Source organism: Leptonotus elevatus, chromosome 17 (genome assembly GCF_054856555.1).
Source record: "Leptonotus elevatus isolate MCC_2025b chromosome 17, RoL_Lele_1.0, whole genome shotgun sequence".
Classification (NCBI taxonomy): Eukaryota; Metazoa; Chordata; class Actinopteri; order Syngnathiformes; family Syngnathidae; genus Leptonotus; species Leptonotus elevatus.
Window position 1 is genome coordinate 10689804 of NC_141255.1, and position 72089 is coordinate 10761892.

Below are 72089 nucleotides of genomic sequence, written 5' to 3' on the forward strand. Positions count from 1 at the left end.
GGGCGGGATTGCCACGGCGCACCTGGGGAAACGGCAGAAGCCGCCGGCAAAATTGAGATGCAAGCGCAGCGAAGATTCAGAAGAAGTCTGTGACGCCGCAAACACATTTATTTGGCGCGGGCGCAGCGCGCACCGGCTTTCACCCGTCGGAACTCACAAAATCAATAATTGAACAGAGCAAGGATAATAGCTACTACACGCGCTGTGCACTCTTTGAACATGATGATGGAAACATATATTTGCTAGCAAAATAAATTGCGGCGGGTGGTCACTTGTCTACACAATGAAGGATAAATGAAGAGTCGTATTGCCCACGCATTACCAAGCATGTTGGGAGTCTGTCTGTTGAGGTCTGCCAACATACAGTGCAAGGAGTGTCAGGAAATTTCCAAAATGGCTGCCACAGAGAGTTGTAATCCAAACTACAAGTTTCCCCATTTGTACACACTTTTCCACTTTTTTTTTTTGCAGGAGGGAAACATGGAAAACAGGCTGCATAGGGGCTCTTGAGGACTGAACTTGAGCACCCCTGCCAAAAAGAATTCCGCATCTGAAAACATCTTCCAAATTGTTTGATGACCCTCTTAACCGGTATGACGAGCACAATGACAACAAGGAAACACGACAATGAAAACCAAACCATAACCAAACAAAACACAGATCATGACAAAAGACAAACCATAACAGTTAGTCCCTGTCAGGAAGTGTCAGATGCTCAGGCATACATCCATAGGATCTTTTTGTAGCCAAGTAGTTGAAAACTTATAGTTTGGGTTAGAAATATTATTCATAACACCAGTCTTGGAACTTTTCTGACACACCTCGTGAAAAGGTCTGTTGCAACTTCTTCCTCTCAATAACTCTTAATATGAATGCATTAGTAACGATCACTTTTTGCGGTAAAGTGATTTATACACTAATACATTATCCACTATACATTTTAACCTTGTGGTGATCTTTTCTCTAGACATTCACTTTTTGCACTCAACAAAACACCATCTGGTGCTCCAGTAGTTTTCCGTTCATGGTAGGTTGGCAGCCTTGATGGTTACTGGCTTGTTTCTGAACATCCCAACCAATTTCCATTCATTGGAGGCTGACAGTTTGAGGTCTTTCTCCAGTCCTGGGAAAAGTGTTGACGCATCCAAATAACTTACATGCGTTTGAAATGATGATGTGGTCAACTTTCTCTTTCTTAAATCTTCACTGAGTTCCTTGGACTTTCCAATTGCGCAGAGTATTGAGTCGATCAAATGAATCAGTTATACGTTTGCAAAGATCAGCCAATCAGGATCACGAACGAGAAGTTAATAGAGCCTTGCCTTGCCTCATTCAGCACTACTATCTACTCATTACCAGCGGTAGTCAAGTCATGCCGGTTTCTCCTCTTTCAACTGCCTAGGCTGGGTCTTTCAAAGGGTGCAGATCATATTGTCACTTTTATGAATAATATCTGCTTGACCTGATCTCAGGTAAGTGTTCAAACTACAGGGTGGAAGCCAGCGGGGCTAGATAACGGTTCTTGATTATTAATGACGGGTTCGGTATAAGAACAGTTAGCCTTTCCTCCTGCCAAAGTTAACTCTGTAATGATTTTCTATGTAATTATCAAGTTATACATTCAGATCTGCTGTTTATTTTGACTTGGAGTCTGCGGTGAATACAGAGGCGGTACTAGAGGGGGGGGGGGATATTTGAGACTGACAAGAAAGCAGGAACCACAAGGCAATGAGGCCACCTATGGTATGATGGACTTTCCTTTAGCGAGTTTGGGTGCACCTGCATGAAATGCTGATGTGGGTACCTCCGCCTTCCCCCGGGTCGTTCTTCTCCATCTCTTCCCTGTGGCAATGGATCCAATTTCCTCAGCAGAAATCATTACTTGGCATCATTACCATTCCTAACACTTTTATCTACAGCCCCTTGTTTCCTCTCTCCATTGCCTGATTAAGTTTGAGGAAGGGGGAATTAATACCCTTTTACGCCAACCCTAATAAGCCTTGGTGTAGTTTCTTTCATTGGGATTTATCATATATTAGGGGTTCCACTGTAGCAGCTGTCTAAACGGATACATCATTTTAGTAACATAAAACCATTCAATGTTGTTTCCAACAAGAGACAGCTTTTATTATTGGTGGAAAAAATAGCATTAAAAGCATGCACGCAGGAACATACATACAACGGTGGATCAGAGAGACCATATTTTATCAAGCCTACCGCCAATTCTTATTTAGCGTGAGCAAACGAGCATCTCGGTGAGCGACGGCAACTTGGCGGCTGCTGTGAAGCCCGGCAAGTCACACCGAAAGATCGAGCGAACCGGAATTTGCCGGAGCAGCTAACAAGAGCAGCTAGCGGGAGCTAGCCAGAGCCCCGGACTGGAGTGGCTAACAAGAGTGGATTGCTGAAGGAGCTAGTAAAAAAAACGTTTAAATACTGTTTTTATATTTCATCTTAAGTCAAGTGTGCTTCTCCCCCGCAGGATTGCAACGAAATGAAATTAATTAATAAGCTACCATTCAACAGGTTGAATATTATTGTGATTGCAAAGGACTACATTTAAGCAGCAACGTTCTCCCACGCCGCCTTCCTCTATGAGCCGCCTTTCCTCTCTCAGTGTATGTCAACTTGCAGTTTGTTGAACATGCTTTCTGAAATGGACCCCAGTAGTATTGAACACCACTACTACTATTTGCCAAACAACCCTTACCTTTTTACCGACTGTTTACCAGAGTAGTGGCAATTTTTTCACAAACACTTGGAAACACCAGGAGGTGTCTTTTTAGTTTATTCCTTACAAGAAAGTTAGTTTTGTCTTTCAGTTGCCAATGAAAATTACGCTGAATAGTCTGGTCACCTTTAATGCATCACAGTTGATGAAAATGTCTGTATATGTGTTTACAAGGTTTTGTATATTCCTGAGAATTCATCGCATTGCAAGTGTAGTTGTACACAGGAAGGTTTGAGCCTGCCATATTCCATTAGTCTGCTTTTGGACCCTTACTGTTTGCATATAACACATAGCAACATCTTGCGGTCAGTAATGCGGACTCTTATCCGCTGTTCTGTGTAACATATTAATTAAAGTTGAATCTCACTCCCTGTAGCATTGGGTTATTGTTAAGCAGTATCTCCCAGTGCAAAATTTATTATTCATGCTCGCTGTTTTGGTTTCTTTGTTGTCCCTGCAGGCAGGTCCCAGGTAAGTCCCGATACCTCAGTAGTGCTTGCGGCTGGGAGGCCCTGGGGTAGAGCCTCTGGCGATGGCTTTAGCCTAGCTGCTCCCCGGAGACGCTCCCCGCTCAACCGCTCCGTTCCGTCTTCAAAGACAAATACAAACACCGCAGCCTCGCCATCTCCAGCTCCTGCTTCTCTCTTGTGCTTCTGAGAGCACATACAGTATATTGTTCCCCTCCCGCTCTGCCCACATATTCAATCCAGAGTGAGTTACACCACGGAACATTTCGTACGTGGGCGCGTTCTTTCAAATTGTGCAAGTGCGGTCAAGGGTTCAGTGGCGGAGGCGGCCAAAAGAAAGTCTTTTGTGACTTTACAGATGCAGAATTACAGTATCTCAACAAAACAAATACACAGAGTGGTGGGGACATGAAGTTTGTTGATAAAAAAAATAACAATTCCACTCCCAAACCCTCCAAAAACAAAGACAGAATAAAAACAACACGGGCCTTGCCTTGATCTCATTTTGTCTTTCCCATGCAGATTTAAAACTACATATCTATTTTCTTTATTTTCCTCAAGCTGCCAGTCTAGTCAGAAACTTGACACGATTGTAGCTTGAAACTATAAAACGCGATCTTAGAAGAGGTTTCTGGTGTTTCCTTCTCTAATAAGCCCCACATTGTGACGTGTTTTGTTATATTCATGACTTTCCGAAGATACTCCGTGGTCCACCTTGGCCTTTAAGTCTATACTTTGGCGGAGAATTAGCAGTGTCAGGTTCCGTAACGGGATGGTGAGCAGTAATTACAGCGAGGCCGCGGCCCCATCAAGATCCCCGCGCGTTGTCAGTTGGTCAGCACTGGATTGGCAGCAGGCGCTCCTGCCTGAGAGTCTCCAGAGTACCCATTAGGATGGAGGCCCGGCGTCCTTATCAAGCCAAACCCTGTGCACTTCCAGTGCGCAATTACAGCATGGTCTGCACATTTGTGGAGCTCACTGTTGTTGTTAGCGTCACCTTAGTCTACAGCCTCCTTAATAACCGTAAGTCAGTAGTGAGGGCTTGCAGGGCCGCAGTTGGCAGGGTGAGACGTGCGCGGCGAGTTAATGACGAGAGTTATGGCTGTTGTGTGATGCTACATGGGAGCTGATTGGGAGAGAGACCGTGACCTTGTGTTCTGCAAGCTTTATAATTGTTTTAGGTTCACGCGGATCACAGAGGAGAGTATTACATTCAGAATGTGTTTTGGGTTAGGACTTTTCCCCGATTTGGATCACAGCATTCATACGCGGATACCCTTAAATACAATCAATATGTCAGTTTAATACATAAAAATAAAGATGAGAGAAACTTGATATAAATTCAAACCAATTTCTTTTTTTCTGATCGACAATCACATTGGGGAGATAAAATGTCACTTTCCTATTTATTTACATTGCGAGTCATCTCAATTTCTGACCTCAGGTTGTTGTTTTTTTGCATAATCGCCACTTTAATTTCACAGTTGGAGATATGAATTTCAATCACATTATCACTTAGTTTGATGTATATAAATACATTCCCGATGGTGATTCATTCCTTTCACTGTAACCTGCTCTGACAGGGTTGTTGCAAACCCTAATTCCAATTAAGTTCAGACGTTGTGTAAAACGTACTTAAAAGCAGAATATAATGATTTGCAAACCCTTTTCAACTTATATATTTATTACAGCTGAATACTCTACAGTATAACAGGGTTCGGGCCTCGAGGACCGGAATTGGTGAACCCTGCTCTACAAAAACAAGATAATATATCAAATTATGTTTTTATACCAGTTGTGCGACATCCCCTTTTCTTTTTGAACAACCATCAAAAAGCATTTGGTAACTGAGCTCAGAAAGTTGTCTGAGTTGGGACTCTCCCCCACTCTTCTACTAGATTAAGGACTTTTCTTTTCAGCCAACTTCAGTCCGTCAAACTCAGTCCCCGCCACGCCGCGTCTCGGACACTGAGCACTGACTCCCCACAAAGCACTCCACACCACCAACTCTAACACCATCAGGAAATGTATCTGACTGGTGCTCAGCTAACATCCCTACCTCAGAACACCACAAAGTCAAAAAAGATCACCTTGGACTCCACCTTCCTGGGAACCATGATCTTTGGTAACCTCTCCTGGTCTGCACCTCCTGAGGACGTCCAAGAAAAACAACATCTGCCAGAAGCTGTTTGTGACCTTCCACCGTCTGACCATTCTGACAAACTGAATCACAGTGTGGTTCTCCAACTGCTCTGAGGCAAAAAGGAAAAGGCTCCACAGGGTGGTCAAGAGAGTGTTGAGGATCATCGGCCGAGGCCATCGCAGGTGACAACACCCGCCCTGCTTACCAACTCTTTGACCTGCTGCCCTCTGGCAGACGCAACCAGTCGGCCAAGGCGAGGATGAATAAGACACAGAGATAGCTTCTTCCCACAAGCCATCACTGCACTTGAACTCACAATAAAACACTTTCCGACCCTGTTGTGAAGATGTCAATAACACATTTTCAAACCGTTATTTTGCATTCATTTCAAATGAATAATCATTTTTATGATACTTAACGGTGTGCTTTCATTGGTTCCAAAATAACATTGGTCATTTCTCAATACGATCACAGCGTATGGTCTCATGAACTCCTAAGAACGTACATGAGAAGGTACTTCCTAAGAGCGAGAGTCTCTTTGTAAAAAGGGGAAGTAATGATTGTGCACACATACTTTAAGACATTAGTGAAGAAAGGTATAGTATGTCAAGCGGAAAACAGTGGTGACAAAATGTCATTTAGCATAAATGTTTTTGGGCTGACTGACAATTGATAGACTGCGCCCAAATAGTGGCGGTTATTTACCAATAATTAAGGCAATGGTTCGTCTTGAAATATTGCCGAATCGACATTGACGCTCCCACCTCTGTGTATTTCCGTGATTGCAAGCATGAAATGCTTTTGGGATATTTTCGTAGCGAAGCCTTTACAAGTATCCAAACGATGCATCCTTGATGTAGGCCCGATGACATGAACAACATCCGGCTATTCGGTGCGTTCTTGGTTTGTTTGTACTTTCAATTGGAACAGTACTTGGGCCCGCGACTGATGACGTTTCACAACATCACAAGAACGTAGGAACGGACAAGAATGCAAAATGAAGAATGGCTCGAGGCTACCATGGAGACATAACTCATAAAATTTCACACAAATTTTGCATGATAAGATATCGCTTTCTATATTTTTTCGCACTTCTTAATGCCGATACTCAAAAGTTCTTCAGATCCTCCATCTGCCCTGTTTGATTACACTCATCCTCTGCAGAGAGGTAGAGAGAGAGAGAGAGAGAGTCGCCTTTTGAGTCTCTTCCACCATTTCCCCACAACAAAATAAGACGTTTCATTGCATCTAACCAAACGAGCTAGGTGGGAAAATTGCCTTTTCAATAATCTGAAGCGCCCCCCGCCCCCCCACTGCCTTTTTCATCCTGAAAGGTTTTCTGAAGGTTATTGTTGGAAATAAGGCGGCTCCTATACCCCCCGCAGATGACAATCATCTTTCCAATTTGTTTGAGATTAGGTCATACGGAAACAGTGCTTCATAAACACACAGGGTCGGCATCAACAGCCATGAGGGATGGGAGGGTGGGATTGCCGTAGCGCTCGTGAACCAGGAGGAAAACAAACAAAATTACACAGATCTCCATTACGAACTGAGAAAAAAAGAAAGACTCCCACCCCTGCTTCATTTCCAAAACAGCATGACCTGGCTAGAAGTTTGATTTGGATCACTAAACCCATTTTTCAGCATAATTAATATCTGAGTGAACAAGTGAGTGTTTGAAAAATGGCTGCATCGACTTTGGCGTTGCTGTTTGTGGCGGCCCAAGCATGCAATGCGACAGCCTTTGTGAAATGACTTAGTTTTTTTTCCAAGTGATTCTATTCAGGCGCTTTTTTGAGGGCTTTCCGATCTTCTAATATGATTTTAAAAGCCAGTCAGGCTGAATTTGAGCATTTCACAGACCCGCATAAGTCAACAAATGCACAATTCTCTGGTGTGGGCTATGTTTAGAAGACAGACTGACAATAATAGATGTTAACCTTGTTCAAGCAATCTCAAGTGTGCAACGGCTTATGGTGAACGTTCAATGTGTGCTCCAACTCATTAATTCATTCACCATAAGGAAAATTAAGAGAAACATTAAGAGTTACGGTAGCATCGGTAACAGTTAGCTTAGCTTCTTCTGCTATCACCACTGCTTTGTATTTTCCAACAGTCATGATCCCTTTATAGACATCCCTCTAAACCAGGGTTCACCAATTCCAGTCCTCGAGGTCCGGAGTCCTGCAGGTTTTAGTTGTTTCCGCCCACTACCACACCTGATTCATATAATCTGCTCATCAGCATGCCTGATAATTATCCTGATCTTTAGTATCAGCTGTGTTGGAGAAAGGAAACATCAAAAACCTGCAGGACCTTGAGGACCGGAATTGGTGAAACCTGCGTAAACCGTAGGTGTCAAACTCTGGTTAATCCGGGACATCTGGCTACCCTCGTTTCTCATTAAATGTTAGCATTAAGCTAGGCGATAAAAAAAAAAAGAAAAAAAAAGTTGAATACACGTGTTATTTAATTTAATTAATTTTGACAGTAAACTTCCATTGGGAGTGGCATTAAACAGCTTGACATGATGTTTGTGATGAAGACACGAGCCCTTAAAGGAGACATTATGGAAAATGGACTTTTTAATTGTTTGTATTTGAATAGCTGAGTCTCTGGAGTGCCTGCCCACCTGCACTCGCAGTTGAATCATTATGGTCTCACGTTTTATTTGGAGTGGGGGGGGGGGGGGGTATATGGCTAAATTTGCTCCATTCATTTGCAGTCTGGATCAGTCAGCGTCTCCAACAGGCTCCAATAATGCCACATAACTGCTCAATATGTGTCCATGAAGAGATTCATAGGTGCCCTCTGCTGGCATAAATCTGTAGATGATGATTCTACAAACCTCCAAACTATTGCATGCCTGGAAAGCTTTGGGGGAGTGCGGGCCTGTTTAATTAACTGTATTTGTGACCACTAAACCACGTAAGCACTGCAATCTTTTTAATACTTTAAATCACTTTTGCTGGTCAGGTGAGTGTTTGCGTGGGATGGCGGATTGCTGTGATTTACCTTGCATGGCTGACCTCCTAGACGACGGGGTCCTAAACAGGCATCTGGTAGGAGTTATCCCACCACTTCAAAAGAACCCAGTTCACAAACCCAAACGCTGCGATGAATCCCAATGGGCATGCGGCAGATCAGTTGACGGGGTCAGATTTGTGATGGGACATTAATGCAATCAATGAGGTGCTAATTGCGTGTCTCGCTGACGTTCTTTCCATCCCGATTGTCAATACTCTACCGGGTAAGGTTGTGACTCCATATTAAAGGTTTTAATTGCCCTAACCTTCACTAATCCCCAATGTTATTACATGGGTATTTGCATGATTATGAAAGGTTTAAACAATAGAACAAATGCAAATATCACAGAGGATTAACTTAAAATGAAAGCACGGTCTGCAGTGGGTTTAACAATGGAACCAGCCCATTGACTTACTGTACTATAAATGTGCATTGAGATTTTGTGATTCAAAATATACATAGACTGATCTATATTATTTTTCTTCTGCAAAGAATGACTGATGTTACTGCATGCTTAGTGGAGAGTGACCGTCTCCATGTATCTGTCTATTATATTGCCAGCGGGTGGCTAAAACGCGCACTTCTTAAGGAGCAGCACAATGCCCACAGAAGTGGGGAGAAAAACGGAATTTAATTATTTACATTATTTTAATGATGTCAGTACATTATTGCATGAATGGCGCTTGTGCAAAGACATCACTGACCATGAACTACCTATATACTGTATTAGCATACATTTAAAAAAAATAATCCCCTGTAGTGTTTTGAATCACACTTTGGAAATAAAGGCTTTTTTTTCTCTTTTTTCTTTTTCTTATCTTCCAGAGAAATTATTAGTCATTGCATGAAATCAAAACAGCCTCAACAAGCTTGCGGTCGAGACAATTCTATTTTTATTTCAACTCAGAACAAATCATCATTGTTCTGTGTACTCTTCCTGGGAGCTGACTAATTGTTCAAAGAGTCAAATTTGCTCGGGTCTTACACTCAAATCAGACCCAAAAATACAAAATCCATTATCAGCGCAATAAAGAGCTAATGACCCAACAACTGGAATTTATTTGCCAGGGCGCCCATATCCTTGAAAGGGCCAAAGGATAAGGAGTCATTAAAGCAGCGTTATCTGGTCCAGATAGCATTGGCATGTCTGTAAAGATCATTATTTTTGCCCCTGGAGCCGTTTGGCAAAGGAGAGCAGCACTAACTTCAGGGTCAGCATTAACACAGGGATGAAGACGCTAACGATACACAGCCTGGCAGCTAATACTTTTTCTAAACGCTCTTAATGACTGTAGATTCGGATGTGGGAGAGTTCGTGTTTTTCTTTGTGCTCAAGCAGCTCACTTTGGCTGTGAGCGACGTGGCACAGTTCTTTAAACGTTTTTTACTTTTCTCAAGGTTCCATCTCATTCCCCCCCCCCCCTTTTTTTTTTTTGCTGTGGCAAGGGGGGCTGGGTGCATGTTTTCAGAAGGACCCCGTGAGCTGAGTGTTTGATAATTCATAACTTGTTACGCAAATCACTCCTTTCAGAAATTGAGTAATGAGCAACAGTTTTCCAAGTCGACATAAAAAACATGATTACCTGATCACATTGTAACTTTCCATACCACAATTAAACCCTATAGAGTAGTAATTTGGTCATATAAAACTTTGTGTTAAAGAAACTTACTCATGCTGGCAACCTTTAGACAGTAATTATTCATCAATCCGTATTCCAGAAAGTTAATGCAATCCATCCCAAAAGACATTGAGACTTGGTGAAGCAGCATGTGGCTCATTTCTCTCTCTCTCTTTTTTTTGTTGTTGCGGGAAACAGGGTAGCCCTGGTGGCCTACAATATATGCCATGGCAGCTCCGACTCAATCCACTGCGGACCGTGCTCGTAAACTAAGCTTGAAAGTAAGTGAGAGGGCGTAAAACAATTTGGAGTTGGTCCTTAGTAAGCGTTTTTATTTTTTGACAGTGTGTATGTGAATAACGGGCTCTTTTGCATGTTTTGCTTCAAGAGACTGATCAGTGAATTACTTGTTGACTAAAAACGAATAGCGTGTGTAAATTCAGCCAGCTACATAAAATCCCAAGTATGAGGATAAGACTTTTGTGAGGCCTTTATCTGTTTATGCTTAGAACACATGTGTGAAAAACACATTAGCTAATTCAATATTAAAAGTTCCCTTTCTGGGTAATTCCTTTTGGAATGGATGCCGTACACACTAGTCACAAATATTTGACACGGAACGAATGAGAAACGAATGAGAATCTGGCAAATTTTCAAATACGTTTTTATTTATTTATTTATTTTGGCTAAGATAAAAAAGTTTTGGAAGAACATGCTTTTGCCTTTATATACTGTCAATTGTGCCCACAGGTGAGGTATATTGTCCAGGGTGACACAAACAAATCTGGATTTTTTTTTAACAATCCAATAAAACCAAGAGTGAAGGGAACCAAAATATTGTATTCATAAAACATGCCATGTAAGAAAAAAATGTTGGAATCTTTTTTTTTTATTACGTCATGTAGATAGATGACATCTTCCTTTACAAATCCACTGAAATCTGTTGACCGCAGCAAGATCTCAGCTGGGATAGCTGGGATCATTGTTTGATTGCAAATGGCATGTTCTAAGGTTTCAATTACTATGCATAAAATATTGTACTTCCACCACTTTTGGTTTTATTGGATTGTTAAAAAGTTCCCGTTTTTTTTTGTGTCACCCTGTATTTGGAAAGCTAAAAAAAAAAAACATTATTTCATTGTTTTTTTTTTGTGGTTACAATTTAATTTAATTTTGCAGTGTTTTTCGAGTGCATATTGCATTAGCCCAGCCACTGTAAGCATTCGCTGCATGCTTCCCCACATGTAAAAAGGTAAGGACATAAATCAATTGGTGTGACAAAAACCACACGGTTACGCTATTCTATTTATCTGCCGGGCAAAAACATACATGACAAAGCGAGTGTGTGTTGTTTCCACACAAACTCCTCCTTTATTCAAGCGCACGTCTTGTAATGGCACAAATGGCCATCACGTTGCAATGTATCATCCCTGTCACAAAAGACAACACGGCGCTAATGATGCCAGGCTATCAGCGGTAGGATTCGGTGAGATGGGGGCGGGGGGGTGGGGGAGGGCTAACATCTGACTCCCGGAACAGCCGAGGCAAAATAACACATGACACATGTCTGCCATTAGTGCGAATCCTCCCCGCGGTTGCTACACTTTCTTTTAATTTCGCTTGGCTGTAATCTCCCATCGACTCGAGTGTTTTCATCTACTAAAGGACTTTCAACAGCTTGAGCCTAATCAAAGACGTTCCCTCTTTTTTTCCCCGTGTCTCTGGATAAGGAAATTCAATTAGCTTAATTGGGCTGGATATTATCCTCTGTAATGTGATGGAAGCATCGCTTTCACCAAAACTACACAGGGCACTTTGGAAGCACCTTGCTAATTAGTGCAATAACTTTAATCCAAATGTTTTACCTCAACATTCCAGATGATTCCAAATTGAAATCCAGGTAATTAGTCGAAATAAACCCCACGCACGAGGAGATCACTCGACTCCATCTTCAAGGCTGCTGACGGCAAAGTATAAATGAAGCGTTCCGTTTCCTCATGTTCCACGCTTGACACGTAATGGGACCGAAATAGAAAATATATTTGTTTGCTTTGTGTTTTGCAACTGCAAAAACAGATGGATTTCTTCAGAAATGCGGTGGCAAAAAAACTTTGTACAACCCTATTTAATTAAATGCAGTTGTTTTGTTTTGGGATATAAATGATTAAAAAGCAAGATCAATGAATGCGACCTATAAATAAATAAATGAATATAAATATTTTTGAGGAAATATTTTTGAAGGATGAAGCGCCCTCTTATAACTGTGCTCAGAATTAACCAATCACATTCAAACTCATGTAGAATGGGAGTCAGCACACACATGCCATCAAGTGCCTTGTGTTACCTTCCGCCCCCCAAAACCTTCAGGCTTCTGCTAGAAAGCAAAGACATGTCAAGAGAAGCCTACTCGAACAGCTTTGTGGTTAATCATGAGTTTGAATGTGACTGTTTTTAGAGGGTGTGCACACTTATGCAATGATCTCATTTCTCCCAAATATTTTCTTCCCTCACTTGAGTTGTATTATAGATTACATTAATGGTGGAAAAAAAGTTTTCATATGATTGATCTTAGTGTGATCTTGGATCACAAAAAACGGCATTTTTAACAGGGGTGTGCAGACTTTTTACACCGTGCATCTAAATGGGGGGATTTGGACTTCTGCAACCAAGCATCTTTACTCTGAGATTTCATTGGGTTCCTTCCATCTAAGCAAGGCTGAAATGGGTCCCCCCACCCAACCCCCCCCCCCCCCCACCCACCCCCAAGCAGCAGAGACAACAAACCGAGGAAATTATTGCACTTCAAATCAGTCATATATCATAAGCTGCAACATGCTCCGTTGGTTAGGGTAATAGACAGAGAAAGCAGCTTTTTTTCTGATGGCTGGTTTGCATCTAATGCTGTGCCCTTGAGCTAGATACTTAACCTTAGCAGCTCCAGCAAACACAGGGCCTTCCAAAACGGCTTTGAAAGTGTAAACCTATCTTCAGAAACGAATATCTCCTGTCAACTGGTTGAGCTCACGCTCGTTTTGCCGCCTAAACGAAATGACAGAAAGAAGACACCAAACTCAGCGTAACACAATAAAACTGTATTACATTTGTGCTTAAAATTATTACAATTACAGTATTTACAAGCGTTGTCCTAAAAATAAACATCTCATGCTGGATGACACATAAAAAGGAAAGAATTGCACAATAGGCAAGCAAAAGGAAATACTCTTTTTTTTTTTTTTTATGTACACCTACATTTTACAGATGACATTTTGAAGTCAAGGATGAACGCTGAGTGCAGCTGGACAGTTTACGCAGGACGAGGAGTGTCAAGATGATGAGGCCGCGAGTGGCGAGCGGAGTCGCGAATCCGCCATCGATTGCATTCAAAGTATCAGCGTGTTGAAACGAGCCAAATTCAGGACGAGAACTGCTTCAATAAATAATCGACTGAAAGTTGACCAAACCCTTCAAGGTCATTTCATACACCTGTACAACCAGCCTCCATGAGCGTATCTTCAGCTTCTCAATGCAAAGTTTAATAAATATAATTTCCATAAAAAAAAAAAAAGACTTCAAAACCGGATGGTCAAATGCTGCTTGAAGTAAAAGAGGATTTAAGGAATTGAATCAAGACTCGATCTCGTCCAGTTATTTTCTGTGTGAGGCATAGCAGTTTGAGAAAAAAATAAAGAACAAACAAACAAAAATCTCAATTCAGTCCACAGTTTGTTCTCTAGTGGGCAGCTTGATTTCCTACACTTTTGAAAATCAACACGTTGCTCTTGTCCATAAGGCTGTGTCCCATTATCATTACTATTTGCTGTTAAATTCAAACAACTGTGCAAAAGGCGATTTGTCGTGGTCGGCACAAAATGGAGGATTTCAATTTTTGCTGTTGTTGTTTCACGCCATTCTGCTTCCGGGCAGGCGACTGTTCCATTGAAGATGTAGTTATAGATCACAGGTGTCAAAATCCGGTCCTCGAGGGCCACTATCTTGACACCTCAGTTCTAGATCATCAACATTTAATAACTTCTTCTTTAACCCCTGACATCACATCTGGATTTTGGCCTGTATTACTGACCCCCCCCACCTACCCTGCCAGGTGACGACGATTAAAGTGAGGAGGGTTGGGGTTCACCATCTTCTGTCCTCGAGGGCACTTGCTTATCCTACATGTTTTAGATGTTTCCCATCTCCAACGCACCTGATTCAAATGATCAGCTCATCATGAAAACTCTGCAGGAGCCTGATAACAATCCTGATCATTTCAATCTGGTGTGTTGGCGGGAAACATCTGAAACGTGCAGGACAGGGACTCTCGAGTACCGGAGTGAGTGACCCCTGATATGGACAAAATTAACATGGCCTATCGCGTTCCACTCGTAAAAAAAATGTTTGTGGGATTGCAGAACTGTTAATCAATCGTATTATCGGTAAAAGGGAAAACATTGAAAAATATGACATAGCAATCAACCTGATGTTGAGGTTGACTCTTTGTGAGAGACTGACAGATCAAACCAAGACTGCATGAGAAAAACTCCTCAAAAAACGAAGAGCGATTTACACGCACTCTCACACACACGCACACACGCACACCCACACGTATTAAATTATTTTTTTTCCAATCTCATCTGTTTACACTTTACAACATCCAGTAAAAAGGTGTTTATCCCAAAGATACACTGATTGACAATACCTCTGCGTGTTTTAGATTCAAGTAGTTGGACCGCGCAGTCCTTGTCATAAAAGGTGACACATGTAAATATCTGTCCAACAACTTGCTTTGGGTTGTTCTGAGGCCAGTGTTTTTGTTTGCCAAGAGTAAAGAGAGGCAGCACTTGTCAGTCACAAACAAACAAAACGTTATTTTACTTAAGAGTCCGCTTCCGGCGCCGCTGCCTGCTATGTCGCAGTCTCTATGGCTATTCTGTACAGTCGAGTACCTCCCCTTCCAGATGAGGCTTCATTATGTACACGTGGGGGGTGGAGGGGTGGGGGTGGGGGGCAGGAGCTGGACAGCAAGCGGTAGTGCTTTTTGTTGTGTGATTGCAAGCTTTCCATCAGTCTTCTCCTACTCCTCTGTCTTCCTCCTGCTTTTGGCCCCCCTGCCCCCCTCTTACGAGGGTCAGCGGACCTGGGGAGCGTAGCCTTCCTTCATCAGGCCCTCTTCGTAGTCCGTCTGGCACAGGATCATGTTGTTCTTCAGGAAGAACTTGTCTCCCACGCAAAACCTGCGCGACATGAGAGGAGAAGAGCGGTGAAAAGGCAGAAGTTGCGTCATTAACACCAAACTGTAGGCTAGCAAAGGCTACGGCGCTAGCTCGTCTTTGGGAGCTAGCATTGTGCCAAACCCCTTCAGCTGCAAATCGTGAAGGAAATTTAACAACTTGGGGAGCGCATTTGTTCAGTTCCCTTCCACCTGAAGATGTTACCAAACTTTGAACATCCCCGGTAGCCACATCCTCACAAGTGGGGGTATACGGTTATTTTTGACCTTTCAGCACAGCGCCAAACGGAGATTATGTCGAACGAGAGGCAACTCTTGCTGAATTGTCCTGAGGGTCGCTTATCTCCCAACAGGTTGGACAAGGTCGGCGAACGCCGGTGCTAGTGTTTAACCAGAGGCTACGGGGTGAGTTTGGGGAGGGGTGGGGGGGCAGTTTCTCCTCTTGTTTGACTTTCAACGGATACTAAGAATACAGAATTCATAGCTGGAAGCTGCGTGGTAGCTCGTGTACCTGACATGCTCGTTGTGTTTATTCTGCGCTGGAGGGCAGATTGAGAGCATGATTTGTTACATCCGTTTGGGACCAATTAACAGATAGAACGTAAAAGGTGAGACCGGGGCCTTTTGGGAAAGTAGGAAAAAGGCATGCTCCGAGGAAGGGATTATAATTACTTAGGAAAACATTCTAGGAAGCTCTGTGATCAGAACTGATCTTATTTGAAATTACACCTTATTGACCACTACAGGCATGAAAGTTGATGAAATTGGATTGCATTGATGACAACTTAATTTCCCTTGTTATTAACTAGAGCACCAGCCCAGTGCAGTTCTAGTGTTAAGCGGGGAACACACATACCGACAGGTGGACCACATTTGAGCCATCAAAGTCTGTGTGAGTGTGAATTTTTCCTGACTTTGGTACCTCGAAGGAGACTTATGGATAGATGACCCGAGGCACCGGGCACGAGTTTAGGGATGGAGCAGCTCAGAGATTAAAAAAAAAGAATTGAGAGATTTGAAAACAAATATCAGAATCTGCAAATGAACTCTCAAGTGCACAAGCAGCCAGTGGCGGAATCAAAATGGCCGTTACCATCTGCTCCCTCTTACGCGTTCCAGTTCAGAGGTGAGTAGCAGCATTTTGAACCAAGTGGAGACATTTGAGAGAGGACTGGTTGGCTCCAAAGTAAAGTGCTTCGAAAAGTAATCCGGACTGACTTCCTGTGGTGTGGGATGTGTTTAGAGTAACGTTTCCTCCACGATCTACTTGAAAACGGTCGGGGCTGACAACGGTAAATGTTGAACCTGTTGAATATTTCCGAGTGCAAATCCTGACGTAGACAGTGTATGGCAGCGCAATTGACTGTGTGACTTGAAACAAATTGTCGGTGGAGATATTGTTACATGTGTCTTGAGTACACCACACACGATAAGCGCAGAAAGAACGCACCGATTTATTTACCGCCTTAGGTCCAATTTCTACATATTGCTATTTGAAAATAAACGCCTCTAAACTCTATTATTTTTCTGCTTGCTCTGTGTCCACTCCAATAATGACCTCATGTCAACGTGTTTTTTTTTTTTTTTGCACTCCTTCTCTCCTCCAGTCAAATTGTTTCTCCCCCTTTTCACCTCCCCGTGCTCGTTTCCGCTCCCCTATTTCACACAGACAAATTGTTTCTGCTCGGTGAAATGTCAACAGCATATGTGACATCTGTGCGCCAATTTTGATGAGGATATTACACTTGGGCCCATCACAGGCGTGTCTAATAAAGGACGTTTTGCCGCCCCCGACTATTTCCAGTTGCTGGAACAAACAATAGCCAAGTGTATTTTCTATATGTGGTTCTCTTAGGTCAGGCTTGGAAAGTGGTTTGCTGTTACTGCAACTTCAAATATGAATAATAGCCAATTATTGTATTGTACCAACTACGCATTAGCCTTTGAGGAGTATTGGAATACAACAAGCTACACTTTATAGAGAAGAGGTACAAGATTTATCACTAGGATGCAATGAAACTTCAAAACCCAGTAAAATAAATAAATAATCTAAACTACTTAAAGCGTAATTTGCTCATCATACAGTATTATCAGCCTTTACTAATGAGGCTCATTAAAAGAGTCCTTTGACATCATTAATACAATTCTACACCTAGTTGTATTCATATTATGGTCTGTAGTCTTACAGATGCTTACTGTGCATGCAGTCATCGTCCTCTGACGCTTTCTTCATTTCTCCTTTTCACTTTCTTCCCTTTCTTTACCGAGAGGTGAGTGTGACTAATGAGTCTTTAGAGACCTCTTGTTGTAGGGGGGGAAGAGGGGGGAAAAATGGCTTCCACAGGCGCACACTTAAAAGATGCATTGCGATGCCAGCTATATGCCCCGGAGGCGCGCGTTAACTAGAGTAGTCTCTTTTTCCACTCAAATGAGGAAACCGGGAGGAAAAAGTGAGCTGCGCCACATGTAGTTAGTGTTCACAAATACTCGGGCTTATGAATGGGACCGCATGTCTCCGTTGTCACCAGACAGCACAAGGACAATCATAGAATTTGCCTTGTTTTCGCAGTATGTTCCGGGCCATTAGTCATCGACTGTGAAGTGTGGTTCTATCACTTTTGGAACATTGGAGTGAATGTGAGCAGAGTACGTCCTTGGAAATCATTTGGACCCCAACATGAGCTCTTCCCTTCCTTCTCGACATGTTTCTCTTGCCATCCAGCATTCCCTGCACCAGGATGTTGCCAGTGGTTTTCACCTTTGTTTTAAGGTGCCTCTTAATTGCAGTGTATGACATTAGGCTTTTCAGTTTGTTGCATTCACATTCACGTCCATTTTCCAAATCCTTTTGAGCACCTGAAAGTGAACACATTCTCTATAAAAAGAAAAGTTACTCCTAAATCATACCGTTTTGTCATTATTCAGAAGAAAATTCTTATTTGTGTGTTTACAAGTATGTGCCAGGTACACCCTTTGGTGATCAGGTAGGGTGTTAGCATTTCCCCAAAGGCTCAACTGTTGAATGTCTCTAAATCCTTTCATGTATGATTGACGAGTTGTGCTGAGCTACAGATTCCGTGAATTTGATGTGAAACTGAAAAATAGCCACTTAGGAAGCTATCTGAAGCTGAACGCTGGTTATGTTGAGCATTTCGATGACGTGATTGCCAAGTCAGCAATGTTACCCGCTAAGCTAAGAACTAGCCTAGCTTCTGGAAAGTGACGAATATGCCAAATTATGTAAACCGTGTCTCCACGGTACTTCATAATTTTCCAGATACGAAGTATCTCGACTGCCTTTCTAACCTAAGGGTTCAGCGTTCCTCCGTTATCCCTTATACATTATTATATATAATAATAATAAAAAAAAAGCCTGCTAGCTTAAACCAAGGATGCATATATCAGATTCTGGAGGAAGTACACAAAGTACAAAAATACTCCCAAGTACGTTCTTAGGAAGACCGTACCTGGCGAGTTCAAGAGATCATACTCTTAGAATTTCTTCCATTTCTTCTTCTACTAATACTCCCTTTATTGTATCATATCATCTAATCATTGTGCTTATTGTTTGTGGGTGGGATTGGCTGTAAATGAGTGTGGAAAATCCTTACTTGTATATTTCAACGTGTCGTGATCATTTCTCCCCTCTCGTAGATCAGTATGAGGAAGCACGGTTGTGTTCTCCAGCAGTTCTCCCCGTACAGGCTCCCAGTTCTCGACACCAATCATACACAAAGTGACAACTATGTCCCTTATTGCCTATTAGGCCCCTGTCTAACAAGCCTGACTCATGACATACAAGGCACCCGTGGCTGAGCTTTGCTGCGCGGAACCCAATTGGCGTCAGTCTCTCCTTGCAAGGCTCAAGTATGGAGATCCCCCCCCCCCACCACCCCCCACCCCACACCCCACACCCTTATCAGCACTGACCTTCGCCTGCACTGTCACCCATCCGGCTCCTCTCTGCTCTAACCTTCCTCCAGCCTCCCCAGACTGTGGCCTCCAGCTCATCAGGGGGAAATTGGGCCAGCTCTGGCTAGATGATGAGGCCGGACGACAGCCTCATCGATTAACTGTCCCCCACGGCTGATCTGTGGCTAACTGCTTGCTGGATGGAGGCTCATATCTCCTTCCTTATTCCCAACACCTCTTTTCGGAAGCAGTCGCCTGTTCCTTTCGGCTCCGGCTTCCTCGCTGCCGCTCAGGTAGGGAGAATAACAGGCCCGGCAATTGGGAAGGTCACAGTGGTAGATTTATGTTTGGTTTAACGGAGTGAGGCCGCATTGGGTGCAGACATGAGGAATCAGGGTTGATGTAGGATCCTATATTTTCACTGATGGACCACGGACAGGGTGGTAGTCACTCCCTTTGCTTGATAACATTTTAAAGTCATGCTCAAAGTGGAAAAAAGTGTGTGTGTGTGTGTGGGGGGGGGGGGGGTCTGGCTGATGCACAAGTAAGATAACCGGTGCGGCTTTTCTATTTATCGCACTCTTCATTGCTTTGCCTTCATGGCAATACATAAATTGCTGTCAATTTGACAGTGATGGTGAGGAAGAACAAAGGTCACGGTCACTCGCTCCCTTGAACTAATTGGCCTATCACTTAACCAAGGCCTTTAATAGCTGAGCACAGCAATGACTATTAGAGTCCTACAGTGATGGAATCAGAATAATCACTGGCGTCCGAGTTCTCTCGGCTGGTTTGAACGCACCCACAAAGGAACGGAAGACACGGGTTGATAAATGGGAGGCTATGGGGGGAGTCGGCTGGGTGTTCATACGTGATTGTAGCAATTCAACCTTCAAACGCCAATTTGCGCGGCGGCTGACCTGGAGGAGCGACGGATAATTACACCGCCTGACCCCTGCCGACCCGCCGATCGCCTGCTCTGTTTATCAGATTTCACATTTTCTGACGACGTTCCACAGAGAAATCTCTGGGCCATTTGCGAGATGGATTAGATTGCTTTATTGAAGGGCCTGTCGGGGGAGCGGGTCAATGGGAGGGGAGGCGAGGGGGGCCGGTCTTTCGTGTTTGTTTGAGGCCGGGAAATGAGAGGGGACAGAGCTGGTGCCAATGAACAAGGGGAGCAGCAGGATCGGTATGCCAGACAAAGCGCGGGAGCCCATTTTCAGGCCATCCGAAACAAGGCAGATAAACTATTCAGGAAAAGTGAGATCTCCAGAGAGCTAAGAGCAATTTGCTGAAGGTCAATCTATTAATCACACTATAAACGTTGCGCATTTTACCTAAGCTAAACGTGTTTCTCTCTACAAGGCAACACAAACATCAAAGACAAGTTTGAACATTTGAAGAAGAAAGTAGTAAATTTGTGAGAATAAAGTTGTACAATTAGAAAAATGAATGCATACGTTCTCAGACTGGTATGTGTAGAAATGTGCAGGGATTTCATTTTCATGTGTATGTACTGTGATTATTAATAGCCGCCAAAAATGTTGCCTGTATATTTTTTTTACAACATGGCTTTTAATGTTATGCCAAAGAAGTTAGTTTATGTAACTTTATTTGTACCTGAGGGTAGACAGTGAGTCGGATGCTCACACATACACAAACATCTTTTAAACCGCCAATACATGACAGCAACGAGACAGAAGTGCTTCAGGCATATCAAACATGGTTAAAAGCAAACGTTGAAATCTAAATCAAAAGATGTGGAACAGAATAAAATGATTGATGCTTCTTGTGGTGGCACAATTGTTTTTAAAACACTAAACAACATTTAAAGCATTTATTTATATATGATAAATGCGCATCCTCTGTTATAGGCCTAACATTTAACCTAAGGCTGTGCAATTAATTGGAATTCAATTACAATTTCAGTTATTACACTCCACAATTACATCGGCATAGTCGTAAACAAAAATTAAAGATTATTAATACTAATTTTGAGTTGTTTAAATTTATATATTTGCACTTTTTTCTATTTTAAAATGACTAATTTAATCAATCTTGTTTAAAGTGTTTATTTAATTGTAATTTGTTTGTCTTATTTTTTTTTTTACATGTTTAAATATTTTTTTGTTTTGTACCAAAAAACAAATGATTGTGATTTCAAAAAATACCAAACATCCAAAACAAATCAAACAAAAATTCAACACAAAAAATTGTGTTAAAAGCCATTATCTGTAAGTGTCCAAATATTTTGTCCATTCTAGTATATATAGGCTGCAAAAAGCTAGTAACAAACTGGAAAACAAAAAGTCAAAGCTGACGAACAGCTTCAATTAAATCCGGTGCCACACCATAAACCGCGGCCAGACTCCGGCAAAAATTGTGATGGGCATCTAAATGGTGCCTGCAAGGCCGCGGTGGACCGTGCGAAACACACAAACGTCAATTTTATTCAACAGTTCATCAGCCACCTTAATGTAAAAAGAAAGATTTGCCCGCGCTTAAGTGGGTTTTAATGCGGGGGAGCAGAGTTGGCCTGCCTGGGTCTAGCTGATGAAGATTAGCTGACTTCTTCCATTAGGAAAGGCTGTCTGGTGCAGCCGGCTGAAGTGGCAAGACAATAACCAAGTGCTAATTGTGCGTAACCAGGTCTCCTGCCTTTTAGTATGCACGGCGTGTCTGGCGTGTGCGCATGCCGGCAACGTAGAGAGTCATGCTCTTTGTGTCTGATTGTGCTTCTTGTAACCTTCGCAAATGCAAACTCAATTGCGGTCACCTACCGCAGCAGAGATAGCTTACGTTTTGTTGCATTGAATTACAATATATGGACACGGTGGGCGGAATGAAATGGAATATATACCCCAAGACCACGGCATTATGACCACTTGCGCAATCAATTGAGAACGAATAAAGGGGTCTTCAAAATAATAGCTATAAGTTTTGATTGACACTGTTGAGGGGATATTGATACTGTATAACAATATACATATATTTTTAAAAAAATCTAAGTTTTTACCTCATCAGCTCCCTCTCAAACATCTTTGCAAAACATTCGGTAACTCAACAAGCACTTTTTAGATATCATTTTCACATTCCTCGTTGTGGGTTAAGGTTTAAGTGTCAGATCCATTTTTGCTAAATTCCTCTATTTCTGCGAATCATCATCTCTTCATTCATTTCACCTGTTGTCTGCTCCGCCCGACCCATATGTCTCCACTCATTCTCGCTCATTCTATTCTGCCCAGGTGTGTCTCGTTCATCACGAAGATTGTTATTGTTGGTATCTAAGGCCCTGTTCACTTGGAAGCAAAATGCAAAAAGCACTTCCTTCCTCAAAAAAAAAATCTCGTACAGACAAAAACGTCTCAAGACGTCAAAACGTGCGAGTGTCCAGAAGAAGACGCTGAGGACGTTTAACGGCTGTAATGTATATGCCAAGTCTGGAGTGGCGCTGTAGCGCAGCCACAGGCAGTTAACGGAAAGCGTATGTATAAATTATATGCTTAGTGATATTTACAGGAGGAAACTTAAATATTTTTTTAATGAATAATTTTAACTGTAATTCAATAAAAGATGACTCTGCCAAATCTAATATTAGGGTCTAAGGAACTGAGCGCTAAAATAAAAAGGGGGTCTTCAAAGTAGTTTATACAGTAGTCTGCGCGCGAGATGGGAGGAGAAAGATGGCCGCCCTGTCGCTTCAAAGGCTTGCACGGGCGTGTATGAGCTATCGGCTATCCAGTAATATATACAGATCAGTGAGACAAACAGGAAAAGTGACAATGGCGGGTGGTTCAAGTACAACAACATCACGCAAAATATTTTCCTGTAAAAGCATAAGCGCGCTAAGCAGGTTGCGCAAAACTACTACGACACGGCCATCCGCCATTGTTGCTGACAGACTGGAGGTTCGCGCGCAGTCACGCGAAAATTGGAGCATACGTCATCGAACTGCAACCACTGCGTCAGCGTATGGTGTCCACATTGGAGCATATGGGTCGCGTTTTGAAATCTTTCTACTTCGGAGCTCGGTTCCAAAAGTGATCGGTTTCAAGCTCCGAAACGGCGCCGCCGTGTGGACGAACTGCCCAAACGGTAAGAATCTTGTGCGGACACATTGATACGGGCTTTCGTGTGGACGGGGCCTAAGATCACTAAGAAAAACAGAAAGCCTGGTCTATATAATTTGTAATTGACGTTCTCAACGAGCGGCACCATTGTCGATTCTTGCAAAGTAGATTGTGAAAACGACAGTGACCTCATATGTGACGTGATTCAAGCCCTGAGGATTTGATTTGTCTCACAAACATCTCTCGGTATGATCCAGTGCATTACTACATATTGTTGACCGAAAACCTCTGAGATCAATCAAAAGTATGCATTGTTGTCTTTGTAAAGACAGAACTGTGGTACAAGCTGTCACCTCTGACCAGGTTCAGGATTCTGGCCGACTGCCAGTAATGAAGACTGATGGGGCTGATGGAAGAATATGTATGGACAGAGAAGGGGCCCTGAAACTCTACAGTAGTAGTACAAGATCATCATCTGGGGCATCTCTCTGGTCACTTGTTAGAGTGATATATCTCCCGGTGTTCAACTATCAGCAGCGGGGTTAGTACGCCTCAATCGTTCTTCCCCGAGCAGCCATTTGGCCGGATGCAGGTAGCGGCAGAGACACGGCAGAGACACGGCAGTTCAGTGCAGTTCAATCACTCACCTCTGATTGCAGAGCTGGCACGCGAAGCAGTCCAGGTGGTAGACGTTCTCTTTGGCTCTCATGACCATCTCGAAGGCTGGGATTAGCTTGCTGCAGGCTGCGCAGTTCCCCGTCACGCCAAACAACCTGCACCGCGCAGAACACCTAATATTAGTGTCCATAAAACTGCGAGTTTGGGAGTCCTGCGCTTTCGAGGCAGACTAGAAATTGAGAAAGTCGCAATTTCATTTCCTATCATTATGGTGTGAAGCCCATAGTAACAATTCTTTGTGCTCACTGAGTCTTATTGTCAGCTCAGCCCGAGGAGGCATTGAATAGTATCAGTGTTAGCAAATCAAAGATTTCACTGCGGGTGTATGTTTGGCTTTTCCGCAACACCCCAAAAAATTGAAAAGAAGAAGAAAGATACAAAGCAATAAGACTGCAGCGTCACTATATGAGTTGTTATTTACTCTTAATGCCATGGTTCACTGATACATTTCTGTTATGACATTTAAGAATGAGAATAATTTGAGACATATGAGGCACATCAGTAACTTTACTCACTTTTCACCCACTGATTAAACTGATCAATATATATATATATATATATATATATAAATAAAACTAAGAGCTCACCTTCGTATTTATAGACTGATGCTGTATATATTATATTTTATTATATCCATTTTCTATCTCACTTATTTTGTTCAGGGTCATCATCAGAGTGGGAACTGAATTTGCGATCAAATGAAGCGAATCAACCACTCCACTTTATATGCAGGGTCGGAGATCTAACAAAAATGTAGACTTTGAGAATCATTTATGAAATGTCGCCGTTTCCATTGATGCAATTACAGTGGCATCTTGAGATAAATTGTTCCGTGACCTCGTTTGTAACAAAACACATCTTTTCACCATGAAAATGTATGGAAATGACATTACTCAATCCCCTTACAAAACACCGGCAAACATTTTTGTAATGTGTTTTATTCACACGGATTATATTTTACTTCATGAAAACAAACCGCAATGACTTGATTAACCAGAATGTAAATAATTAAAAAGTTGTTGTTGTCTTCTGTTCAATGGTCATTGTTCAACTCATTCTGGTGTGTGTGCCTTACAATAGGTTAGCTTAGCGCTAGGTAGCTGGTACGACACAATACAGATGGATTTACTGGACCAAAGAAAAAAAACAAAAAAAAAACACCTGCATTCAACCGTTGACCAGGAAGATAGATCCTGGAAGTTTAAGGAAGCTATTTTAAACTAAGAAGAAAACCTTTCCGTAGGATGACGCTGAGTAAAGTGCTACACAAGTGCACTCTATTTATAATTTACCATTTTGATCAAATTGGATTATTCATTTGTTGGACTTTGAAGCACTTTTCGGGAAAAGTACAATAAGTAACCGATTTGAGTTGATTTGGTACTTGCTTGTTAATGTGAACATGAATAGCAAACACATTTGTTCAAACCTTCCTTGCTGATGCTATTCGTTAGCCCATCTAGGATGCTTTGTATTGTTTGTTAGCGTTAAGCTACAAATACTTACATATAACAAAATGGTTGCTTTGAATACATAACGTGATACTCTTTGTTTTGGCAAACAGAGAAAGTGAGACTTACCAAAAGTGTAAACTACCTGACCTGCTGATATAGACTATAGGTAGAGGACAAGAAAAAAGAAGTTGGATTAGACTTGGCCAAAGCATTAATATATATATATATTTAAATTGCAGGGCCACAGCTTGTGCCATTGAAATAGATGGGACATGGCTTCCACCACTGCCCAGGGAGGACCCTATTATTTCTCTGCCTGCTCCAGGGACTTTAATGGGAGTATTCATTAGGGATTCAGGGCTGTTACTACACAGCGACCTAGACCAGGCTACAAGGGAGAAAAGAATCTGATAACGAAATCATATAACAAAATAACCTATTAAGCAGACTTCTTGGGGCACTTTTAGCCATCGTTGTTAAAATGATAAAACGGCATGCCACTCTCTGAGTCTGTAAGAGATCGCAATCTGATAAATGATCTCGGGGCTTGGGATATGCAGGGTTGTTTATTAACCTTCAGAAAGTATGTTTCCCAGAGGCACAGGAAGCAGATAGATTGCGCCCTCATGAATACCTCCAGAATTAAGGGCCACTGTCAACACACCTTGAGACAATGAAGGATATTGCTTGCAACATGGTCGCTAGGTGAAAACAAAGAAAGCCTCTTCCGTGGATTATTACTGACTTAATTAAAAGAATTATGCCTCCTCCTTTGAGCCCTCTAAATTTAGATATGTCTGGGTTATCTCATCCTTTTTTTTTTCCCCCTTTCCTGCACAAATGCGTATCGCCAAAAGGCGCTCGTGTGAATTCGATGAAATGATGACTTCTCTTCTACAAAGAACGGTAATTGATCTAAAAAAAAGACAACAAGAAAGAGCCAGATATGATAGATTTAGTGCGAGATAATGAGCACGTGTGCCGGAGCCTAACAGCGGCACTTTGTATTGTGGCTTGCGACAAAGTCACAGCGAAACGCCGCTTACTCTGCAGGGGTGAATGTCCTTGTCTTCCACTAACCCGAATCATTTTCAGATAGCATGCTCTCAAGGCTCTCACATTATAAATGATGGAAGGTATTCGCGTAAAAAAGTGATGTTATAAGCTTTCTGGCTGTCGGATTGAATCAAAACGGTTTTCTGTTTCACCGTTTCATTTGCGCTGTCTGTCCTGAAATTCGTCTGGCCCGCTCTGTTTAAAAAGTCTGTCACACTACTTTGCTTTCAAAGATTCGCGATCGACGTCCTTGTGCCCTGTTACTATTCCCCGTTGTGTCTACCCCTGCAATCAATAACAAAAGACTCCGTCCCTGTTGAAGTTACAGCTTAAAAAAAACAAAAAAAACATATGGAAACTTCTACTTGGAGGTCAGACTGCTTGAAAATGATTAGAAAATTGCTCAATAATGATAATTATGTAATGCATTTCAAGTATCATATTTACTGAAATTCCAACATCAACGCGTCAGCTCTGTTGGAGGCTGTTCCTCAATTGACACAATGCCTCAAGGGTTAACTGGTCCTCTAACTTTTTACACCAAGTGCCACCTGAAAAAAATCTCTCCAAGAGCCACTATAGCAACCAACATAGGCCAAAGTTTTCATCAAAAACTAGACCTTGAAAGTGTATTCAAATGTATTATCCACAAGTTTCTTAAACGTTAAGTACAGATGAGCTCAAATTAAAAAGTAAAAAAAAAAAAATCATACTACCCGGTACACATTTCTTTAACACCAAAAATGAATGGATGAATATTTTTAATGCATATACTAAGTGACAAAGAACTTATATAGAATTATGTAATACCACAGTCTAAAAACAGTTGGGTTAAAAAAAAAAAAAAAAAACATGGACCGATGCTCTATTTGGGTCTATTTAACCCAACTTTGAGTCAAGAAATGGGTCTTCTAAAGTAAAACAACTTAGAAATATTGGTCAGATCCTTTACTTGGGTCAAAAAATGGTGTCATTTTGTATACAACAACAGAAAGTCGGGTCTTATTGACCATTTTTTATCCATAATTGGGTTACTTTTGACCCAACTGTTTTTAGAGTGTATTATAATATACACACCCCTAATACATGGCTAGAACTTTTTTCCCTCACTTTTGTAAACATATCTGTCAAATATAGTAGTTGTCCACATAAAGCGTGTCTATTTTTTTACACTTAAGAACTATAAATGAATTGAGCTGAAAGTTTTAGGATGGCAACAGCAACTTATTATTTCTATTGCCATATTTCCTTAGGAAAAAAAAGAGGTTAGGACTAAAGTTCTAATTTGATTCTGAGAGGACAGCGTTTTTAGCGTTGACTCTGCAGCAGAGAAATTAAATGTTTGATCATGTTTTCCAGCCTGTGAGCAGCATTTTTCTTGCGTCTGTGATGGATGTGCTTATTGAAAGGAAAAAAAAAAAGGAAAACTCGTTGAAAAGAAAATGAGAAGCCCAAAGACCCCCCAGGTTCCTAACCAGACCTCCTGGCTGCTTCTCATCCACTTGTTTGCTGCATAATTCATTTGATACCTATGTGCTACATTAACCACTGCGATAAATGATTCAACGTCGCCTTCCGGCGTGTGCTCGCTTCCGGGGACAACACATACATTTGCTTCTCCAATCAAACCATATTTTCTCCCCCTTCCCAACAAGCTGAACGGACGCAATAAGACAGGCTGATGATGATGACCATCTTTTGGACGGCGATGGCAGCTCCGGTGTGGCGAACGCACTTCAAAGCGGCGGAACGCGGGGGAAAGGGCCTGCCTCGCCCTGTGGGGAGGGAAGATGGATGGAGCGTACCTGCCACTCGTCTTTCGCCGCTCTGCCAGTTTGATGTCACAGACGCTAATGGCTCTCTGGGGAGGAGGCAAATTAAGCGTGGTTTTGCTTGTAATGAATTCAAAGGCACAAGCTCACACGCAATCAGACGATGACGGCTTAGAGGCCTCGTGCGTTCCAGGACCCAAAGCCTGCGATTCGATACATTTACCTCTGCATTATAATTGGTGATAAATAAATACATTTCTCATGGCCTTCTCTCTTATTCTAACAGCTGCCTGTTACGTCTCGAGGGCTGTGGGATAACAATGTAAAACAGCAGGCTTGACATACACTTAATATCCACAGCTGACAAGACAGCATGTATATTTAAAGGGGTTGGAGATACAGTCCCGAATTAAAATTCATGCCTTGCGCAAATCTGAATTTGAAAGGGTATTGATGCAGTCAGTGCTCAATACCTCATATTGTCGGTCAGAAGGCGTTCACTGTGTATTAGAGCCCGGTACGGCTCAGTGGTACCTATTTGATGAGTGGAGAGAGAGAAAGAAAAAAAACAGATACCAATTAAATTATTCCACAAGGCTTTAGCCCAGTGGACCCCAAAACCCAATCGCATCTCCTTTGGCGAATGCACAAGTGGTGTCATGCCAAATGGATTGTTTCAGCTTTGGCAAACTAAACGTGTCAAAAAATACGACGACTCCCTGCTCATTACTGAAGTATTGTAAACGACGTACCTTACAATGGAATATATTTATCCGCTGGACTTGAAAAAAACACACAAAAGTTCTGCCTTTACAAAGGCAACTAGTTGTGCAGACCGCCACCAAGGTGAAAAGATTGAAATTTGCATGTCTATGCAAAGAATTCTTGCCAAACATGGGAGTTCAAATTGTTATGTATAAAACTGAAAGTGTATTCATTTGAAGAAAAAAAAAAAAAAGCAATATAGTCTCTATGTTTACATCAAAACCAAAGCACAAACCACCACCCATCCATCCGGGTGAAAACAACAATAGTCACTTCTTGGCATGGGGAAAAACGCACTCAGCTAAAACTCAACAATTGCGAACTCAACAAAGAAAATTACACATTTATTTAACCTTCAGCTTAAGCTAACACACAATGGCAAACATCATAGACGGGTAGCAAATAGCATCAGTATATTAGAAACAGACAGACAATAAAATTATATATATATATATATATATATATATATATATATAGGGGTGTCAGGTGATTACATTTTCTTTAACCGAAATGAATCGTATGACTTCAATAGTTAACTCACGCACTGCAAATGTTATATCTGTTCTGAATGTACTATAAAATATTTTGTTCTAAGTTTTCATACTCTTGTTAAAATAAATGTGGAAAAAAGTGAAAATGTTAAACTTATAGAAATATGGCAGCATCTTTTAGTCATTGATACAGAAATTTCATAAAAACGTTAAAAACAAGTGTGACATTGATTTCTGTTGAAGTCATTTTTTCTGCCACCAGATGGCATAATCGCAATTATAAGACGGTGGCAGCTCGGTGCATTTTTTTTTTCATATTAAGAGCTATCTAATTTTTAACTTGAAGTAACTTATGAAATTCAGCACATTTTTAAAATTGTAAAATACAACTTGACCCCAGTTTCCTCAAATTTATGCATTATTATAAAATGAATTACTGCTAAATTTTGACGTGGACGTGTCTGCTGCATTGTGACTGGAATTCCCTCTGTACAAGCTTTCCAAGTAAGCAAGGGGTTGTCATTAATCGTTAAAAAAATTAGTGCCGTTGAAGGAACTTTAAATTAACCCAAAATTAACGCACTAATGTGTATATATATATATATATATATATATATTAGGGGTGTCAAAATTAGTGTGTTAATTTTGAGTTAGTAACCATTTAAAATTCCAGCTGCAGCGTTCCTCCTCTTCCACAGACCTCCCCCCACAAACCCCCCGATCTCCATTTTTGCCGTCCCTCCCACCACTTGAATTGCCCCAGCCTCGGCATGCATTCATCAGTTGCCGGATTAGAATTTGTTTCCTCACAAACCATTGATCATCGGCCTATTACTAGGCAAATGACAGTTAATTACCCACTACATTAACCACTGGGACCCGGGGACCGACTCTCCGTGCCATCAGTCAACATGATGAATGTGGCAAGTTCAGTAATGCATGGCCATTCCCTCGTCCGCCTGCCACGCTGAGAACAACCCCGGGATCTCACTTCCAGGCACCCAAGGAAAATCTATGGTAATCTGCATAATTACAGGCTCAGGGTTAATAACAGACAAATGATTTGTTGCGTCTCAACATGGTCTTTTTTTTTTTTTTTTTAATGGGATTGCGCTTAGTCCATTTGCTGATGCGATCTGTCCGTAACTGCAAATTTACTCACAGGGAGTTTGTCGAATGAATTCCAATGATAACACGGTGCCCGGTTTTATAATATAGCCACAAAGTAAAGAAAGTTACAACAGGGCGGGTAGGACGGGGGGAGGGGAGACAGTTAAAAGTGGCAGATGTAATCAGACTCTCACGTTCTTCAATTTAATACCCCCAGCCTGTGTGATTGTCAGTGATTAAACAACGTTTCGGGGCAAAATTATTTCAATTACCGTTGCCATGACCTGGGAATTGTCCGCGGGATAAGATTTTCTTCCTCGAGTGCTCCGACTTGCCTGGCTGCCAGCCTCTATCAGTTCTCATCTGCACCTGGACTCTGATATCCTAATGATGAATTATGGGCCGCTTTGCCGGAGTATACAACGTAACGTTCCTCCAGTAACTGTCAGTTGGGCGAGACGCCACAGAGCGCCACCTAATTAGATCCCGTATAACCTCTGCCGAGAGGTTTAACAACATCTGCTTTTCTACATTAAGCAACTTTGAGAAGATAAGGCATACGTGCAAGGTCATGTTCTTTGATACTTTGTGTAAGTATTTATAGTGAGGATCGATGAATAGCTGCTTTTGCAACCTAATACATGGGCACAGGCCCAGATTAGTAATCTGGATATTCTGGAAATTTCTCGCTGGGCCAGTTTGTTTTGGGCCACTATTCTAGCCCGCACATTAATATCTTTCAGCCCACGGATTTGTTTTAAAATCAGCAATAAAAGTGAACTGCCAACATTTAAATGTAGTATTACTTTCTTGTACAAATAGTCGAGATCGGCATTATATTATATTTAACATTGACATTCACTAAGTCTATATTACATTTTAACGGCAACAAAGCATGTTGGGAAAGCCAAAGATAGCGTCAGTCCGCTAAAGTAGTGCACCGGAAGGGGTAGCGCAAACAGGAAGTGACATGTTAGCTGCATCTTAACAGTTTTAGATCAATCTGTGTCTGTGTCTCGGTTCATTTTATGTACACTTACCTATCGGTACTTTTTGTTGTTGTCTTTAAAAAAAAAAAAAAAATCAGCAAATTGTGTTGGTAAATTCGCTAACTAAAGCTACACAAGCGGCTAATTTGTGGCACTGGCTATGCTTTGGCTAAGCCATGTTGTTAGTGTAAGCAGCGCACATCAGCATGTAGGTGTTTGGAAATATAGACCCCAAAAATGCAAATGTCAAATAAACTCAATTCAATCAATACAATTAATTAATAGCTCAACCCTACTTTAGGATACCAAATTAGTTTTCTACACTGCGAGCGCGATTGTTTTGAAATTCCTCCCCCATCAATAGTGTCTGTAAAGGGAAACAACTCAAAGCTCAAATCAAACAGAAAAAACGGTTTTGGCAGAGTCTCTTCCCAGGTCCATTTTGAGGACGACTAAATGAAAGATTCCGACCAGATGTGTCGTTCGATAGGCACTCTCCCAGCGCCAGCCCACCTGCTATACCACGCCGGGTGCCAGATAGTGGCACACACAAGCCCCGCAATTATCTGCACCAAACATGCACAGTCCCATGAGTCATTGCTCTTCACAGCTAATTTAACTAATCTCCACTGGAGGGGATGATCCAAAAGAATAATGCATCCAGGGGACTGAACAAGTAAGCATTTTAGTCCAATTGGAAATATTGGCGGCGGGGCCCACACAAAGACAAAAGGTGAAGAAAAGTGGCAAGATTTTAAAGGCAGTTTTAGATTTAGAGTTTTGTAGAGAAACACAACATTGCATCTATGAACAAACGTCACAAAGCATTATGCTGTATCACTCGTGGCTCTAAGACCTTTGAAAAAGAGTTTGAGTGATGATGACAGCTATAATTTTTAAATCAATGACAGCGTAATCAATTTAGAGTCTTAAATTAACATATTGTGCATATTTTTGGAACGTGTGAGAATGCCGGGAACCAGGATTCAAATGCTAGACAACACAATTGTAGACCGCTAACAGTAATGGTTTGAAATAAACATTTTTGGCTAGTAAAATCTAAATTCATGAATTGTTTTCGCACAGTGGAAAGCATTTATGGGAACATGTTGACTCGAATGCAGCATTTCAGTGGGGCAGCTGCTTTAATGGGAAAATGCAAACGACAAAAAGTTGCCTAAGTGAACTTCTATGGACAGTTTTCCCCTCAAATTAATTACAGCAGCACTTCAAACGCACCCTAAATGATATTGCCGTTGAGGGCTTGTCATTTTATTCCATCAGATGGCATTCCTTCCGTGCTTTCAGGAACCAAAACAAAGGAGCCACTCTTGACCTCGGCTAAACACAACGTAACCCCCCCTCTCATCGGGACAATTAAACGGGGTTGAAAACAGACCCTCCAATGTGTGTGTGCGTGACCCTCCTTCAGACACAATCACCGGCGCCCAGTTTGACCCCTCAGCACTTTCAGATTACACGTGAAAAGCCCGGAGTAATTACAGGAAATTCACATTCGCACATTTGTGAGCATTATTGGCGAGGTAATTGCTTGGCGTGTGAAGTGAGTGGCCATGTAGGGGAGGGGGTTAATGGTAGCCAAGCTGTAAAGCTACAATTTAAAGAGTACTTTGCCAGAGTTGAACATCTAGAAAGCATCTCATTAAAAGTGTGAGACAGAAACAGCGGAAGGAAATACATTTTCATTTGTCTCATACTGGAAGACAAACCCGAGTATAAAATAAATGGTTGAAGTAGAATTAATATGATGGATAAGTAATTTTCTGTTATGGCCCTTAAAAATAGGCCAAATCTTGTCTGTAAATACATTGAAAAGCAAAGAAGGAAAATGTTTTGGTTTATTCTTTACTAATAATTCATCAGAGTGAGAACATAATATTTTGAGAAAAAAAAATTCTGACAGAACTGAACATTAGCGCTATTGCTAACACAAGGCGGGTTTCCATCCACCTATTTTGATTCGAATTTTCAAGAATTGCGAAAAAGAAACTGAATGGAAACGCCAGAAATTTGAAAAAAGGCCCAAAATTCGCCCAAAAAGTTTTTTACGCTTGGAGGGGAGGTTTTTTAAGCGTATCGCAAAAAGGAAAATGCGCATTTTTGGCGATGGAAACAGGTTTTGCGAATAAACGACTACAAGACCGGATATACGTCGCACGTTTTGACCAATACTTCGTCACACACACGTTTGTAGTCACAATAAATGGCGGATGATAAAGTAAGATATGTTTAAGGAGACGAAGAAACACGATTTTTAAAAATAATTAATTAAAGAAAAAAAAAACATTCATGCAATTTTAGATGGCTTTATTAACATCAGCTCTCAATGTAACGACACACTTCCCTTACATGCGGGAGGGAAGCCAACAAGACAAAGTACTTCCGTTCAGTCTGTCAAAACCAACATTCCCACCTGGAACTCCCCATTGTCCCAAAGTTCCGGCACTACAACGTCATATTGCGGCGCATATTCGCAAAAGAAGAGCGGATGGAAACGGGCATAAGTCCCATGTCCGTTTTGTGCGTTTTCACAAAATTTGCATACAAATTTTGAAACATTTAAATGAAAACCCGACTACAGTAGAAATTGTGGTCCATCAAGAAACATCTGGAGGATACATTCTCCCCGGCTGATTGACACCATGTTAACGTTCATCAGAATACATAAATATTCCCACTGCTGCCTTCAACTGGATTGTCATAGCTGTCCATAGCAATCTCTTTATGTTCATTCAATTTTGTTATCATCCCATCAGCAACTCTCCAGGGGGAAGTACCCGTGTATGGCCTGTCAAAAATGTCAACTTTTTTCACCATGTTCATGCAATTGTCTCCATTTTACATTACGTAATTTGAGGTTGCCAAAGCCATGTGTACAAAGTGGAACATTCAAGCAATCACAATGGACACAAAGACATTGACAGATATGTTGACTCATACAGAAATGTTATTCACCATATATGACAGTGAAGCAAGAAAAGGCTGCCCCACCGCACACCTATCCAACAGCGTAACGGATTATGATTTAGTGGAAAAAAAATCCCGATAAGGCAACAATGTGTGAAAGCCAAGCGAGCTGCGAAACAAAGGCGATGTCGCTAATGAATGGACACGGTGGAATGCCAATTAAATTAATGAGATCATACAAAGCCTCGCAGGTTTGGCCGAAATACGTGAAACCATTAAAGTTTGTGGGGCTCTCGAGAGGACTGAGGTAGACCAGCTTTTAATTGTTTGTCTTAAGATAAGCACTTGTCCTTTTGGAAAAGTGAAGGGCAAATTGTGCTTTTGTGTGAATTGTTTGACAGTGGCTATTGAGAATGCAGGAATAGAGAATTAGCTGGGCGTTCAGTAGCAAAACTCAGCATTTCATTTAGAACACACACATATATATATATATATATGAATTCACATGTGTAAGTGTAACAGAACATATGGTGTTCCACAAGGTTCAATTCTAGGGCCTCAGTTCTTTTCTTTCTTTCTTTTCTATCTGCTGCCCATGGGTTCCATCTTAAGAAAACAGTGATGCTTGTTCTAATGTGTTCTGTAAATATATAATTGAGTTGAGTGATGAGGGTTAAGTCAGCGTCCTAACTGCATGATTTGCGATGCCAAGTTGAGGAACCCTCCCTAAAGCTGCATGGAGATGGGGAATACAAGAACACAACACTTTCTGAATTTAAGGTGAAGGGAAACATTCGATAAATAAATGGGCTTTCATTTGTATAGCACTTTTCTGCCTTTGGTACTCAAAGCACTTTAACACTGTTTCCTGTTTCTATATTTTAAGTACTGATAACACAGCACCAGGAGCAACTGGGGGTTCAGTATCTTGCTCAACGACACTTCAACATCACAATGGCCGGAGATCAAACTCACAATTGCTGGGATGGGAGACGACTACTCTACCACTGAGCCGTGCCGCCCACAAATTAACATTGGTGTTCGTGGCTTGTTCATGTTGAAAATGTTGACATGGTAGGGATGGTTTCCAAAACTCTAAATCTCTGGGAAGTGCACGTCATGCCTGTCCCGCCCATTGATCAAGTCTCCACCGGGGTTGGCTGAGAAATCACAGGACCGACATTTGAACACCGCTGCGCATCCTTCTGATTGCCTATTTACCATTTCGCAGAATAAAAGCGCTCGAAAACTGGCATAGGGCGCAATCAATGCAGCGGTAGCCACTCTGCAGTCACTGGCGTGTCCTTCCAGCCTCCAAACAACACTTAAACAAGCGGCAGGCATGATTTCTTCAAAACTTTGGATACCAATAATGAGTCTTTGATTTATTTTCACTTGAGAGATTTCCGGCTTTTCTTTTTCTTCGTGTTGGCCTGGGCAAACATTTCCATGTTGACATGGTTATATCAACTCGGCAAATACGCATTCAGCAACATCAGCGGTAATAGATACAGTAGATCTTCTATCGAGTGACGTAAGCTAGTACGTGCCAATGTTGTCAGGTGACCTAACGAAGTTGTTAATTCCTTTGTTGAGTGACTTGTTTGTCAATGTGGCCCATCCAAGGGCAAAGCAGTGTGTAGCATTAGCATTCTTGTCTTTCTTTTGGCATCCTCATGAATAAATCAGGCTGTTAAAATTGCCACATTTACATCTCATTTCACACAAGCATAGCACGGCAACGGGGACCGGCTCGACTCGGTTAAGCAAAGCGGACTTCTCCATTGTGGAGTGCGTTATCTGCGATATTCAGGTTTTACAAAGCCTCACGCGACTCCAATCCGGAGAGCGCCGTTATCGTGGAAGAAAGAGCAACATCAAAAACATCCTATTGCGTCCTCAAAGCCGCCACGATGAAAACAAAAATAGCCCGATAAGGCGCCTTCCCAACAAGTCGGCGTGGAATAACGTACCAAGTGTCTGATCACTAGATCTGGCAAACATGTGGCGAGGAAGGCTGTAGCAGGATGACGGTTGGGCATTGGGGGATGCACAATAGTGTCTGGCAGTTCCGCTAGGCCGCCCACTAATTGAGAAGTCGCTCAGGGGTTCAGCACAGGTCTCACAGCCCTGCCTAAACCATTCAAATAACGCCTGTAAGTGGGGCTGACACCAACCAATCAGCAATTTGCAATGCTGTTTTCCACAGTTCTGCGCCCGTCTCCCCGCTTTCACCCCGGCGCTGTTTCAACAGCTGCAGCCGGCTACCATCACCGCGGTTAGCACTCGTCTCGGTGTCTTCCTCTGCCCACACCCCTACTTCATCTCCATAAAGGCCTCATTAACCAGGGGTGGCACACAAGGCCTTACCACATCCACACACACACACCACTACGTCGATGCACATTACCACACTAATTGCCGGCAAACTGAACCGACTGACTCGCGGATCAGGTTCCACCGCTCCCACACTTCCATAATGGGGCTTGACTCCTGCTCGCACACTTCCACTAACAATACAAGACTTGGAGTTCAGGTGACCTTCCTAATGTGGAACATCACCTCTGACATCAGCACGGATGTCAGAATGGACACATACAATATATATATATATATATATATATATATATGTGGTTTTTTTTAAGCAGTCATATATGATATATCAGCCCTTTAAAAACAACAACTTTTTTTCATACACATTAACACATAAGACAAAGGTAATGTTAACCCATTCCCCAAATATAAATAAATAAATATTTAGCAACAAATAAATAAATAAATGTGAATTTATTTAAATTTAAGTTGATCTGAATTTTATTTGGCCAAAATAGCAGATGCGGCATCGGCCTCAAAAAATCCATATTGGTCAGGCCTTAGTTTTTACATGCTGGGCAGTACTGGAACAGATGCATTACAATTAGGCTAGTGGATTTATGCTAGCCAAATGATATGGTTTGACTGTTGACATATACAACAGTCGTATCCGGGCATGATCAAACTGATGAAGGCTCTATCAAGAACATAGCCAGTGTGTGAATGGAGGACCAGCAGAACCAAATCCCAGATTTGACTGAATAATTCCTGATCTGGTATCTACACTTAAGAGCGCCAGCACAAATGCATACAACGATTTTTCCATTTTTATAATTCCATCTTTAATGGGCACAATGCCAAGCTCTCGTCTATCTTCATCTACGATGTAAGCCGCACATCGTTTTGTCATTCTCAGCGATGAAGCATCGACAGTGCAGGTTTCCGGGGAGACATCTGGCACTTTCGGACAGGATAGGACAGCGCAAGGGCACATTGCCGATGCTTCCAAAACACACGGTCGTGAAACAAAATAAGAGCAGCGTTGCCAAAACTTGTGGGGATGGAGGCGGGAGGGAATGCTGCACTGCCGTGAGAGGTAAACAGCAAACCCGTTATCATTCTCTAACACGCTCACCAAACAGACGGAGAAGCCAAATATGTGGTGGCGCTGTGTTGCCGGCAAGGCTTGAGGCCCGCGACTGCACACATGAACTCAATTTCCACCAAGCAGTCCAGTTCAGTTTGCTATGGTATTGTTTGTAACTGTAACTGTGTATGCTATAAATCTACTCACAGGCATATATTCTTTATACTTTATCCTCAAAATTGCATTAACTTACTCGGTTACTAAATTGCCCAAAAAACTTTAAAATCAAGGCACCACTATACTTGTATGTAAGACGGCGTATTAGGGCCACGTATAAATATATATTTTTAGAGGGCGGGGGCAATATTCTGAGAAAAAAAACGTGCAAATTTGCCACTTTATAAACTCGCAAAATTACGAGTTTTTTTCTCGCAAATTTGCCACTTTATATAGTGGCAGATTTGCGAGAAAAAACCCTTTGAAACCTACGAGACATACACGTAGCCTAGCTATAGTCTAATCATGTGAGGATTCGTTTGTGGTTAATGGGACACTGTTTATAAAACGAAAAGGCAGGATGGAAACGGATTCATTCTTAAATTAAAACTTTACTTGTCATTCACCGCAGCCAGAGCGACAACACTTCCTAATCTGCTGACTAACACAACTGAATAACATTAGCATACCATAGGTAAATGAAAGTTCTCTCGCAAATCTACCACTATATAAAGTGGCAAATTTGCCACTTTATAAACTTGCAAATTTGCCACTTTATAAACTCGCAAATTTGTGAGAGAAAAAAATCCTAAATTTGTGAGTTTATAAAGTGGCAAATTTGCGAGTTTTTTTCTCGCAAATTTGTGTTTTTTCTCGGAATATTGCGTCCGCCCTCTAAAAAAAATTATATTTATACGTGGCCCTAATAGGCCGTCGTATGTATGTACCTACAGTACATCCCAATAATAATGAAAATGAAAGCTCCAAGCAGTGATGAATGACCAAAGAACTTGCTGTGTAACAGTCAAAAAATGTGAAATAGACCAGACTTAAAACTCCACTTAATCTGTAAAGCCTTCCCCAAGAGGAAAGTGGATATTAATATATGCATGGGAATGACCTGAGGCACTGCCAGTAAAGAGGGGCCAACGGAGGTCAAATAGCCGCCTAACTGCACTTGAGTTTAATTAAAAAGACAAAGGGGGGCATCATTTTGGAGTGGACAGCGAAGATTACTGTTCAATGAGAAGGGGAGCTCAGCTCCAACTCTTTCAGTGGGCCCGCGTCCCCCTTTCCCATAAGTCCTTGCGCCATCTCTCATCCCTTTGATGTGAATATAGACCATTTATTAGGGCCATAAAGGTTAATCTGGGGGGAGAGAGGATATCACATGGTGGGCATGGGCGGAGGAATCGGCACGAGTTGGCGCTCTGGAGGAAAGTTCAAATTCACTTATCAGGTAATCAACTTCTCCCGTGTTTAATGAAAAACCTTGAAAGAGCAAAGTGGGACATGGCGGGCTTTGAGTGTTTAAAAACTTGATTTGCTTGAATGAATTTAACACAATGGGAGTCAATATTCATTACTGGGAGGTCTGCTCGGTCAGAGGGGGTTCATGATTGGGACGGCCGCATGATTTACTATATTACAGAGTAACACAAGATGATGGATGTGTTCAATTGCACAAAGTAACTGACTCAATGAATTTTTCATTACCCTGGTTGATGTGTTTGGGACAGAGAATTAGATAAGGCCGCTGATGAAACAGAGCTGTGGCTGTGTATCAGAAGGCCCCGAGGGCGCCGCTTTTAGATTTGTTCATTTGGCACACTTCGGTCCAAATTTAAGCAAACCCCTTCTATATAATCCGACTGTAATTACTACTGTTTGGCTGGAAGGAGCGCACAAACATAACTGGAGGGAAAATTATATTTAATAAAAGTATATTGCACTGAAGGGAGCACGGCGGTTAGCCTGTCTACGGTCCAGTCAAATACTGTGTGGGTTTTCTCCTGGCACTCTGACTTCATCCCACGCTCCGAAAACAATCATGTAGGGTTAATTGAGGTTAATTTCCATAGGTGTGAATGTGAGAGTGAATGGGTATTTGTAAATATGCCCTATGATGCCCAATCTAGAGGAAATACATTTTTAAAAAATGTGTGTGGATGTATGAATATTACACATACAGCTCTGCGAAAATAAGAGCTACCCCCCACCCCCCACCCCCCAAAAAAACACACACACACACAAAGCAAAACAAAACACTTTTAGATATTTTTTTATGGAAGTGTGGAACTGCCACTGTAGAGTAAACATTTTTGACTGGCGAGTATGTTCCAACGTATTTGCGTATATGTTCCAACGTATAATACCCTCGAACGTACACAGAAATACGTTCAAACATACCCGCAAGTACGTTCAAACATACTCAAAAATACGTTCAAACATACTCGCAAATACGTTCAAACATACTCAAAAATACGTTCAAACATACTCGCAAATACGTTCAAACATACTCAAAAATACGTTCAAACATACTCGCAAATACGTTCAAACATACTCAAAAATACGTTCAAACATACTCGCAAATACGTTCAAACATACTCAAAAATACGTTCAAACATACTCGCAAGTACGTTCGAGCATACACAAAAAACGTTCGGACATACTTGCAAATACGTTCAAACATACTCGCAAATACGTCAGAACGTACTTGTATTCTAAATGCTACAAACAAAGCATATTTTCCCATAATGCCATGGGGTATTGCACATGCTTTTTTTTTTTTAAGTATTTGGCCCACATAATACCAATACGTTCAAAAGTAAAACTCATTGTTTATTTTATACTTTTATGATTTATTATGTCTGGACAAACTCCCAATTCCAAAAATGCCCACAAAGCAATCAAATATATATATATATATATATATATATATATATATATATATATATATATATATATATATATATATATATATATTTGATCAATTTCATCACTGCCCTGCAAAATGGCAAAAATGGAGTTAGCCCAGTGTTCTTCACTGTGCCTTAATCTGTTTCTATCATACAACTCGTGGTACTCATGTCTGTCCCTCTTTACTTAACTACATTACATAATATTCATCAGTTACGACGGATGCCTCGAGGTCGTATCGGTGTCATCAAAAGGCCGCGATAGTTAGGTGTGAGACGGCAAGCGGGAACATGGCAACCTGAAGATGCGAGCAGGGAGGGAAAAAAAAAAGGAAAAACCTTGGAGAATTACATAAGTCTACCAAGAATATGTGACGGTGGGAAATCAATAGACCAACAATAACAACACATAAAGGCGCAGGCGGCACAAGTGGACCATTACAGTAAACACCGTGTTCGGCTAGAGTGAGCTGTCTATTCACCGGTGAGTAATCATCTCACTGTCTAATACGCAACAGGGGGATCAGAAGGGGAAATTGTAGCCAACCAACTTCTGTCTACAACAAAGTTAGTGTTTATCACATGGATGAGTTGCTGTTGGACTAAACTGTCCACCGCCGTGAGGCAGTGTAAATGAAGTTACACTCCACAACTGTAGGGGGAGCCCTGTGCCTAGTATTCTCTTTAACATTACAGGTGAAATGTGACACTTTTTCAAACTTAGCAGCAGTAAAATACACTAAATGTCATTCTTTTGCTGTGAAATGTGTTGACTTTTCCGTAAAGTGACCTAAAATGCGCATAATGGTGGGATTAGTTCAACAACTTGCAAGAAAGCTTTTGTCACACAGTAAACAGGAGCTATCACAAACATTGTTTCTTGTTTGGAACAGGAACATCGATATAACATTGAGTAAAAAGCCTCAAGCTGTGTTTTTTGTTGTCGTTTTTGATCAAATGGGATATTTCATTTGTTCGACTATGACGTGTTTCTCTGAAAAAGTACATGAGTAAGCCAATGGAGTTGACTTACTGTCTCACTTCAAATATCAATAGTGAATACAGAACTTGAGCTCTAGTATCGACTACGCTATATGACCAATGATCCATCCATTCATTTTCTGTTCCGATTATCTTTGAGCCTATGCCAGATGACTTCAGGCTGACTACGCCTTGGACTAGCTGCAAGTCAATCACAAGACACACATGAGCAACTATTTTCAGGCATTTATGACCTCATCGGAGCAGTTTAACAAAGCAGTTTGGAATTTTGTCACATTCAGCGACGTCCTCGTGTCAATGGAGAACATTTGTTTACAAGGTAGGGTAAGATTTTGGCTTGTCTTCACTGCAATATTTTGATAAACTATACGTGACTTTTTCTTTCTGACAATCTTTTAGATCGCTCCTCTCACTTCAACAGCCCACAGATGCCAGATTCTCGTCTCAAGATGCGTGGGAGGAATCACGCAGCAGCATCTCGGGTGCCTTCAAATCCCGAACACAAACAGGGGAGCACTTTTAGCCATTTAGACGTAAAGCCAATATCTGTAATTGCCATTTGACTGCATTCTGGCCTTAATCTTAACATGCAGCAATCAGAAAACCTTGATTGACCTTACAAAATGCTGCAGGAAGTCCCATAAAAATTCTTACATCATATCGCAACAATGGATGTCCATTACTGATAATATCTTTCACATTTGTGTGCCATGACCCGAAAATTCTCATTTAATCCAACCGGAAAAGAATCGGGGCCGTCAGCGTGGAAGCAGCGATTCCCATTATGCTATTTACAGTTCGGCCATGCTTTCACAACCTTAATTATTTCTAGTGTAATCTCAAAGAGACGAGCTAATTATGCGGCGCCGCTAAAATGGTTATAAACCCTCATGAATTGCGCTAACAAGAGATATCCCGTAATGTGTCTGTGATTAGCATTGCTCTCATTTTTATGTGCGGCGCTTCCACTGGCTCTGTTCACATTTGAGTGCTTCCATCAGAACAGTAGTTTGGAGTGACTAAGCATCCTTTTTCCCTCTGAAACAAATAAACTTGTCAATCATTAGCAAGTTTATTATAGTTAATAAAAACTAAAACGAAATAACTGAAATTGAAAAAAATAATTTTATGAACGAAATAAAATAAAATTTGAATTAAATAAATGAAGACTAGCGGAAGCTACAGCTTACGTTTATAAAACTATCTATAATGATTACAGAAATGCCCTTCGTTTTTGTCCGTTTATATCATACTCAATTTGAGCTTTCCGGGGTTCATTTTAAATTTTGGTATCAATGCACCTAAGAGGTAGATGAGGGAAGAATTGTAGTTGATAAAAATATAAAAACTAATAAAACTTGCTCTGAAAACTAATTAAAACTAATTTAAAAGCCAAAAGTCAAAACAGAAAAGCACAAACTTTAATGAAAAATCCCAAACTATGATGAAAAATCCCTGATTAATACACGTGATTGGTTGAGATGTCAATTATGCCGTTCAAATTTATGGAGAAAAATAAATACAAGAATCAGTTTGGGACAATGCAAAGATTACGCATTGAAAAGTGACACTCACATCCTTTATTTTTGGAATAAAATACAGTTGATGCAGTGATTTGTCATAATTTCATTTCTTCGTGGAATATGCGTATTCTTTCTTCTGAAAGATTAAATGAAACGGCGAAGTACAAAGGAAAAGGAAAAAGCCTACGGAAAGTTTCCGGAAAGGTTTTCTTAAAAGCACCAGGTGGTGACATCTTCATTTTTCACAGCCCAAAAGTGAGCCTGCGTGGTTCTCCTCGCGCTCCCCTATGCATTATTCTTGCTTTAAGCAGCACGTCTCCTCAGGGGGACGGGGGGTGGGGGTGGTGGGGGTGGTGGGGGTGTATTGTTTTACAACACACCCAGCTGCGGCCTACTTGCCTGGCCTGGGGTTCTTTTTCAAGGAGTTGTCTTCGGTGACCCCTCTCTCTGGCAGTTATTAATAATAACACGTGCCGGGGAATAGTTCACCTTGTAGCTCTGAGGCCGCTGCTTGTATGTCTAGCCTCATACAGGGGGGTCTCGGGGGGGGGGGGGGAGAACGAACGGGAGGCGGGAGGGGCTTGAAAGGTAAAGCAATCCAAGCTGAGATGCACACAAAAGACATCAAACAAAGTTCCCCCCCCCTCCCCCTTGCATGTAATTAGAATCAGGTATCATCTGCAATCCTGCTAAAGCGATGAAGAGTCTGATTAGCGGCATCAAAGGAGGCCAAGAGGGCCGAGACTCGTGATGGAGGGCTGTGCGTGCGTGCCGAACGGGAGGGGTGGAAAAAGAAGATGAAGGCTAAAGATGCTGGAGTGCCGAGGCTGACAGACTGAGTGCCGCATTCTCCACCTCCAAGTCCCCATTAAAAGCTCGAGCAGGCGAAGCCTTTTGTGCATGCTGAGTGCTCCATTGTAATAACAAGCAGCCCAGATACGATTCAATCTGGAGCCTCACTGAGGCTTTCCTGACAAAATTCTGCTGCTAAAGTGTTCAAAGTGCTCGACAAATTGAAGGCTCCCTTTTCTTTTCCAGCGCAAAGAAAATATTTTAAGTTTCCCAGGAAGGCAGTGTCGTGTCTGTTGTTTTTTTTTTTTCCCAGCAGGAATTTGCGCAGCTTGACATCCTAATTGATTATGCGGAAGTCAAACTGCAGCTGGTTTTATCTAAATATGGCCACGGTGCAAGGGCGGCGTAAGTAATACTGGTGGCATTCACGGGCACAGCGGGCACCGTGACCTTTCACAGAGCCGCATTCGTCAAGACACAGACGGCTACCTTTGCTACCCCCCCCCCCCAGAAAAAGTGAGTGTATAGATGCGTACAGAAGGAGGGAAAATGTTGTTTCACACAACTTACCAGGACACATACCAAGCCACGCCAGTCAAAAACAGCATGTCGTATCACATGACCTTTCGCGAGAAAAAACAAGACGAGATCCAGCCGGCCGCCATTAATACTCTCAATACAGTATAAAGTGTCTTATAATAATACTTAGCAATGATTTTGATTCCATCTTTGGCTACAAAGTGAAGCGTGGAGAGTCTCTGTCGTGAATGCAGGTAATGACTGGGGAACTCACAGCCTCTGAAACATCCACAATCTCTCTTTTTGTATTATTATTTTGTGAAAAAAAAAAAATCGACTATGTGTCGGAACAAATTTGCACACTTAAAATGTGAATTGGAAATTTGAACGTCAAACCACTTCTTTGTGCATTTTTCAAGGTTCCACTCTATTTATTTTGACCTTTTGTCATACATGGTAAATGACACATTGTTGTGGTTTTACATAGTAATTATTGTGCACATTGCATACAACATGTTAAAACAAGGCAAAATACAAGATAACAGTGTGAAAGAAAAAGTCTACACACCCATGTTCAAATGATAGGTTTTTGTGCTCCAAAAAAAAAAAGACGCAGATAAATCTTTTCAAGAAATCTCCACTATTAATTTGACCTATAACATGCACAGCTCAGTTGAGGGAGAAAAAATTATTGAGAGGTGAAGTAAAAATAAACAGCTGAGACAATGTGGTTGCACAAGTGTGCACACCCTCATAACCGAGGACGTGAATGTGTTCAGAACTCGCCACTCACATTCAAACTATCAGCACACAACTGTCATAATTTAAAGTGCATCTGACTCAGGACAGATACAGTTTGGTTGTTCTAGTAGGATTTTCTTGATGTTTTTTTTTTCTTCTTGCCGTAACGTTTTGTGTAACACTGACACCATTTTCAAATTGTCATCACCAAAAAGTTCAACCTTGGTTTCATTAATCATGACAGAATTCCCAGCATAGGCTAGAAAACAAAATAATGTCAGGAAAAGCCTATTAGAACAGCTGAACTTTATTTGAGGCTACTCAATGTCTGACTCCCATTTAAGATGGATTTGGTGAATGGGTGTGTAGACTTTTCATATCCACTGTCTGTGGAAGGATCTTTTACCTCCATTCCTAAGCGTGGCCTTCAACATAAAATTCAAATGCGCTTGCACTCGGAAAACTACGTTTGTGAGTAATCACACGCCGCAGCCAACGAAATATCCCTTTTCTTATTAAAGCGATGACACATGTTCACGAGCGGGAATGTATCTAAATGAGATTTCCGAGGAGAATAGATGGCTTTGAGACAGGCTAAGCTTTTTTTCTCTTCACTGCCTGTCACTGTGCGGCGATAAAGGTTGACGTGATGTCACAGTCGCGCCTGACGCCGACATACAAATGTGTAATAAGCTTGATGTGAGATATAAAAAAGCTATTTTGTATTTCTTTTTTTCTGGGGGTGGGTGGGGTGGGTGGGGGGTGGCGTTTTGATTCTGAAGGAGAAGCGTTAAAAAAAAGTATTACTTTAAACCATGCTCTACATTTGGTTATCGCTCAGCTTTCTAAAAAGCTGAATAAATCCAGCTGTGTTGACTGCTGTGCGCATTTGCTTGCGTTCACAATCTTAGTAAAACCACTGTAGAGGAAAATTGGAAGTTGGGGGGGGAAAAAATGAATGAATACATAGATAAATAAATAAAGTTTTCTCCTTTCGCTCTTTAAAATGGATGCTCGGAATTTACAGTTTCCCATTAACTGATGCCCAACAGCTTTTTTTTTTTTTCTTTTTTTTTTTCATGTGGCCCACCCCCCCTCCCGGCCTTGGTGGTGCTCGGATGTTCGGGGAAACGCGTTAGCTCTTAGCGTCGAAAATAGCGCATCAGCATAAACAAAGTGGCGCTATTACCTGGAATCACCGACGGAAAGCCTGCAAAGGGATCGTTTATGGATACGTTATTCATAGGGAGCAAAGTACAAATCAAGCTCGAGGAGATAATATCCGTAATTTTCTTTGCATTCCTCGCTGTGCATCATATTCAATCGCACCGGGGGATTGCTGAAGCCTTAAGTATTATTCCCACTGTTTCTTTCCTTTCATTTTAGGGGGATTATTAGTCCTCTGCCGGTTTTTAGACCCCGGTAGAATTCTATTAACCCTTGTTATGTCATGCTTAATAACATACAGACCTGCTAAACAGAACAGGAGCACCCGTGTCACAATATAAAAACGGACAGATTCTGAAATTGTGATTTTCCCCCCCATCGCTTCTAACCCCGGGCTGACACAAGTGAGATAAACACAAGTCCAAATAATATACAGAAAGCGCTTTTTTTTCCCTTTTTTTTTTACGAGAGCGAGCGCGCGTGTGCGGTTGCGGGGGTCATGAATCTGTCGCAAGTCCTGATAACGTAAATCATTCCATTTTAAGGCAAGGTTAGGCCGAGTCAATGGGATGTCCTCGCAAGTGATGGAAAGTGTAAAATTGCAGCGTTCTTGTAATATCGCCGTCATTGATTAGCCGGGTGATGGAGCCTGACTTTTTTTTGTGTGGCTCCGCAGACCAGATGGGGAGTGCTGCCGTTTGTTGGGTTTGCCGCTCATTAAGCCGGCCGTGTGTGTTGGGGAGATGTCGCGGCATGTCATGATGTTGAGCGCTGAATCAATTCAGTCACCTTGAAGATGAAAGAATAACATGTTGGAATTGGCCACATACCTTGGGAAAATGCGCACGGGTGGAAAAGGCCAGAAATTTGAAGCCAATAACATGTGAAAAGATAACTATGTAGTTGTGAATTGTGGAGAAGTTACCTAGTTAAGTTAAGTTAGCTCACAAACTAGCTGGTGGCTAGCAAGCGGCGATGTTTTTCGCGAGTATGAAGCCTCATTTTATATCCTTGGCGATTTTTTATTCAAAATTTGTCGGTGTTGTTAACATCACTCTTCTCTGTGGTGTCTCAAATTGAGAAGAAATTCATTCTCACTTTACTTTTAAGATGAAATGCTAAAGTATTCAACTTAAAAGTTAAATACAACTGAGTTGTGTTTACTAAACTTCAGGTGTCATGTGAGTCGGAGCATGGAATAATTTCCTAGTGTTAGTTCACCATTTAAGACATCTGATTGGACCAGTGTTTTTCTTACGTCCAATTGGATTCCAGTATAAAAAGAAGGAATTACCCGGTGCTGCTACTGTAGCAGCCAGGCTAATTTCTTTGGGGTTTGCTTGTTGTTTACAAGCTTCTTGTTGCTTTGAGTTATGCCAACAACTAAACTACAATATCTCAATGTGAGACGAAGACTTATTTAGAATCATATACAGCAGCAATAAGAGCTGTAAGATAGCTAGCTGCTATAGCTAAAACAATTTTATACTTAGATTAACCAAACCATGACAACTAGGATTAAAAATAAAATAAAACACAAAGCCAACTAAAAATTCCCAAAATTCACCTCCACAAGGGAAGACATGATGAGACAAATTTTAGACCGTTAGCTCCGCCTACAACCGCATTATTGAAGTAATAAACTGAGAACGAGCCACGCACACTTTCCATTCCCATTTAAACACAACAAAGTGTGTGACAGCACAAGAGCGCGTTGAACCAAAAACGTAACATTCAGTTATATTTAACTTTTTAAGTACAATACATTTGTGTAATGTTACAGCAATGTGCAATAATACGAAATATGCTTTTTAGGACTAAAACCTTCTTGGAAGTATTTTGGAGATGTTACCTGTTTGAGAAAAACAACAAAGCAAAAAACCCGAAGAAGGCAGCATTAAAAATGTGTTTCTCATCCGACCACATACAACCTAACCTCTAAAATGCGAGTAAGATTGATTTGAATGGAAAACGCCGGAGTGTTTGTTGAACGCTCGGAAAAGCGTCTCTTACCGTAGGTAGTCTCTCCGGCAGAGGATGAGGTTGGCTTTGGTGTAGAGCGTGGAGCCCACCTCGCCCAGCCTGCAGTCGCAGCAGGCGCACTTGAGGCAGTCTTCGTGCCAGTACTTATCGAGGGCCTTCAGTAGGTAGCGGTCCTTGATCTTCCGGTTGCAGCCGGCACAGCCCTTTGGCTTCGTGTCCGGCTGGACGGAAAGCATTTGTATACCTGCGACAAGATGACATGCAAGAGTTAGATGCAAAATCAAATCAAGGACATGAATGCGTATATTTTTCCAGGGAAGGTATATAATATAATATAATATAATATAATATAATATAATATAATATAATATAATATAATATAATATAATATAATATAATATAATATAATATTATATTATATTATATTATATTATATTATATTATATTATATTTAAATATAATATAATATAATATAATATAATATAATATAATATAATATAATATTATATTATATTATATTATATTATATTATATTTAAATATAATATAATATAATATAATATAATATAATATAATATAATATAATATAATATTGTATTATATTATATTTAGAGCTGTCAAACGATGAAATTTTTCAATCAGATTAATCACAATTATAATTTTGATTAATCACGATTAATCGCTTAATAAAAAAGCCTTTTTTATAAATAAAAAAATCCCCGCCACATTTGAAGAGCGCCGGTTATGTGTTAATTCTTTTGACATTTAATGTTATGAGGACTGTTAAATCTGCCATTTCTGGTGCCATCTTGTGCCTATAAATTTGCTAAACAAGGAACCACCACGCCCGAGAAAACCAGCCAATCAGAGACACGTCACGCTTTCTGTCTCCCACTGGTTGTTTTTCTCAGGCGCTGTGGTTTCTTGGAAAAAGATCACATTTATCACGCACTACTGCCAAGTAGTGTTGACATGTTTCAACAAATGACAAAAAGTGTTTTTATTTATTTAACTGCAAACTTTAAATTCCTAAATGTTTCTTTCCTGCCAGATTAAGGACAAAAATCATGGATTGACAGCAGACAGAAAAATATCAATACGACGCCATTTGGAAGCTCTTTAAGCACAACATGCCCTCTGCAACAAATAGCGTACAATCAGACTGATATGAAAAGATGCGGATATCGGAGTGTGTGTCATCTTTCTAAATGTCAAAAAAATCAGCGGAATCAAACTGATCGAAAAGTCAAGCAAAACGCCTGAAATGGAAGCCACATTTTCTTTCTGTTGATTGTGCGCGAGGGAGATTGAGAAATATTGCTGAGGCAGCTATAAAATAAATGTTAAAGCGATGTTTATCTGGGGGATGGCGTTCATAAATCCTGTTCTGCGTCATCACTTAACCAAAGGACATCATGAAGGAATATTAAGATTTGCCCAACTTTTTTTACTGGTGGAAGTTGACATCTTAAATGTATTTGTGAAGTGTGTTTTGCTCTTTTGGGCATGGTTTTGTGTGTTTTCATAAACAGCCTACAGGCACAAAGACAGCACTTTTTGGACACTTTTTTTTTGTAAACTGTTTAAAAATGCACTGACCTCCTCCGTATTTAAAGGGGTGTGGCTACAGACGAGAAGCTTTGCAGCCTGTCTGCATTGTTTGGCCTGAGCTGACTGAGGAGACCCTTTGTTGGTCCACTGGGGGACTTAAAGAAGAGGTGGGGAAGAGGGGAGGGTCACCGGGCTGGAATTAGTATTCTCCCACTATTCCCTGAGGAGAGGCGTACCCCCGTTTCCCTTTGTCCAACATTCAGCACACGCACAAGTCCTCAGTTTAGTTTCCTTGCCAATATCTCTAAATTGTGTACAGGAGGTAAAGTTATTTGGTCAGTTCACAATTATGATTTGCTTATTTGTTACAACTTAAGTCATTTTCATTGCTAAAGTTTATTGGAGTTGAATTTTTAAGTGGCGATCAAATGGATCCTCGTGCATTTACAAAAGCCAACGTTAGTTGTTGTCAAACTTACTCATTACTCATTTCTTTTCCTGACATCTTACAAGTTACATCTATTTCGAGTCAACATTTGCATTTTGGGCTCTAATTCAATTTAAATTAATTTCATAACATGCACCCAACATGCCAGTTGTCATTTTGAACTGTAGGCCACTACATGTATTTCTACTGTAACTTCTGCATCCCCCCCCCCCCCCCCCACACACACACACACAACACGCAACTATAGTATCCTTCCATTTAGACTAAGTATTTGCCCTAAAAGGTGCATCATATAGGCCACATTCATGATTTTCTATTACAACTTCCGGGTTAAAAAGTCAATATCACGTTTTTGTCTCTGACTTTTTTTTTTTTTTACCTGTCCATGCTATACACTATAGCCTATAAGTTAGCTACATATTTCTTCTACAACTTCTAGTATTTCATTCCAATTCGTATTTTTGACCTGAATAACTTGTAGCACTGCACCAAAAGACAACATTTATGTATTTCTCCTACAACTTATGCGTTTTCGACTTCGATAACATGCACGGGGAAAGTCCATTTTCTGTAGGCCTATTTCTCCTCAAACTTGTGTGTTGCGGGTGGGAAAAGCGTGCGCGGGCTGCGGTGCGCCGGCGAGCTCATCTCATTTGTTCCAGCGAGTTGCGGCTGTTGATTTGTTAATTGGCTGGATTTAGAGAGCGCGCGGGCTGCTCGCCCCTGGTTCCTCTCGGCCGCTCCTGTTCAGCTGCACTGATCCGTCCTGCAGCCTCGTTAACACTACAAAGTCGCCGCTGCTCATTACCAAAGCCAGAAGAAGAAAAAGGGGGAGCCGGTTTCGACTCCCCCCGCAATCAAGGAGAAGGAGAAGGGGAGAAGCATGGCAGGAATTCGGCCACTTGCTCTTCCGATTGCCGGTGGAAGAGGAGGGTGGAGGGGGTGCCTGAACAAAAGCGTCATTTTCCCCACATAGGAGGGTTGCGGGGGTCACAGCTGCTCGGAGCTTTAATGATATCTGTTTTATTTGCTTGCTGGCTCGTATCCTCCGTATAGCGGGGCTGCGCGTCCCCCGCGGTCACATGCATCATCGCCGGATGGAGGACGTCGGAGGAGACGAGGCTCCCCCCTACATAAACCTCCCACTATTTGCTGACATTTCACCCGATCACTTTAATTACCGTTGCCATGGCAGCGGAGTGATAACGAATTCGATATGTGAACATCGCGTGTACGCATGCAAGGGGAGCTTATTAGGAAAGACGAAGAGATTTTGCAAAATCCAACAACAAAGCCACAGAAAAAAGCTTGCTTACCGAAACTTTTCTCCCTTTTCTGCATTTGTTGAGCCGCTTCAGCAGCATGCAACCTGGTCCAGTCGAGCAGATGGCTTTGTTTTATATACACATGCACGCACGCGCGCACACGCACACACACAGACGAACGGGCGCCAATCCAGCCGATGAGAACGGACGAAACACCAAAAAAAAACGAGGTTCCGATCAGCAAAACACCGGATTGAAGCAAAGGTCGTCGAGCGTGGTGTTTGCGTGCAGGTTTTTGCCACCAGAGTGTGGAGCTGTGTGTGTGTAAGAGAGAGAGACAGAGAGAGAGACAGAGAGAGGGAGGAGAGAGAGAGAGAGAGAGAGAGAGAGAGAGAGAGAGAGAGAGAGAGAGAGAGAGAGAGAGAGCGAGCGAGCGAGCGACAAAGAGATGCTTGTCGGCGGCTCATGCAGCCACTAATCCGGCCACGAACGCCTTGCGTGCGCAAAAGAGCGACAGCGCACACGGAGAGATCCAACCAATCCCCCCCAAAGGTACTCACCTTTCCCAACAAGTTGATACCACTTAGTTTTTGCCCATAAGGGTCAGAGACAGGCTACAGGTGTTCGCTCCTCTGCGCAACTTTGCAAAATGTGTTCGTTGTGTGGCCGTCGTGTCCAAATGTATCAGTCAAATCTACCCCCCACCAACCCACTGCACTTCGCCCCCACCAACACAATGTGACCCAACACGATAAGGTCAATTGTAGACTGCCCCACGCTTTCAAAAGTTTGGATGCGCAAAGACGCAATTTTGGGACATCTCGATGTTTGATTTAGCGTCATCTTATCACCCAATTAAAGGAGTTTCTCAAGTTCCACTCACTGTCAATGTTATATTCATTTTCGATTCTTGTTTCAACGCTCGATTAAGTGTCCTGGCAAGACATTTTCGTCTTGACGACTTTCGATTAGGCATCCTGGCAACTTAAGCTGCCACTTTTCATGTACACAATTTTCCGTGGTTTTATTTAAATTAACATATATTCAACGTCAAAGTTATTGTCTTGAAAATTCTGCCAGGCATGGAGACAGAATGGCACTCGGATTTGGGCGATAATGAGATGGGTCATAAAACGCTCTCCGCGCGCCATTATGAGTGATGAGATGCATTAAAGCTGACAGGGGTATTACCTGGCCGTAATTAGGTTTTGTCATGGATTGAATTATTTCAAGGCGGCCTATCTTGGTAATCATGCAATTTGCCGCGGAGCCGCCGCTGCCACCCTCTTTCCCCCGGTGCCCTCCCACCCTCGTTTGGCAAATTATTCCCCTTCGCTGCGACTGGAGGACGGATAAGAGTTTTAGTAGGGAAACTAGACTGTTTTGGATTTGTTAAAAAAATAAGAATAATAATAACCGCGTGTTGGGAGTTCACGCGCATTTTACGCACAGTCAAAACTAACTCATGCACGAACACTTGCGGTGTCCAAAATAAAAATCCACCGTAAATCGGAAAAGATTTCAAGGCTGTGGGAATTTAGAAGCACTGCAGCCCACTTGTCAGCGCGACCGTGCGCCTTTACGCGTGTCCCACCACCAAAAACGGAGGACTTCAACTCACAAAACACACAAGAGGACTTAATCTACCTTGAAGTGAAGACAGCGGTGTCCAAAAATCAAAAATGAATATCGTCGCCGTCCAACTTTGTCACTTCCAATCGGCGCGCGCGTCCTCGAGTTCTCCGTAAAACTCCTCTCTCCGATCTTCCACCTCCACACTCGCCACCGTTTGGTTTGTCTCCAAGTGATGCCGGCGCTCTCCTATTTAAGCCCCTCCGCCAGGTCCCCAGTCAGCAGCACACTCCAGCTCATCCAAGAAGCTGACAAGCACCGTTAGGGAAGGCAGCGCATGTTGCTCTAATGGACCTCATTAAGCTCTACTTACAGATGTTCTCTTAACATAATTGATCTGCAGCGAGTTGAGAGGACGGCAACCCTATTCCCTAGCCCCCAATTATGGCCCGGTAATTAGATCCCCAACCTCCAGTTCTCCACATTCACCCTCCTTACATTCCGAAATATCAAAGTATCTCTTTCTCTCAAAGCGCCCCCCCCCCCACCTCAGCCAAACCCCCTCCCACCTCACCTCCAATGTCTCCTCCCACCCACCAACCCACCCACAAGACTTGACTATTGACAGTCAGATGTGCTAACCTTTTGTAGTGTGAAGCCAGACTAACTATAGCTGACAGTGCTTCCCCCCCACAACCCCCCCCCCCCCCACTCCGTGTCTCCCTGCCCGTTGGGAGTCAGTGTGAGTGACACAGGAAGTTAAAAAAAAAAAACACTTCCCATAAAAGGTTGTAATGATAATATCTGTCAAGGGAGACTTCCATAATGTCTTTTATCTTAAATAATTCCTCTGATGGCAACTTTTGAGAGGAGAAGCTGGGGCCGCACTGAAGAGTAAAATAGTGATCGTGCAGCTTTTTTTTGTAATGCCAATCAGTGCCACTCCTATCGCTCGTCTAATTAGCCGCTGCGTTAAAACAACAAATCACAAGGGAGATGCTCATGTCACGCGTTTGCACTTTGAACCCCCCCCCCCCCCCCCCCCCCCAAAACGAGGGCACTTTCCATGACGGTGATTTAGTGGGATGAAGTTTTGGAGAGTGAGCACGTCAGCATGGTAGAGTGGTTAGCATTTCTGCCCCACCTCCCACACATAAAAAAGGTACGGAAAATTGGGTGTTGAGCCCAAATAATGCCGCCCTGGGTGGCTCCACATATTGCACATACCAAAACTGTTCAATATTATATACATTAGGCTTAATTTGACCACCAACACTAAGCTTAAATGTGCTTAAAAATGTTTTAAGTTGAACCTGAACATGCAAACTCCACATGGGAATTCAAACCTGGAACCTTAGCTATGTGATTCGGACGTGTGAAACACTAGGTCGCCATGCTGCCCAATTTTGACGTCCTTTAAATGCTGTAATGTGATTGTTTGTTGATAGTTCAAATATGTTTGATAAGTGGCGACATAGCGGTTTGCACAGCCAAGAGGTTCTGGGTTCGAATCCCTGGAGTTTTCTCTATGCACTCCAACTTTAAGTCGATAATACTCAAAGTGTGGTTTGAGTACTGCTCGTGGTGTGTGTGGCCTCCCTCTAGTGGTACACAAAATAATTACTAAGCGTTGTATTTAAACTTTAAGTATGAATACATTTGCATTTAATAACTTGAAAATGTTTACAATTAAGACGTAAGAAGACAATTTTGGGAATGTGATCACATGTTGACTAAAATGTACTTATATGACCTTATTATATACCTCCTATGATCAAATAGTTCCCATAATCCTTTGGGCAATCATTTTCCTCACTAGAGAGACTTTTCAGGTCATTTAGGATCTTAAGGACTGGACCCTGGTCCTTCAGACCCTCACACACGCGACCCACTATTCCCTCAGGAGATAACCCAGGGGACTGTCCTCCGCTAACGACCAGCAAAAGCTCCCCTTCAAGACACACTAAATAATTGCTTCGACCTTGAAGTGGGGGTCAAGGGATCCGTAATTTTAATGACAATTTTTTTTTCCTCTTCCCCCTCACAGGCCAATTTTGTCTTTAGACAGACGGAAGTTCCGGGAAGACGTTTCTTCACACTTAAAAAGTCCCGAGAATCACCTTCTTTCAATAATGGGTCAGAAGGGAACTGTGCAAATCCAAAGAGAGACGTGGGCCAACGGGTACTGACCCTTCTTATTACTCCTCAGAGAGTTAGTGGAGATTACTTCATTCAAACGTCTATTCATTTAGTCGGAATATAAAACAGGAGAACATCAGCAGTCGGCGTGCTATCGGCCGGCTTCATTCATCCATTTGACTCGGAACAGCAAATAAAATCCAGAGGCCGCGGGATGATTGAAACGGCACTTAAAATTCATACGTGACATGCGTAATTTCAATTAAATCCATCGGCTCAAATCTAATGGAATGTCACCAGATTTTACGATGGAAAATGAGCGCAGTGACAAGACTCATCCATAGTGCGTAAAAAAAAAAAAGAAGGAGATATAATAGTAACTAATGCAGTGTTTTTATTACATAAAATGCAAATGCAAGTATGGCTGCTAATGCCTCAACAAGAAAAGTTTGCTACCCTAAAAGTTTCCCAAATCTCCACAGGGGACATATTATGTAAAAAAATATATTTGTTATTGTTGAGAAATAGGCTACATTATGTATGGGTAATTGTCTCGTGATGTCTTTCATATAAGGTAAGCAGAGCTGCATTCCGTTTTGTTGGCTGCGCAGATTAGCGTTAGCTTCTGGTGAGAGTGCCAAACGCCCAGGAATGTGTTGCGCGTCTCCCAAATTCATAAACACGCCATAACTAGACTTGCCCCGGCAGTGCACAAAAATTGAGATGCGGCCATTTTTATGCCAAGTGCCCCAGAACCCATAGTGTACAAATTGCTGCCTCCACCAGGTCAAATGTTTTTGCTATCTCATGCTTGCTTTTTTTTTCTACACTAAGTAATGGCGGGGATGGGGAAGCATATTCAGTTTTGATCAAAAAGCTGTTTACTTTTTAGCAGGACACGTCACCGTGGCAACCCATGCTGTTGGACTAATCTCATACACAGTGGGTTTAGACACCTACTGAAATTTTTTTGGGGGGGGAAATGATGCATCACAGCAGCTCAGAGATCACACAGGCCTCTGTGTATGAAAAAAAAAATATTGCATGATGATGTGATGCGGAAGGTCAACATCAAATTGCATATCCACTTTGCCATCTTTAGAGCTCCATTAGTTGTTTCTTTGGGGACTTCTTCAGGGTATTATTTGTTGCTCGTCACTCCGTCATCGTTATTTTAACCACATTTCCGTCAGTTTGGCCAACGTCAGTCCAGTAATTTTGTGTTTATAGTCCACTCGTGGCAGTCAAGAGAGCGTGCGTACATACTGTAAAACTAAAGATTAGAGCCTCCAAATATGGTGCAAGATTTATTGTTCAATTCCCCGATCACAAAATGGTCGGCATTCTAATTTCCAAGGATCGTAACTCCAAAATCAAAATTATTTTTAACACTTTGAGTTGCATTGTCATGTATGAGTGTTTTATTAAAAAAAAGTTGGATTAATTTATTTTAAACCATTTCATTGAAATCATTGACTTGAAACCGAAGTCCATTACCTTAAAGCTACACCATTAAAAAATGAAAAGTTTTTAAAAATTGCTAATAAATGAAAAAAACAACAACAACAAAAAAACACTAAAACCTTTTTGGGTATTTTGAACATTTTATATTTTCTAAATGCTCTGAAGGACAATATTTGTATTTTGTAGTTATGTTATTCGTAGCTTTTATAGTGAACAAAAATGTTGTCAACCGTTTTTTTTTGTAATTATTTCATCCCACTTTATAAGCAAGTTAGTGGAATATGTTCTTTATCCTCTGCAAAAAACAGCTATTACTCTACCCGCCTGTGCAGTTGTGTAACCGTGCCCCCTGGTGGCCACTTGATGCTTAAACTATTTAATTATTTACATTCTATTTAATTGTTACTGTATGTTTCATAAAGCAAAAAAAAAAAAAAATCGCAGTATAATATTTTTCTTCAAAGCACCAGTAAAAAGTTTGCCTGATCAACAAAGTTGAAGGCATTTTCGTCAACGTCTTATTTAGTCTTTTCCCAAGGTCAAAGCACTTTGATGCGAAAAAGTGTTTATACGTTTTCATTCACTCCTGGATTTCCTCTAAACATGCCAACTCAGAGATTTTCCTTTGAATAATATTTCTTCAAGCCTTTAATGATGATAACCTTGAACAGCGCAGTGCTGGTAACTGCTACATAATATCTATCGATTCCATCCGCTACGATTTCCTTGAGTAGCTTGGGCTGAAATTACTTGTGTGTTCCAAAAGTGAACATCTCAAACAGACTGCTGTATACCTCAGCAGCAATCAATCAGCCTTAATCCAAAACCAATTTACTCCGCCTGAAGAGGAAAATATCTTTTAATCTCTCGCCGACAATCCCTGATTGCAGTCAGTTGACAGTCAAAGTGTGCCGCCTGGAATGGGACATTTATATTGGATTTGCGCTTGCCACCGCGACACACACATGAATGAATAGTCAATTTAATACCTATGAGAACTGTTCTCCCCTGGCTGAAGATGGGATATTGCTTCCCAGACGTCTCCTCCATAATCATTTGCCGTTCCATCCTGTAAGACACTGTGACAAAAGAGACAAAGGTCATCACGGGAAACAAACTAAAGGCAAGCGTGGAGTGGATTTAGGTGCAACAAAGAAAACCGTGTCTGACGTTAATACGAAGGGATATCATGGCACGGAGGAAAAAAATTTAGCAATTTTTTGATCAAATAACCCCCATTGTGAGGCTTCATTGGCAACATTGAGTCTTGGGAAATCAACTTTTCCATTTAAATGATTTGTAACATTTGACCTCTTTTTTTCTATGTGAAATACATTCAATTGAAGTTTGACAATAAAAGCCTTTTTTTCCAACATAAGATGAAATTGGTCAAAATGTAGCCACTGACAACTACAGTGGGTTAACTCCATTTCTGTATTTTAAATTGAAGTACCGGAATGACTCGAGAAAAGTCTTTCCAATGAAAAATCGAGTTTAGGCTAAATGACACGTTTGTATTTTTTGCTGATTCAGCAGTGCAACACTGGGCCAACTCCAATTTCCAAGAGGGCCTCAAATACATTCCAGAAGGTGAGGCTCACGGATTGATAGAAGACTCAGCAAGTAAGCACTACTTTAGTTTGGGTGCCATAAGTGAATGTCATTTACTTTTGATGAATAATTAATTTTATCTTTCATTTGACAGAAGTTTGGATTTGGATCATTATAAAAGATATAAACCAGATATAATCTCGGGTGAGGGTTGCTAATTGGCACCCTAACGCAAACCGCTGCACAAATAGGTGATTTAATTTTGGCAATTATATTTAAAGACCATTTGGTTGGTTTGGTTTAATCATGACACGCCGGATAGCAGATAATTGCTTTTCTATACGGTTACCGTTAAACCGAATAGGCTACCTCTCCTGCAAATGTAACCCTATAAAGCCTGAAACATTAAATATAAAAGAGAGAAAATCCCGATTCTTTGTAAATAGAGAATGTATTGGTCATTTTAAACAAACAACTTTTTTATTTTTTTTTAAAATCAACTTCCACACAGGACTTTTGATTTGTGTCATATTTGATACATTTGGTCACAATGCTTACATTTATAACTGTCAAAAATATCATAATAAACAGACATATCAAACATATTAGTATTTCCAAAAATCAGAAAGAACATTTCCCAATATTAATAAGTATAGGTCTGTCTCCTTTCTCAATTGGGACGATCTTGCAAGGTCGCTGGAAAAGCCATCAGCTGGGTGATGCTGCCCTCTAGCGGATTATCCGCGCAATGTATGTGTCAGATCATATATGGCAGGGTTTTAATGGGGGGAAAAATAATCTAAAGACGAAAAAGTATCTTTTACAAACCACGCTTCTTTAAATAAGATCATAGTTGGCATTCATTGAAACTGAAAATGGATCAAATAGGACTTGAAACAGGGGATTTGGGCCATAAACCCACCAGATGAATGATTAATGACATCATCAAGAGTGAGAAAGACATTTTAAGTTTTGCTGCTTTCATATTAAGGAGTGGCACAAAACAACCACACGATTTTGCCTTGGGAAGGCTATCAAATGCTAACAAACAATGCAAAACGCCATAGACGGGCTACTGAATTGCAACAGTCAACTGATTCCACAAGATGCTAGCAACACACTTTTTTTCTGTTAGCCAAGGCTATGGCCTGACTAAATTCAGTTCCTACCCTGACCTCAACATAGTTCCTTGGCACCAGATGCCACAAAATGGCACCCAAATCATAATTTATTCAGCATGGCGGGGATTCATTCCATTACCCCCAAAATTAGCATATCATTCGATCCTTTTGACATGCCTATACAAAATAAATGAGGCCATCAGATGCCAATCAAGCGAGTACACTATGACCTCCAGCCTATATGTCCCGCCTCCCCCGTATACTTTTCCCCAACCCCAAGCTTTCAAGCCAAGCAAGGGTTGATTAAGAGGAGCCTTGTGGGTGGCTGTTGTTTTACTTCATATTGATCCTCTAAGCACAACTTTCCATCATGCAGAGAAGGCCAGGGCCAAAGACGACAGCTAATTAAGATGGCTAATCACTTCATTTCACAAGGCTGCAGGCTCTGTCACTCTTCTTTCCTATAGCACCTGTTGTTTGGGATCTGTGAAATGATTAAAAAAGAACACACGCAAAACAAAAGAAAGATGGATTTATTGTTATTTTTTATTTCCTTATCAGTAGAGATGCTGAGAAACTCTGAGGTTTATGGTCAAAAAGTTACATTCGCTTGCCTTGACATGTGGCTTTCAATTATTTATTTGAACTTTTTGCAGGGTTGAATGATTATACAAAGTCTATCAAAGGGGAAGTCGACCCCCCCCCCCCCTTTTTGACGATAATATGTACTATTCAGCCCCACTAGTCTAAATATGGTATTCTGGTTAATATTGTGTTAGTGGAATATGAGTTAAGCAGCAAAATCCAGCCATTTTTGACATCAATGTTGCTCAGAGCTCAGGCAAGGGCCAATCACAGCTCACCTGTTTTCTGAAGCTGAGGTGTGATTGATGTCATCTTTAGTCGACAGCAAGTGGCAAAATGGATAAAATGGCTGGATTTTGCTTCTTAACTCTTATTCCACTCATATTAATCAGAACTAGCGAGTTCACACATAACATATTATTGTAATGAAATGTGTATGGTTGACTTCCACTTTAAGATACTTTATACTTGATGTTAGTCTCTGTATTTCCATTTGTAAGGGGGAAAAAAATTGATGACAATTTTTTTCCAAATTGCAATTCATTTAATTCCACTTAATGTCATTCAAATTCAATTCAACATCCTGTGGGGTGAAATCAATTTAAATTCACCAAATTAATTGAAATCAATTCTGAATTTTACCCAACCCTGACGGTTGTAAACATTACGTTATATTTAAAATTGATCTTTTTTTTTTTTTTTTTTAAGAATTATTGGACTGTATTATTTTTTTCCATGCTTTTCAATAGGTGTCAATTATGTGGATGACAGAGGTCGGCTGTACAATAAATATACAAGTTATTTAAACTGATATGACTCTCCATCTTCTGATTGAATCTGTGATCAAGTATCTTTTTTTTTTTTCCCAAACGCTTGACCTAAAAAAAATATAAAAAAATTAATCCAGACCATTTAATTTTTTATTTTAAAATAGAGTAAATAGACAAATTAGTTAAATAAAATTTCTCGAGCTTGTGATTAGCGATCAGTGATTGGCCCCAAAAATCCTGATCGTCTAAAGCCTAATATTCAATAAACTTTTCAGAATAAGATCTCACATTCGGTAAATACTTATCCTACTATGCTGATCATTATAGTGGTACTTGGCGAGCCAAGTATTTTTTGATGGGGTACATTAGAGCACTGTGTTAGTATGGTTTGTCTTTATTTTGATGGAAGCACAGTCACAGACTCGAATTGTGAACAAATAAACAAAAATGTGTCATTTAAAATAAATCATACACACTGTAAAGTGGAAATAGTCTACACATCACTCTTCCAATCTCAGATTTGCCATTAAAACATTGAAACTCAATTGGAGAGCAAAATGACAGTTGTAGAGAGAGGAAGGAAAATAAAGTGTGAATTTGTTGTTAGGATCAACCAATCACAATCTCAAGATCATGCTAAATGCCTCCTGTTAGCCCAAAATAAAGTTCAGATGTTCAAGTAGGCTATGAGCTGACTTTTGGTATCCACTGGTGTGCATAGTTGGAACTGTGCAGACCCCACAACACAAGATTGGAGTATTATATCCTGCAAAAAATAAAGCAGGGTTTCCCACGCCATGTTAATACTTGGGCGGGCCACCCAAGTAAACTGGCCACCACCCAAGTAGATTTCAAGAAAATTTAATACAAATATATATAAAAATATATATAAATAAAAAATGTGTCGCGTCCAGATATACCGCATGTAACATTAGTTCGCCGTCACCCACTTGTGGATCATGAGGTTAGAGGAGACAAGTAGCACGACTGAGATGAGAAGGGTCATTGAGCCTTGAAATATTTTACAATCTCATGTAGAAGAATCCGAAAGGTTTGGATGGAAATCCATTGTGTCGTCAAACTGCAAATTAGGCATGTAGATGGTTCTCCTCTGGGGTTCAAAGCCCCTCAGGGACGGAGGGAGCTTCAACTCAGACACGGCGGAGGTTGACGTGGTTGATGTACAAAAAAACTCTGCAATCGTTTTTTCATCTCTTTTATTTATATATTTTTTAACAAGGCGTCCTGTTTTAATTGACTGCTCTGTCAGAATGTTGGGTCGGTGGGGGGGTTTTGTGGTGGGACCTTTGCACAACATGCCGCTAATCCCCATGTGATCATCCGCCTTCCAGGGACCGCGGCGAACAACCTGGATCAGTTTCCATTACATCGTGTATGTCGTTTGAGATGCCATCTTTGGCGGTAACAAGCGCCTCGGAATACATTGCGAGAGCGGGAGCTTGTTATAAAGTGAGAATTTCGCAGCAGACGAGTCAACCCCCGGTCCTTTTCACAATCACTCCGGCTGAAGTATTGGATGCTGCTCTTCATGTCAAGTGGACTTATTCTGGTTGTTATGAGAAAAGGAGGATAAACATTACTCAAGACTCAGCGAGTGGATTTTATGCACGGCAAGGCAAAAAATTGCAGCTTTCCATGTTTTTTTTTCTCTCGCTCTCAATCTAATCATATTGATAACCGCTAACGCCATCTGGGAAACCTCAGCCATCATTTATTTTGTTCTCTGACCATTCGGTAAAGTAATTTGTGGGCTGGGATAAACACAGCGGAGCTAAGCCCCGAACGGTACTTATGAAAGGAAACTGTTAGAGAATGATTTCCCTTCTGGATTGAGTCGGAATAAGACACTTTTGACTGCGTTATTGAGTGAGTGAGCCGTGTGTGCGTTAGGCCGCAATATTGCATCGCTCCTTCACTCCGCTCGACTCGGGAGGGAAAAAAAAAGGGGCCGCGTGCTTCTTAGCACCCTAAGAAGAGAGTGTGGGAAGTTGAGTTAAACCGTGCCAAGTTGTACAACACACAAACTTAGCGAGAGATTATAGCTGGAGTCACTTCACATCAGGCAGATCCGCCGGGGAGCTAATGGAGACAGGAGAAACAGGAAGAGCTGTCTCACTCGCATCCATCCAAGGGATTGATATGCTGCGAAAAAAAGAAAAAAAAAAGGAATCACAAAGGATCAAGCGTAGAGATCCAGGCTAGGCAACACTATTGGGCCTGTCATCTTCTGGAGCCATTTTGAGATCCCACCCCCATTCCCTTCCCTTCTCTCTCTCTCGTCTTAGACTCCTTTAAGCTTGGCTAAGGGCTGTTTTCAAATGCCTTCTTCTGATCAGTCGTGGGGGAGGATGAGCGATGGAAATCCGCCAAGGTTTGGAAATCCAAAATAGTTGAGTGATGAAAAAGGAAAATGTGCTGTTTAATGTTCTTACATGTCAGGTGTCGCTTGTCAACTCACTACAGCTCTTTGTATTGGGATGAGGATTTATTTTGGCGAGACTGCGGGTGACACATCTAATAAGCGTTTAGCCACCATGGTGGATATGGTACACCTTAAAATTGAGTGTATGGTGGAAGAAAACCTGCGAAATGACAGTAATGTGACCCATCTGGATGGAAAAACTCTTATTATGAGATATTTTATAGACCAAAACGGGCATTTTTGTTTTTTTAGGTTAATGCTCGTTTTCAAGCATATTTTTCACAAACACCGCAAAACCATCTATTAGTTGCAAGTGCCCAGGCCAAGTGTAATTTTTGTTCTCTTCTGACCACAGATTTACATCAATGGCCGCTTACTCGTGGTCAGGAGCAGTGAAGCCATTTTACGTTGCCACTTGCTAAGCGCTCCTAATTTGAATGGGTCGATTTCTCCGTGGCGGTTTCACATTATTTTCTGTATGGCATAGGGATGCAACTTTAAGAGGCTCTTACAGGGTCCCTAACATTAAACGTGCACTGATAATAGTTAAAAAAAAAAAAAATTTAAGTATAAGTGGCAACGTAAGATGGCTACGTTATGGCTTCAGCTGTGAAGGGCTTATTGCTAGTTCATTCATATGTAATGCTATATTTGAGGAAGGTGGTTAGTTGGATTTATCCCACTCGGATTGTCCAAGTTCTGACCTCAAAGTATTCGAGGTGAATGTAAACAACAACAAAACCAGACAGAAACAAAATTTCACAATAAAAAGAAGTGAGACAATACTACAATTCGGAAGTTAAAGACAAACAAAATGTCTTCATGCGCCGTCACACATACTCAAGAGAGCCAACTGCTGGTGTTGACGCTCTGAAGACAAAGTGAGTGGAAAGCACCAGTTTTCATACCGTCACCTATTTTGATTGTCATCAGGTGAGGGATGAACCCAGGGTCCATTCAATTGCTCCCGATTAGGTGTGTGACGCAAGTCTTCAGGACCATATCAAGAGAGTCATTATACTTCTTGTTTTTCGGGGTCTTCAACATACTCAAAAACATTTTGATAATTTTGCAAACAAGTTTTCGGAGGAAAAGAAAGATTTAGAAAATGAAGTATGTTCCTCAACTTGTGTCACCAAAGATATATTTCAAACCCATGTCGTGCTAACCACTATAGACCACCGTACTACATACGTTTACGTTCCTCAAACAAATCTCGTACACACAGAAGCATTTCAAGACTTGCGTGGGTCCAAAAGAAGACGTTGAGGACGTTTTAAAGGCTGTAATGTATATGCCAAATCTGGAGTGGCGCTGTAGCGCAGCCACAGGGAGTTAACGGAAAGCGTAGAAGAAGAATCAGCGAAGACGACGGACACTTAAAAAAAAAAAAACTTGATCGCCATCTACAGAACAAACATGGCTTTGCATGTATCAAAACAACATGAAAAAGACGGACACAGGAGAAGTAACAATGGCGGGTGATTCAAGTACATCACCACTTGTTGAACGTGGGAATAAAGAAGCAAAATATGTTTGCTGCAAAAGCATAAGCAAGCTAAGGAGGCTGCGCAAAACGCGACTACGATACGGCTATCCGCCATTGTTGTTGACAGACTGACGGTTGAATTGGCGAGAATTGGCGCACACGTCATCAACCTGCGACAATGCGTCGTCATCGAGCTGCGAGCATTACATCATCGCTAGAGGAGTATCCTGCGTAAGGTGTCCAGACGGACGCGTACGGGGCGCGTATTGAAATCTTTCCACTCTGGAGCCCAGTTTCAAAAGTGATCGGTTTCAAGCTCCGTCATGTGGACCAACGGCTTAAACGGTAAGAAACTTGTAAGGATACATTGAAACTGGCATTCGTGTGGACGGGGCCTATCTCCTCCAAGGTAATTCAGGAAGAGGAGCCCTCCTATTTTTAAATCAGGGATACTTGAACAGATGGGCAAAGGATTTTATGTGGGCAGAGCTCTTGATTCATTCACCATGCAACACATATTCCAAATAACTGCTTGTTTATTTTTTCCTCGGCAAAAAATGTTGCGCCTGGTTTGTCCTCGCCCGAACTGTGACGACATGGTGGAGAAGGCTATGAGACACTGCGATAATTGGACTCTAATGGATGTAAAAACAGCAGGATGCGGTGAATCCGAGTGATGAGCCCCATGTCATGATTTCTTAAACCGCTCTAGGTCATCTGTAATTATGCCCTTGTGGCAGACATGATGATTTTGATGCGGTTATGGGGGCTTTTACAATCTCCATTTCAATTTAAGGCATAGGACACCGAAGGGAGCCTTTCTGCTGACTCGTAGCTGCTTCTGTTCCTCACATTGAAAGCCGCTCGGGTTGATCCCCCTGCCACCTCTGCATACGCACAATATCAACAGATGGCTTCCCCCAGATTTTTCTTTCTTCATTAGGCCGCTTCAAAGGAAATGTCCTGATGCCTTTCAGTCACTCTGGAAGGCACGGTACAAGTAATCTGAGAGGAAACTTCACTGACGAAGTTGCCTCGGAATAATTGCTTCAAACAAATGAGCTCTTGCAGGTCCATTAGGCAAGTATAGTGCTCATCAAACAGTGTGCGATACCGACGCTTGCTCTGGGGGTCTGTGTGAAACAGATGGGGGCACATTTTAAAGGAGAATTCCATCCTTTCATGGGCTGCGATGATTGTCTCAATTTACACCAACAATATGTTGATACTGAACAACAGTTTCAACATTACGTTAATAGTACGCTGGCTTGTAATCAGGAAAAGTGAGTATATCAATGCAGTGATGGCCATGCATCATTTCGTCAACAACTCTTGAAAGGTTTGGACCGGTTAACAAGTACACGATGGCTACTCTACTTTCCTGAATGACTACAATATTGTTTTCCAAAGATTGGAAATAAACAAGAGTGTACATTCTTATCCAAATATGCTAACAATAGTTGAAATTGATACGTGACTGCATAGCCGCGTGTGCTAATCATGTTGAGAATTTCCCGGACTTGTTGTTCAGAAGCTGTGCCAGAATCCCGAGCTTCGATTAGGTATCCTCTTTTATTCAATCATCACATAGCTCTGCGGTTGACATTTGGTCAATATTGCAATTTCCTAGTAATAAGGATATGCCAGACCATCTGCACCAAAGGATTCCAATAGCGGTGCCTTTCACTTACCGCATTTAATTCAAATATTGAGTAGATGTAACAATCACGTTGCACTGTTTCAGTTGTGTTATTGTTTTCCACCGTTCTATACTTCACCAAGTCTGAATCAAAGTTTATACAAAAAGTGTAGGAATATATTTTTTATTGTTTTGACTATTTTGATTCAGTGAACGTGCTTATTGTCAACATGCGTGAATAACCAGATTTTCAACATTAAAAAGTGAGACACCACAATTACTGAAAACCAAATGTACAATCAATTCTCACGAGAAACTATTGAAAACAAATTTAATCGCTAGTCAATCTGGTCATTGTGCTATTGCTTTAGCTAATGCTAAATGCTAACTTGGTTGACAGTTCAACAGTGCTAAACAGGTCAAAGCCCTCACCGTTATCAGAATTTTCTCGGTCGCAGCAGCAATTGGAAGCAGGCTGTGTCGTTCCATTCACGCCAGTCCCGCCGCATTGGAAATATGACACCAGAAAAACTCAGTTTCCATCGGGTCTGACCAGCAACCGCAGCATTTAGCTAGTAGGATTACATTGCCCATGATTCTTCAACACGGAAGCAGGAAGTAGATTAGTCGTATGAATTGCTATGACAACTGTGTGATTGACATACACGTGGACCAAACAATTGGCTTGCTGACTGGACAAAACAAACAAACAGGACACCACCGGGACGGGAACTGTGTAAAAGACAAAACAATGCTCAAACGGGATGTCTGGTCACCCTGCATGAACGCTATGTTTAACATATCTATAAATGATATGCTAAAAATGTACTTTCAGTCCCGTTATTCAACTGAGAGTGTCAATAAAGTACAATAAAACAAAGATGCCTGGGATGGGCCATTGTACATTTTGAGTGGTTTGGCAGATTTCAAGAAAGACAAGAAAAGAAATGTAAGTTTATTTTGAGAGTGAATGGCACCAATTTGATGGAATGGCCCCAAAACTGTTTTGCAGTCATTGCTAGGTCTTCACGTCCATCATTCCAGGCAGTAGCCACCGTGTTGATTTAATTCACTGTCTACGTGCATCCAAGTCATACAGCACATTCGCATATGTCGCTGATTATTTTTTGACTTATTCAATAATTAAGCACTCTAGGTCTGTTTCCTTTGGCAGCGTGTCGCCTCGTCTATTCCTCTCGAGACGGAATGCTTGTCTCCGTGGATTACTACATTGTGCATATTTAAAGGCAACACCATGAATTAATCAATGCCCTACAACTGGATGTACTTATCAGCAGCCAGAGCTTGTGACAGACAACTGGATCAAACCCAAACAGCCTCTGGTCGGTTTGAATCACAAAAGTTGATGTGCTATTGAAATCCTGGCAAGATCAGCCTCTTTATGGGGGCCTTGGAAACTAGTAATGCAACTTTTCAAATATCTTGTATTAACAAGTCAATCATCTCGTTTTAATAATACATCCTGAGCAGGAAAGTATCATAAATATGGTCTGGCTTAGCAGTTCCTGTGCAAAGATAGCTCGAAGGTACAATATATCTTGTTATTTTACAGCTGATGTCTCGTCGCTTCAACTGTGTTTATTTTGTAGTCTTATTTGTAATTTGCCACGGCATCAGAGAGGCGACCCGCCTGGAGGTAGCAGAATTAAGCTGACCGGTGCTAATGAGCAAACAGCGTGCGGTGACATGTGTGCTGGCAGCCCAAACTTACCATGAAGTCACGTCTAGGGAAGCTTTCCAGTCTTGCAACAAGCAATATAGCATCGTTAACAGAAAAGTCCCTCTGTGATATACTGCTTGGGATGCTAGAGGACATCAGTCTGGAAGTAATATCGTCGGGGCTGGACTGGCACAAAAAAAATCGGTCATTTTGACTTGGGCCTGCTGGCCCGGCTCGACTCTTGCCTAACATGTAGTTCTGCCACTGATGTATTTGATGATGTTTCCGTTTGCTATCTATATTCAAAATTGATTAACGGACAGGTCCCTCTAAATTGTGGGAGAGTCTCTTGGAGTAAAATGTAGGCAAATGATAATTGAAAAGCACGGGGCCTGAATGTCAGATGGCAAGTCTCGCACTGAATATCATGCAGTTTAGTTCTCTGGACAAACTAAAGAATTAGTATAAATATATTTTACAGTATGCACATCTAAGATTCAGGATTTCAGATCTGTTTCTTCTCTCTGAAACTTTGGCTTGGTTAATCTTTCGATTCAGGACTTGCATGCGTGTCTTGTTCTGAAGCTCTTCTTTGCAAGGTCTAGCGTCTCCCTCGGACCTCTCACCCCAATTCTATGTGACATGCAGTACATGTCTGTTTTAACATCCACTTCAACGGTGATTCAAGCTTTAAATTGGTGGACCACTGCCACCTATTTGAGGCTGTCTAAGAAGCGGTGCAAAACGGAATTATAATTACTATTCTACTTTGGACCTAAGTAAGTCAAAAGAAAGGGCACAGTCAAATTTCCCAAATATGCATTATGTGTGCTGTCTATGCGGCTCTAATAATGAAGGAACCTCAGATTTCCACCAGTCTTGCGTCCGCAACAATCCCACTATATCAATTGAGGCAATCAGAGCTTATTCCACAGGCCAGGGTAGGACACCAGGACCTTATTTCCAGACAGAGGCTCAGCATTATCATTCATATTAAACAATAACCCGTTGGCACTTGCTCTCGGGGGAACAATATCACGGGTCAATCAATAATGCATCCTAAGTTCAATTTGAAATTGATATTTTGCTTGCAGTTAATATGATGTGGCCGCTCCGCCTCGGCTGTGTGAGTATGGAAAATTTACCTACCTGGCTAAATAATCAACTGCATAGCAGATATTTGGTCCTCCTGAGAGGATTGCTTAATATTGCAGGAAACATTTATTATAAGAGGAGGATAAGCAAATCCTTGTGAAGATAAGACGACGGCTATCAAGGAACAAAACGATTTTGGACTCTCACATGTCAATAATGGGGAAGCGTATGCATTAGTTAAAGTTCTGCTTTATTAGCCATTTACATAGAAATTGCCTTATTTTCAACCTGCCAAGGACTTCTTTGATGTACTTAAAGCTTTTTTTAAGGGCTGGAAAAAGGATGTGGTATTGATTTGATTTGAGTTTAGTGGTAAACTGTACTCAGCATTGTGGCTTTCTTGACCTTATCAGAAAGTGTGGGGGGGGGGGGGGGGCACAGGATTTAAGCCTACTTGATTACAAGTGTGCTGCTTTAGATACCAGTCCTCAGTTTGTAAAAATACTTGGCAAGATTGTATTATTAGGCTTTAATTTGAGGGACCCAATTGGATACGACCACTCACTCTGCACCACATTCCTTTAGTCCGTCACTCGTCAACAAAATGGCCGTCCTTCAGTGATGGACTGAGCGGTCTGTAGGTACTTGACCTGGCAGTTAAGGACGATTACACTTATGGACGTAAACCCACTTCCATTTATGCTTAATTTCTTTATTTTGTTAAGTTTCTTGTCATTCGTCAGCAAAATGGACGCCAGTCAGTGACGAACTGATATAATTCCCACTTCTAACTACTACGATTATTACTACTAGTGCTATATCTGCTATTGATTTGGTTTAGACCTGTCCATGTTTTGTTTTTTTTATTAGTAATGACAAGCAGATGCTCCTGCTGCTTTACCAGCATCCATTTCCTATTAGTTCTCTTGAGCCATATAGAAAATATATTTGCATCTATTTTAAACCTGCCAACACTGTAAAAATTTAAATTATTAAAATATCCCCATGGCAGTTAAAAAAAAAAAAAGTGTTATAATGTGGTCCATCATAAAGTCACAAGGTAAATTAGCATGCGGCTGGAGTTGTGTAAACAGTCGGACTGTTGACATGCATGAAGTACAGCTGCCTCCACAGACCTCCTCAAACGCTTATTGATGAAAACATAATGGTGGATTTTGCTCTCCCTCTGTGGCTCAGTGTTGGCACACAAAGACCATAGGAATAATTATTATTTCAGGAGAACAAATATTACCCCTTGGGCTCCAATTATTTTCATGCATTGGCTCCTTCAGTGTCTTTGGTTTAAAAAAAAAAAAAGTGTTTTTGCATCAACCCTGTTTGTACAAAACATAGCACATGATGCATAATGGGGCAAATTCATTGAGATGCATGTGAAAAGAGACAAGAGATGCTGCTGGGTTGGATTTTGGAATTCTTAGAGTTTTGATTCTTCTTTGTTTGTCTGCCAAAGACTTCAAATCCAACCATGTAGTTGCTTTTTTTTACTTAGCCCTTTCGTAATTAACATTGTTGCTCACACTGGTGACCATAATATTGTGACATCCAAGCGACAGATCCTAAAATTTCACAGAGAGTGGAGGGGCGGTGGGGTGGGGGGGTTGGGGGGGGGGGGGGGTTTAAGCACTTTGATTTACTGTTACTAAACACAAATACACCGATCAAGTGCCGCAGAAGCTAACAATGCTAGTTTAGGATTTACCAAAATAAGTGACTGACATGGACCATCATGAAATAACAAATCCTGCGACTCTTCACTGCAAATAAAACTATTGCCACAAATCAGTTGACATGCTGCAAAACTGCAACCTTGCATCTGATTTTTTTTTTTTGTAAGTGAACCACAAAAACATGGCGTGATTGTCAATGTATAAGCAAGAAACAGGAGAGCACAACGAGAGTTATTATTTTACTATCTTTTCTAAAGTTTTTATACAAAAAAAACTTTCTTTAAGTGTGATAAAAGTGAGTGTTTGGAGTGTCTAGTTTTCTCAATTTAGCTCTAAATGTTTTCCTGTACCTTGCCAAGGAATCAGTTGGACTGGCCACATTAAGCCATGGCAGTATCATTTAAATTTGTGTAATAAACGTTAGTGTTGTTTTTCAGTGTGAATCGATTTAGTTGAATTCTTGTTTCTTGTTCGCTCACTATGTGGCAATCCCAAAAAAACGCTATGTGGAAATGGTTTTTAATTGTGAGTCTTGTCAATCATTGATGTTTGTATGGGAATTTTTTTTACGTTATTCCATGTACCCCCCCCCCCTCCCCCCCCAACCCCCCCCCCCCCCCATACGTACTGTATGTTCTTTCAGCTGCAGCCAAATCTGTGATCGACACATTTAATGGAACATATCAGTGCTGCAAAAATTCAAGCCAACTTATTTTTTTTGCACTGTGCAAAGACTGGTATCATCAAAGACAGTGTAAAGTTTATTCCAGCTAATTGGCAGCAACATAAAAGGGATATTGAGCCGTTTTGGAACACACAGACACACACACACACACACACACACACACACACACACACACACACACACACACACACACACACACACACACACACACACACAAAAATCAGTCTTGTTTTTTTTTTTTTTTATATATTTTTAATCTGTTTTCTTTAAATGACAAAAACAAAGCATTTGCTCATTAACGATGAAGGCGCTCCCATAACTCTCCTGTTGATTGACGATCACTGAGATGTATGACACCTCTCAACTTGTCATAGAGGAGTTATTTGTACTCTGCCGTGATCCATTCTGTGAGGAAAG

At 41.4% G+C, this 72089-nt stretch overlaps 1 protein-coding gene across 3 annotated transcripts; it reads right to left on the reverse strand.

The window, feature by feature from the left end:
• Positions 1-13061: 13061 nt before the first annotated feature.
• lmo3 (LIM domain only 3) lies at positions 13062-53821 on the reverse strand. Of its 3 annotated transcripts, none has more exons than XM_086059691.1 (4): positions 53398-53821; positions 48518-48731; positions 23850-23975; positions 13062-15221 (listed from the first exon to the last, which is right to left on the reverse strand). In XM_086059691.1, exons 2-4 carry the CDS (start codon positions 48721-48723, stop codon positions 15116-15118), a joined length of 438 nt encoding a protein of 145 aa, XP_085915817.1. In that variant the 5' UTR covers positions 48724-48731; positions 53398-53821; the 3' UTR covers positions 13062-15115. The 3 variants fall into 3 exon arrangements, with proteins under 3 accessions (XP_085915817.1, XP_085915818.1, XP_085915819.1); XM_086059692.1 differs by lacking the exon at positions 53398-53821 and adding an exon at positions 52311-52430; XM_086059693.1 differs by lacking the exon at positions 53398-53821 and adding an exon at positions 51802-52076.
• Positions 53822-72089: the final 18268 nt, after the last annotated feature.

Coding starts and splice junctions, on each gene's coding strand:
- lmo3 (XM_086059693.1), bottom strand. CDS start 51,826: ATGCAGAAAAGGGAGAAAAGTTTCG. Junction 48,732..51,801: donor GAAAAGGGAGAAAAGTTTCG/GTAAGCAAGCTT, acceptor ATCTTGTCGCAG/GTATACAAATGCTTTCCGTC. Junction 15,222..23,849: donor TGCCAGCTCTGCAATCAGAG/GTGAGTGATTGA, acceptor CATGTCGCGCAG/GTTTTGCGTGGGAGACAAGT.